The sequence below is a fragment of the Lygodium microphyllum genome, chromosome 7 (genome assembly GCF_053477565.2).
Source record: "Lygodium microphyllum isolate KBCC chromosome 7, Lygodium_microphyllum_v1.1.10, whole genome shotgun sequence".
Taxonomy (NCBI): Eukaryota; Viridiplantae; Streptophyta; class Polypodiopsida; order Schizaeales; family Lygodiaceae; genus Lygodium; species Lygodium microphyllum.
Genome location: NC_141141.1, coordinates 158,099,034 through 158,171,122, shown reverse-complemented (window position 1 = coordinate 158,171,122; position 72,089 = coordinate 158,099,034). Strand labels below are relative to the sequence as shown.

The 72,089-nt window shown below is 40.9% G+C and overlaps 1 protein-coding gene and 1 pseudogene across 4 annotated transcripts; one reads left to right on the top strand and one right to left on the bottom strand.

Moving 5' to 3' along the window:
• Positions 1-14,410: 14,410 nt before the first annotated feature.
• Positions 14,411-64,586, top strand: ORC4 (origin recognition complex subunit 4). Of its 4 annotated transcripts, none has more exons than XM_087682174.1 (16): positions 14,415-14,768; positions 14,865-14,955; positions 15,042-15,098; positions 34,897-34,944; positions 35,079-35,129; positions 60,838-60,881; positions 60,971-61,034; positions 61,123-61,212; positions 61,474-61,565; positions 61,729-61,813; positions 62,190-62,275; positions 62,460-62,569; positions 63,010-63,102; positions 63,189-63,253; positions 63,720-63,863; positions 63,976-64,586. In XM_087682174.1, the coding sequence occupies exons 1-16, from the start codon at positions 14,500-14,502 to the stop codon at positions 64,015-64,017; spliced, it is 1,431 nt and encodes a 476-aa protein (XP_087538300.1). In that variant the 5' UTR covers positions 14,415-14,499; the 3' UTR covers positions 64,018-64,586. The 4 variants fall into 4 exon arrangements, with proteins under 4 accessions (XP_087538303.1, XP_087538301.1, XP_087538300.1 ...); XM_087682176.1 differs by having other exon boundaries at positions 14,537-14,768; positions 14,840-14,955; XM_087682177.1 differs by lacking the exon at positions 63,976-64,586 and having other exon boundaries at positions 14,411-14,768; positions 62,460-62,540; positions 63,720-63,857.
• LOC148034140 (uncharacterized) lies at positions 49,814-51,474 on the bottom strand (annotated as a pseudogene).
• Positions 64,587-72,089: the final 7,503 nt, after the last annotated feature.

The window sequence follows — 72,089 nt, the reverse complement described above, 5'->3', positions numbered from 1 at the left end:
TGAGGGATTGCCATCTGGGTGCAATAATTTTCGCTTGGGTGCCATCCCCAATCTCTTCTCTTTTAGACATGCTTCGCACAGGACTTCCGCATCTTGTACTCGATTAGTGAGGACCAGTTGGGGAGCGAGATGAGCTGGTGGTCGAAGGATAATCACACAGAAATGGGGTATGGGTCCACGGCCAATGGGAGAGAAGGAATTCTCACCTTCTCTCTCTCTCTCTCTCTCTCTCTCTCTCTCTCTCTCTCTCTCTCTCTCTCTCTCTCTCTCTCTCTCTCTCTCTCTCTCTCTCCCTTCTTCTTCTCTTCTTCTTCTTCTCTCTCTCTCCTTCTTCTTACCTCAAGCTGATAGCAAGGGGGGGAGAAAATAAGGTGTCCTCTCCCCTCTTCTTCTCACAACGGCAAGGGGGGGAAAAGAGTGGTATTGCCAAACCCCCTTAGGAGGGGGGAACAAGAGGTACCCCTTTACGATGGGAGGGGGAAGAGTGTTACTACGGGGCGGGGGGGGGGCGGGGGGGGGGGGGGGGGGGGGGGGGGAGAGAAGGAGAGATGCCCCCGCTGCCTTTCAAGGGGGGGTTTATAAGGTTTTTGGGGGGGTTATTATTGGGAAGGGAGGACGTGACACGAGGCCCCTCCCCTTATCGCCTATCTAGGTGGCCAACTTGGGTTGGCGCCATGCAATCTGTCCCTTCTCTTGGTCATGATCGTCTACTTCTTCCTCCTCGCCATCCTCCACGTCATTATCATGTTCTTCCTCCACGTCGACTTCTTCTTTTCCCTTCATGACAGCTTCCTTCCTCCCTCCAATGTCATCTCCCTACGTTCTTTCCCTTTTTCTTTCCTCCCGCCTGTTCAGTGACGATTGGGGGGAAAGGATAATAATGATAATAATAATTTCAAATACTTTATAAAAATTGGGGGGGTGAGTTCTATGGTGGCGGCGAGCAAGGACGTTACATTTGTAGATATAAAGTTAAGGAATTTTTATGAGTGGTCATGCGAGACCTTATCCCAATAACAATCCACCAAGGATTGTGGTTGTCAAAGTGTAAATTGTTGGTGATAAACTATTTAGGAAAAGACAATTAGTTTTTCTCCCCAAAATAATCGCACCCTTCATTTATGAGGGTTCCATGCTCTTTCTTCTTCTCTTTAATCCAACAATCTCTTTTCTAATGTGCCTTTATATCATAGTAATTGGATCTACATTTGGTATAGAGGATCTATTTCCTCTAACATGAATATGTCCATCTCTTGTGTTAACCCTTTTGCCACGAAGCTCAAAGCAAAATCAAAAACAACCATTGAAAGTACACTAGTCACATCAAAAGGGTAAACTTCAAAGCCAAGAGTGAGTGCTTCATAAAATGCCAAAATGCCAAAAATGGCATGAAGGCATTGATGGGATTTTTCTAGCAATCTTGCTTTGATCTTGTACATATGTAAAATAATGTGGCTTTGATGTTCTACATGCACCAACTTACACAAATTTAAATTTCTTATTTGGATGTAAGCAAATGTGGATTGGTACTTTGTATCCCTAAACTTATCTTGTTGTTTTAGAATTTGATTCTGTGAGTAATCACGATGACTAAAAGGAAGGTTTCTCTAGAGGAAATGAAGGAAGAGGATATGGAGGATACATGTGATGAGAAGCTCTTTGATTTCTTCCATGCAATTGGAAATTCATTTAAATTCATTTACATTAGAGATATGATCAATGGTCCTTTTGATTTGCAAAAGCTCTTGAAGGCAAACTAAAGGATTATAGGGAGTGTTATGATAGACATGTGTAGGGCCTAGAGATTGAGGGATTTGTCGATTATAGTGATGTAGTGGAAGCTATCAATGCTGCTGGAACAACTTTGCAAACAAGGTTTGGTCTTATTGATGAGGAATTCAAGAAGTGGAAAGCAGATTTCCCTTTTCATCAGAATCGGCATCAATGTCTTCTTGTCCACAAGGATGTTGGGTTTCTTGAAATTCTTCAGTATATGGATAGTTGTTCTTTAGATACAATACAAGAGAAGAAGACAAAGGATATTGCAAGTAAAGATAAAGAGGTTGAAGAGGTTGAAGAGAAGGGGGAAAGGTTTCAGGAGGATGTCAAGAACCAACTAGTGTAGGGATTTGATGTTGCTTTGTTTAAAAGTGAGAATATTACAAAAGTGGAAGAAAAGGAGAGAGAGTTGATTGCAAAGATTGAAGAAGGTCCTCTTGATTGTGTCCTAACATTTCCAAGTTACCTCATTAACAAAAGAGATATGTATTGCTAAATGATATTCAACACCTTTTTTATCTCAAAGAAGATTACTGCTTAGCAATCCTTATAGGATGGGGCCAAAATGATAATAATTTTATAGGTTATGAATGGGAATTTCTAGTAAGTCTTGATGTTGAGGGAGATAATTTTCAAGACAGCTCTATAGCCTTGCATTTATGTATTAATCAGATTATAGAATATGAAAAGGAGGGGCTACCTATATAGAAAGAGTTCTCACAAGTTTAGTAGAGACTTGGTATTGATGATATGGGGTATGAAGAGAAAGTGATCCATCAAAGGAGAAAACAAAAAGTTCAATAAATCTTTATGGTGGTAGTCTTCTTGAAAAAGATGAAAACCCTAACGTATGGAATATAATTTTAAGATATCTATTGAGATTTATATTAAAGTTTATTATGCATTATAGACAAATATTATAGGATATTTATCTATTGATATATTACACTATTATGGTTTATTGTGCAGATAGAAATGGAAGATTTAGACAACTGTCTTGGAAGAGCCAAGGGCTCAAGGCCATTGAAGCTTGGCAAAAGTCAAGGCATTGATTGTTATATTGAAACCTCAAATAATCAAATAGCTGCAATTTATCATAGCAGCTTATCGAGCTCTCCAAGCCTGCCAATGATAGCTGCAATTTATCACAGCAGCTTATCGAGCTCTCCAAGCCTGCCAATGATAGCTTTGAGAGCTATCTCCTAGGTGATTGGATCCCAAGTTTTCAATAGAGGATGAGATAAGATAATTTTAGTGGAGAAGGAAGAAGTTATAAGAGTTTTGGCTTCATGCCTGGACATACTGGATCTAGGGCAAGATACTTTGGAGTTCTTGGCTCTTATTTGCTCTCCCATGTAGGAGATGCTAAGAATTTGAAGCTCTTTTGAGGCTATAAGAGACAAGAGTTCTTGAAATGTAGAGATCTTATTGAGTGGGATAAAACAAAAGATTCCTCTAGAGGCCCTAGTGAGTTACTTAAAACTACAGACTCTTCTGTAACAAGAGAGTCATACTAAAAGATGTCCAGGGTTTTTTGAAACCCATCTTTTTTCATCTTTTTCTCTAGTTTGTAACCATTCTAAAAATCTTTGCTTTGCATAAGAGTTTAAATATATCTAGTTTCTTCTTTGGGTGACAGTTTGTATAGTCCTTGCCAAAGATGATGTATTATATGATGTGATTGTGTCTTTGAGCTTGAATTTGTGCCAAATTTGTCTATAGAACCATTGGAAGACCTTTAATAAACTATTTGCTTTCTATCTTCCACCTCCATGTTTTATGTGTCTAAAGTATTTTGTTCTTGCTTAATAATGTGATTTTTCCATACCTTGGGTTGACTAGATAGGTAGAGACCCATATTTCTTAATAAAATATGAAGCATGATTGTATAAAATATACTGAATAGTTAACAAATAAAGAAAGTTAATTAAAAACCTTATATTAGTCAGATAATGAAGAGACATACATATGCAAACTTCTTATCATATAGTGAATGAAGTGTTGATCACCCCAAGCTTCCATCATTACCTTTTTAAAAAGGTTCAATTGGCTTTTGAAGCCTTTGAGATCATCATCATTCCATTCAATTTTATCACAATAAAAGAATACTTTGTCTAATGTTTCCCAAACATTGACTTTTCTGAGCTTGTCCATTATCAACATGATCCTTAATTGCATTATGTAAGGACTTCCATAAATTGTGTCTAATAGTTGAGCCATCGTTCCTAGAGTTTATATTACCAAGTCTCCCATGAAAGCCGAGGAAACTTCTAGCCTTCACTCCACCAATAGATGGCTTTTTGTGGGGACACAATTGCCATCCTTAGATTTTTCAAAGATTTGGTTCAATAACAGCATTACCACCATGCAAACCAATTACAAATAAGACTTTTTCAATCTTTGTTATAGCATTTATTCTAGCTGATAATAGCTTTAGCTTCCATGCAAACCTTATATAAAGATAAACAAGCTTTTCAATTATCCTGCAAAGTGCATAAAGTGTACAAATATAGGCATTCACTACAAAAGAAATATCTAGGACTAGGTGAAACTGTGGATCCTTGCCTAGAGGGAGCTCTATTCCACTTTCTTGAGTTCAACTCTATGGCTAGAGACATGCAATATAGGCAAGGAGATCTAGAGTTGGCTCCCTTTGACACACTATACATACATTTAGGTGTCTTTAAGTCACCAACTATGTGTCACTCAATCTTATAGTTTCCAAATCCTTCAACAAATAGCTCTTCTCTTGCTTTTCTCTCTTAACAATATCAAGACATTAGTGTTTGATGAAAAACCCAATAGAATATATCAAAATCCTCTATATCTACTTTGAATGCTCCTAGCTATCAAATGTTGTGTTCAAATTGAACACTAAATGACATTGAGTTTGCAATGACCTAATGAAAGTGCTCTACTCTATTCATTAAGGTAATATAGACTCTCTCTAATTTTGTGCATTTCATCAAGTTTAACCACAAATCTAGCCACTCCTTGTGCCTCTTCTAGTGACAAGCCATAGAATATGTTCACCATTAAACATTATAGGCTAGGCAAGTCAAGAAAAATATTGTTAAATTTATTTAATACAACTTCCTTTTTCATGCCCTTTAAGCTACCTTGATATGGAAAGGCTCACCCAAAATCTCCATCACTTTGTTATTTACTCTCTGTCTAATAGTCCTAACCACATATGGCCTTGGAAGTATGCAATTGTGTACGTGTCTTTGCTTCATATTTGATTGTAAAAGCTAGAAAAGTTGCATATAAGCATCTCGACTGATACCAATACTATCTAATGTCTTCCTACACTAACTCACTATTCAAAGAATGATCCTTCATAAATAACTCCAAGTATTGTTTATTTGCCTTTTTAAATTTATTCTTCTCCAAAATATATTTTAAAACTATTGAAGAAAGAAGATGATAATAAAACTGAGATTCTTTTAAATAATTTCTTTCACTTGCATTTGATTGAAGAAGAGATCTAAACAAAAATAACATCACAAATCAATACAATTAATTATAAACAAAACCACATTTAATATTTTTAAAGTGAAAAAAATATACATTGTTGCTTGGATTCTTTTACTACAACCACCTTCTCCTCGTTTGAGACTCTCAATATTTTTAAGAGTCCTTTGCCAATTTTGAAGGCCTAAAATAGTTTGCTTTCATTGATAAGGTTTGATAGATTTTTCCAATGAATGAATTCTCAGTTGATAGCCCTCTAACTTCTACAACAACTCATTGTTATATTTTGATAAAGGATGGTTTACCAATTTGAGGATATTCTTTTCTGCACAACAACCAAGTTAAGTGTATAACCTAGAAACCCATTATAACCATCACTAATGAACCTCATCAATGAAGAGCTATTATAGAAAGGCAAAGTGCTATTTTTGCCAGGATCTTTGGGATATAGCCTACCATCTAACCAAAGATCAAGATTTTTCTTTTCTTCAAACTTAAGTATATGTTTCATAGACTTTATAATAGTAATGGATTTTGTTCTCTTCCTTATTGGTTCATACTCACTATCCAACTCAATATGAAGATGATAAATATGTCTTTTACTAGAGCTACAAAGATCATTGAATGATTAATCCATAGCTAAGGATGTGATTAGAAGATTGGATTGAAAAACTATGTAAATTAGAAATAAGAAGGAAAATGAAGAATAAACTAGTAAGGAGGGGAAAGAAAGAATGGATGGAAGTAATCAAACGTCGAACATAATTTAAATTAAATATTAGTTTTCACTTTAATGAGGATGAGTAAGATCTTTATTATGACAACCTTTGTCACCTTTATGGCGGCCTAGATTTTTAAGTTTGATGTGACTACGAGAATATCATGAGAATGATTTATCAATGATTTTTGATATATTTACTTACCAAAATATAAAAGTTTTTAAAATTTTCAAAAATAATTTTATCTTTAAACTTATTTTCTCTCTCTAAGATCATTTACAGGGCATTTTCAAGACCTCAAAACTCCCCTACTGCATCTCTATGCATGGACTCATCATAAGAGAGAGGTTCACCTACATCTGTCACCGTAATATAATCTGTAGAGGACATAAAGTACTAAGGCTAATATCTAGCTCTAGTAGAACATCTCAAAGTAGGCTCATCCTACACAGCATGCGGTCTTGGGCCACTAGAACATCAATCTCTATAGGCTGTCAAGCTAGTTATACAAGAGTAAGAGGCTCCTCCTGAAAGATTGCCCTATGTACCTCAACTTCCTGCTCAAGCTACTTATGTATATTTTCCTCATAGAAAATAACATCATGGCTGCATATAACCTTGCAAGCTTGCAAATTCCATAGATGATAGCCCATCCCACCTGCATCCCTATAACCAAGAAATATGTATTTCACAAACTTAGGATCTAGCTTATTGTGCTTGTCCTTGGGAACATGGTAAAATGCCTCACAACCAAAGATGTGCAAATGAGTATATGATGGAGGTCTCCTAGTCCATACCTTCTTTGCAACCTAGTAATCAAGAACAATACAAGGGAACCGATTAATCAAGTGTATGGTAGTAGTAACTACCTCAATCCAAAAGTATTATGGTAAGCATGCCTGGCTAAGCATACTATAGACTCCTAAATCGTCATGTTCATGTGCTCAGCAACAATACCATTCTGGGGAGGGATGTAAGGGGTGATCAACTGATACTTAATACCTTGCTCATCACAAAATTGTTTAAAAGATTTTGAGACATACTCACCTCATTATCAGATCTTAGGCATTTCAGCATCAATGAATGTGACAATTTACTTTGCACCACCTAGCAAAACAAATAGGGCATGGGACCATATACATTCGAATGAACAAGAGCCAAAAGCTCACCCACGTACTTCAAGCCAAACTTTTTATGCATACTACATGTCTACTAGCCATATAAACAATGATCACAAGACTTGAAATACTTATAGTCTAGGAACAAAAGATATAGTAAATTGGTAAACATTTTCATTCCTTTCAAAGACATGAACCCAAGGTGACAATGCTAAAGAGATAAATAGAAATTGTAGCCATAACCAAAATATGGTCAACTGAACCAGATGCAAGGAAAGCATAGAGAGTACTAAACTTAGAACTATGTGCAATAACAAGATTCCCATTGGTAATCTTTCATGAGGAATTACCAAAAGAGAAACATAACCTGTATCATCCAATGTGCTAGCAAAGATAAAGCTCTTCATAAGAGCTTGTAAATGATGTACATCATGAAGAATGAACATGCTACTTGAACCAAAACATAGGACATCACCAATATCAACTATCTCCAATGGCAAGTCATTACCCAAATGGACAAATCCACTATCTCTAGTCATATCACGACAAGAGTGAAACTACTCTCTATGAGGGGTCACATGAAAGGAAGCCCCTAGATCTATCAACCAACACTCAATATAGCCTGCCAAAGCATCAACCAACTGTGAAGCATCCAAAGAAGATGCTACCAAGATAAGATCATCAAATATATCAAGTTACACTACATTAATCTCCTCAATCTTGACACTAGATCTGCGAGGCACAATGATTCGATCATCATTCTTGTCCTGCACTTTACTCTTGCCCTTTTCCTTGTGCTTGTCTTTGCACATTTTATGGCACTGTGGCCAAATATGACGTGCTTTTCCACAACAATGACAAGTAAGACTAGACTTATGACCACAAGACTGCTGTGAGACTATCCATGTATCCTAGACCGAGACATGTTAGAGTCTCTACCGTGGCCATTTCCATCCTATTGGCCTCTCACAGTCAATGTATTTGATGTATGGGAAGCATCCACATTCTTTCTGTTTACCTCTTTTATCAAGAGAGCACTCTCAACATCCTGCAATTTTAGCCCATTCTTAGCATAGAGAGTAGTACGAAAACTGCCCCACCACTCAGGTAGAGTACCAAACAAAAATAAACGATGCAAAGTATCCTTGAACTCAATCTCCTGCAAAGCTAAATGGCTGATGATGGAATGAAACTCATTCAAGTGTGCAAATATAGAAGTCCCTTTCTTTATGCGAAGGTCCATCAATTGTTTCTGTCAATATATTTGAGATGTAGGACTCTGCTTATAATTAAGATTGTCAATATGTGTCCAAAGCTTTATATGCAGTATGCTTTCCTATTATAACATTGTAGTGAACTTACTTAGAGAGTGATAAAATGATTATAGACTTCCATAGCTCATCCAATTCATCCCAATTCTCAACCGATATATTTTCGGGTTTAGTACCCCTAACTTTTAGTGATTGAACCTACAATTTCTACACTAAAGTTGCCATATCTAGGTCTTCCAATAGCTATAATTTGTCCCATCTAGTTTCTTAATTTTGAAGATAGCATTGTCGCGAGAACCACTAGGCATAGTGAGATCAAGCAAGTATAAAGAAGGGAAAGATGGGCTGCTATAATACCCTGCAAATAAGCCCTAAAACCACTGCTAAATCAAGTAGGAGACAAGAGATACTACCAAAGTAATGAGTTGTCCACAACCTATAAGCAAAAGACTATGAAATCTAGGTGGTTGCCCTCAAATAGAATGCATAAAGTTGAAATGATAGGTTGTTGTAATAAATTTCACCAATATGCCAACAACCAACTGTGAGTAACCAAGAATAAAGAAGCTAGGAACAATTGGCACTGAAGACTATTACAATTGCAATGTGTCAAAAACCCTACATGCAATAGATGTCATGCATAGGATAGGCCTCAAGGATAAATGAAGAGAATTGCTAGATGTATAACCCACTAAGTAAAAGCTCAATAGATAACCTAGAAGTATATAAATACCATTGACAACACCTTGATAGATATAAGTATTGGGTCTAAGAAAAGAGATCAAATTAGTCCACAATAGGGTAACTGCATGCAATAAATATCAAGAGAGCATGTACATGTGACAATGAGTCCCAGTGTCTCACTGTAATAAGCTTAAGCTTAAGTGTATAAACCAAATGCTCTATAGTACATCCAAGTACCAATGTGGCTTAGTACATAAAGCCAAGTAGCTCCCATTGAAGCAAAAGTCAAATGCTAAATGAGCAAGCAAGGCTCAAAACATCATGTGAATGATATCCAAGTATCTAAGATACATGAAACATAAGCTGGGAGCATAAAACCCAATAGATTCTTCAAGCTCGTAATTGCATAAGCCATTGAAGTAACGAAGGCATGTAACCACAGTCAATAACAATGTAACAGAGCTTAAATCTAGGCTCAAAAGCATGACATAGCATATTAGGAAGTATATATAACAATTGAAGTAGCGATATATCCTGTAATGAACCAGGCATACGGGAAAATACAAGTCACACTAACGGTATAAAAGGTGTAAGAGGGTTTCCTCAAGCATGACAGAATTATCAAGAAATCTCTCTTCCACCTCTCTTCAACTCTCATGGCTTCTCCTTCTTCCTCTCTCTTTCTCTCTCTCTCTCTCTCTCTCTCTCTCTCTCTCTCTCCCTCCTGTCTTTCTCTCTCCTCTTCTTCTTCTCCTGTAGTCTTTCTTTCTCTTCTCTCCCTTAGTTAGGCTAGCTAGGTCTCCTTCATTACAATTGGTATCAGAGCCTTGTCCTTGATCCTTCTTCTTTCCTTAGATTTAGGTTCCTTATAGTTCTTCACAATTAGAAAATCCTAGTTACACAATTCCCACAAGTACACATGGAGTACTCATACAAGTTGTTAGCCTTCTTGAAGACTATGGCAGCCTTTCTTGGGGAGCTCACTGGAGGTTTGACCACATCTGGAGGCAAAAGGGCAATAATGGTAGCTCGTTTTTACTTCACAAAGCAATTTTAGGGGTGCCTCTTCCAAGAAGACCCCTCTGGACTTGGGGAAAAGACTAACCATGACTATCTTTTACAAAAGTGAGTTTTCCCCTTCTTTCTCTCAAGACCCTCAAGCTGCCATGGAAGCCCCAGTCCAAAATCTTGCAAGATCTCTCTCCCCCTTCTTCCAGGGCTTGCAGGGCACCTCCAACCGCTTTCTTGAGACCTTGGGCTCACCTGGAGTACCTAAATACCACCCCATACCCTGCTGAAGTCCCCAAGGCTGCCTCCGTAATATGCAGCGTATTTTTAAGGGATTGATCTGCTGCTCTTCCTACACCCCAGTTCATAGCCATGGTCTTCAGCGTTAAACCCCAGCTCCAAGCACTCTTTTGGTCCCACTCTTGACCTCCTTGACTGAAATTTCATCTTCTTGGCACTTCCCAAAACCCTATTGTGGGATGGCAACCATGGCAGCCATGAAACCTTCAAGGGAGCTCAAGGTACACTGAAGACCCTTCAAATTCTTGACCCGGGAGCCTTGGGAGCAACCACAAGCTTTAACAAGTGCAAGCCACAAGACATTGAAGGCTCCATACGACCACGGGCTGCAAGAAGGAGAACAACCACGAATTTCTTGGAGTGGGAAATCACTACCTCTTCCCCAAGCTTAAGCAAGGTATGTCTCATGGTTCTTGGTCTCTCTTCTCCAACCACTTGCCGAGCCCAACCTATTGCTTGGAGAGATTAAAGAATTACACGAATTCTTGTTTAGGCTAAAGCTAGGAATTACCAATTGATTGTCTTCTTCCATTATACACTCACGAAATGCATGTATGACTAAGTACACTCCTGATTTATGTGATTTCTTACTTAGCTTGAAGCTATAGATCACTTATTGATTGCCTTCTTCCATTATGCACTTCTTGAAATGCATGCATGACTGAACACACTTCAAATTTCTTTCCTATTGGCTGAGAATTTAACTCCTAACCCATAACCGTGCTTGGTCTTAATTCTTGATCATTAAGCCAAATTTTGTAAGAAAGGGTAAGTGATGCAATCAGTGAATCACTGATTTGTATAGGTGACCCCTTTCACCATCCCATTTTCTTTATTGATCATGCATATCATGAAAGGCCCAATCCTCAATTTGTAAATGCATATCATGCTGGTTGCTTAAGAATAAATGTATGCCATGTATATTCCAGGTGAGGAAAAGCCCAATGCCAAGCAAGGTGGCAAGATAAAAGAGGGGTGACCCCCCCTTGCCATCAAAGACCCTGAAGGGGTGCACAACCCGGTCCGGGGGGAACTTTGCCCACCTCCCGATGATCTAGAGCCAAAAAAATTTTGCAGGTGTAGGTACTCTAAATAGGTGGCTCGAGCCCCAATCATTGACATCCAAGCAGCTTGCACATGTATGGACAGCAAAATGTATGACTTGATGGATGTATGATGGATGTATACATATGTAGTGGTAGAGAAAATGTATGATTTGGTGGATGTATGATGGCTAAATGCACATGTATTGGCAGAGAACATATATGACTTAATGGATGTATGGTGGATGTATGCAGTGGGAGATAGGTGTACCTTGTCTCATCTCTAAAAAGTCAATTACATCAAGTTCTACATATTTACTGTGAGAAATATTTTTGCATGGCCTCGTAGAGGAGTTCAAAAGCTCTGTTTCGAATCAAGAAGCTTGGTAATCGGAGCTCCCTAGCTCGAGATATTGTAGCTTTTGTGACAAGGGGTCCGGTGGACTACACCTAGTATGGCAAGTCATAAGGGTAAAGCCAAGGCCCAGGAGGACTTCCAGTGCGAGATCAAAGATTCCCGTGCATCTATGAATGATCCTATCATGAAGACACGCTTGAAGAAGGTGCCCCCGAGACGGGCCATTTTGCTATGCTTAACGGCACACTGTGCCAACATGAGACCCATCATGTTGAGCGGCATCGAGAGTTGGAACACAGCCATAGGGAGATGGAAAACCGCCAAGATCAGCATCATAGCGAGATGATGGCTAAGATGGACTTGCTTGTAGAGCACATGGGCACCCTCATCTCCACCCTCTCACCCTCCTCGGCTTAGCCCAAGGAGCATGGTCCTCCCCATGAGACCAACCGCCCTTCCCCCTTGGAGACGGGATGTGGCCAACAAGGTTTTGGTAGCACCCATGGTTTTCCCCATAGCACCTATGAGCTGGGCGAGCCCTCTATGCGACATGATGAGCCCATCCTCCCCTCACCCGTGATCAATTTGGCCCACATGTTCAACCCTCTTTTTCAGAAATTACAGCAAGGTGTTATGGATGCCAATTCCCAATATCAGCTCCACAATGGTCTTATTTGGACACATGGCCATATTGTGATTCCCCATGCCTCCCCTTTTACTCAACGGATACTTGAAGAGATGCATTCTTCTCCGATTGCTGGTCACTTAGGGGTGTTTAAGACGTATGACCACATTGCAAACAGCTTCCATTGGAAAGGCCTATGACAAGATGTTAAAGACTTCGTGTTTAGATGTATTCCTTGTCAGCAAAATAAGGACAACACTCTTAAACCAGGTGGATTACTGCAGCCTTTGCCTATACCCGAGGGCAAATGGACCCACATTACGATAGACTTTATCACCGGGTTGTCTACAACCAAGAAGGGCTGGAACAACATCTATGTGGTAGTTGACCACCTCACTAAAGCAGCCCATTTCATCCCTACAAAATCTTAGTTTACAGCATCTCAAGTTGCCACTCAAATTATGGAGCATGTATTTAGGTTGCATGGATTGCCACATGTCATAGTGCATGACTAGCATACCAAATTTATGAGTCAATTTTGGTAGACAGTTTTCAGCTCCATGGGGACCAAACTAGCTCCCGTCTATAGCCTATCATCCCCAAACGGACGGGCAGACCGAGTGGGTTAACAAGTGGGTTGAGACCTACTTGAGACATTTTTGTCATGATGTGCAGAGTGCTTGGGATACGTGACTGCATTTGGCTAAGTTTGCTTACAACAACTCCACTCATTCGAGTATTGGAGTATCCCCCTTTGAGGCATTGTATGGTTATCGGGTGCCCCTTCCCACTGTAGTCTTTAGTGAGAAGCTTAATCCCCTTGGGAAAGAAGAGCTGGACCGCATGCACGCCTTGCTTCAGCAATGCAAGGTCAATCTCAAAAAGGCTCAAGAGCATATAAAGCTCCATGCGGAGGCAAAGAGGCGCCCGCTTGACTTCCAAAGCTAACATGTGGGAAGCGAGAGAGCTTAACATTAACAAACTACTCAAGACCATGAGGGTCAAATAGATCTAAACTATTAGGTGTAGGCTTGCATGTATCCCACAATACACATATCTTCTTCTCTCCATAGAAAATAGTTAGCACATAAAGCACCTTCTCAATTGCTCCCATGAAGACCTTATATTGATTGTTGAGCTAGTTTGGTAGTTCAAGAAATGAAACCAAGGCATCGTACTCGTGCATCATGACTTCCTCTATTGAGAACTTGGAACTCCAAGGTGTAGGATGGGCTAGCTCACCCTTGTCTAGTCGCATACTCTAGAATCAATTCTCATTCTCATAGGGAGCTAAATGGAGCTACAAAAAAGCCCTTGACAACAAACTTGACTTGTTGAACCACATCCATTCCTTGATAGTTTGCAAAAACCACAATTGAAACTCATCTTATAATGGGGCTTCACTATGAAATAGAAGTACAATTGAGCTTTGGAGAAGTCGACATATCTTTATCAGAGAGGTGGGGTAATGACAAAGCAACATGTGCCTTGATGACTCTTTGACCCTTTGTAACAAGGGCGCACTTTGTTGCATTATCTCGTGCAAGCTCCTTGTGGAGCTCTTTCTCCATGGGTGCGTAAGCATCCCCAACATGGCTAGTAGCCTGGTAATAATCCAATACCATTTGGATCCCCCACATTATACTCCTTGCCATTGATTCTCTTAGAGGAGCCCTCTTCCAAAGATCAGTTTCCAATTTGTGTGGCTCCATATGCATGCATCTTGGGAGATATAGGAGTTTCCTTCTTCGAGTTTATTGTCACGTGGTAGAGCACTAAATGCCACTTACTAGCACTTAATGTGCACATATTGATAGCTTGCCTCAACGGCTGGTCCTCTCTCATCCATGGCTCCCCACCTACCACGACATCCCAAAATTACCTAATTCCAAATGCAAATTGTTCATTTGAGTCTTGAGCTGCCTCTACCTGGCTAGAACCTTTAGACCTCATCGAAAGCAAACACGCTCTTTTGCTGATCGAGCATCGATCTATATACGGGTAGGCCACTTAGGGGCATTCGATAAAAATTTCACAACGAATAAATAGGCGACGGCCCTTTACAATAGCATCGTCATCATTGTTCATTTGAAGTTACTTGTCGAGTGATAGTGCTTGGAATGGCGGCGGCGGCGGCGGCAGCGGCAGCGGCAGGAGGGGGAGCGTCAGCCGCCTCTCCTCATCGGCGCCGCCGCAGCAGCAATTTGACCCCGCAGAGAGCGCCTCCCGACAAGCGGCTGAGGTCTGAGGAGGAGCACCAGGATGATCATCATCCTCACGAGCAAGAACACGTAACACCTCAGGAAGATGCCGCCATGGCCCTTCTTCGTCGTCGTTTGTGCAGCGTCTCATCGCAAGCCCTGCTCGCTGAAGCTCAAGACAACAAAAGGTGTGCTTTTGCTTGCGTATCGAGAGAAATTTCGTTACTATTTTTTCTCTCTGCACACGCTTCGTTGACAGTGATCGGGTCGACCGGTGACCGTAGGAAACTGTTGGAGCTTCTCTCGCAGACCGTTTGCCACGCCTGTAATAACTCGGTATTGCTGCTCGGTCCCAGAGGCTGCGGAAAGTCCATGGTAGAAATGTCTGTCTCTTGGGCTTCTACTCTCCCGCCTATCTTTTCTGGATGTTGATACCTTGCCTCTGTTGCACCCTAATGCAGGTTTTAGATCAAGTGGTTTCTGAAATTCAGCTGCAGTATCCAGACAGAGTATCTTTTGTAAGTTGACTGTTCGCCCAGGGGCTTTCATTCATTGCCAAAAACTTTAGCACAGTAGGAATTGGCGTTAGACTATCATTGTACCCCTAAGAGGTCCTAGGTGTGCGTAAATAGCTAAATAATGACAGAGGATCTGAGGGTGCCTGTGCCCTTTATGAAGATATTTGCCGCATTCTCCTGCACAAGTTCTAGCTCTTGATCCAAGATCTGCTCTTGAATATATGTGTACTGGACTTAACGTGCTTTATGTATGTATGAAACATTGGTTCCTGGCTATGGCCAAAGAATTTTGCTTTGCACATTGAAGAACCATCAGCTGGTGCTGTGGAAACCAAGCTCTGCAAAAAATATTCTTACCAAATATGCAGTTCCTTGGTTTCTACACATGCAGACCTATACTTTACTTTTCACATTCCAAATACAGACTTCTTTGCTCAATATACAATTTATTCTGTAGCTGCAGGAATCACTACGCAAGCTTCTCATGTTGCTGTTCAGTAGTTGAGAAGATCAGTACGTCATCCAAATATGATGACACAATGGCCAATCATATCCTTGAAAATTATTGTCATCATCTTATTGAAAGTCGCTAGTGCATTGGTGCATTCAAGAGGCATCAAACTTAAAAGTGGGTATGCTCAGTCTTGAAAGCTGTCTTGTGACTATCTCACTTGAACACGTGTACTTTATGTGGTACCCACTCTTTAGATCTATCTTGGAAAATTCCATAGCACCATTGAGTCTCTTGAGAATGTATGTATTGTCAGATATAGGAAAGTAATTCTTGATAGTTGTCAGAGTACAGCGAATGCAGAAGCGTATGGACAAGGCTGAAAGACTTTATGTGGTACCCACTCTTTAGATCTATCTTGGAAAATTCCATAGCACCATTGAGTCTCTTGAGAATGTATGTATTGTCAAACATAGGAAAGTGATTCTTGATAGTTGTCAGAGTACAGCGAATGCGGAAGTGTATGGACAAGGCTGAAAGAAAATGAACACGAGAGAAAGGAAGAGAGAAACGAGACAGAAGAACGCAGAAATCTGCAGCCAATGAATGCTGAAATGAAGAGGGCAGATATACAAGGGCTGTAGATGTATCTCCTCGAGCCGTATCTCCTCGAGCCATATCTCTCCCGCCATCATCTAAAAACCAAGTGTGTGGGGCAGGCTGCCAAGTGGGCTAAATAGGAGAAAAGAATACAATAAAATAACGCAGTTGGCCAGCAAAAAATTGGCCGACCTGATCAGAAAACTGTCGACTACAACATAAATGAATAAAATAATTAGTGATCAGTCCTCCAACTGCCACGTGGCACCAATGCCTGCTTGACAAACTGCCTGTACACTGTGTTTGCTGAAAATACCCACTAATTGACAGGAATAATGAATAATGCCCTCCAAGAGTATCTCTGAGAGAATTGATTGCACCAATGGTAACATGAGAAATGCTAGTCCTGGGGATGAATAATTTCTAACATCCCCTCTTAGAGCCTAGATGTGGCATAAGGCTCAGGGATTTGGGGTGCTGCCGTAGAAGAAGTTAAGGAAGCACCTTTGTAAACAAATCTGCAAGATTATCCTCCGTCTTGTAGTAAACCACATCAATGGTCTCATCAAAGATCTTCTCTCAAATGAAATGGTATTGAATCTCAATGTGCTTTGACCTAGCATGAAACACGAGGTTTCGTGCCAAAGCAATGCAACTCTCATTGTCGCAATGAAGTGACTTAGGACTTGTTTGAGGACAGCCAAGCTCGCCTAGTAACCTTTGAAGCTAGACCGTCTCACATATGGTAGAAGATGCCGCTGTATACTTTGCTTCTGTGGAAGAAAGGGCAATAGTGGGCTGTTGCTTGCTACTCCACAAGATAACATTTGCACCCAAAGTAAAACAATATCTTGTCATTGACATTTGGTAGTCAACATCTTTGGCCCAATTTGAATTCGTCTAGCTTGTAAGAACCAAAGAGGAATCTCGAGTACTTGTTGGATAACGAATACAGAGTTTTAAACCCAAGTCATTCACAAAACTAGCAAGCCAATCCCTCACACTAACTAGGATAAGTGCCTAAGGATGATAAAAGTGTGTGTATGTGCCAATCATGTGGTGAATATGTGGAGAGGTAAAAAAGAGGATGGTGGGCTTAGCAAGACACACAAAGCAAGCAAGCAAGGGTAGGGAAACTGCTGTTATAGGAGAACTGCCATGTGTCATGCTACGAATATGGTGGATTCTAGAGTCGACCACTCCAAAAGATCGAAAAGGGATAAATGCGCACTCCAAAGCAGCCAGGGCATCGGACAAAGGGTGCACATCGGCTGCCCAGTGGCCTACCAAGACTACAAAGGCGATGGTTATCATACCAAGGAAGCCCAAGTGATCACCTCAGAGAGACCAGGGCATCGGACCAAGGGTGCTCGGTGGCTGTCCAAGGGCCTACCAAGTACTACAAAGGCGGATGGAATCAATGATTTTTTTTTTTTTTTTTGAAATGTTTTGAAATACATAAGTAATATAGGGGCAGCGGCCGAATGGAATGCTTGAAGGAAAATATGCCCTTTGTGTATTTTAACACGTTATTCTTCCTAAGAAAGCATAATCAATTCCTGCTTATTTTCTAGTAAGAAGTTACCTTGTGGACACTAATGGTGAACTATGGTATCGTAAGTACCCACAATTGTAGGTCAAGAGAAAAGCAGCAAACTTCCATTCTCAGAGAAGGAGTAGGCAAAGTACGGCCTCTCCTTGGAAACAAGGGCTTACAATCAATTTAGATTCCGGCATATCTTGAATTCGGAAGATCTAGTCATGGAGGAGCCCACCATTGCGCAATTGGTAAAGTAGTACAAGTTCCAGAAGTACATGGAGAAGGTGGGCCAAGCCATTGACATAGGAAAAGATAAAGAGAGTTTTAAACCCAAGTCAAGCACAAAACTAGCAATCCAATCCCTCGCACTGACTAGGATAAGTGCCTAAGGATAAGAAAAAGTGTGTGTATGTGCCAATCATGGGGTGAATATGTGGAAAGGTTAAAAAAAAGAGGATGGTGAGCTTAGCAAGACAAGCAAAATAAGCAAGTAAGCAAGGGTAGGGAAATTGTCGTTAGATAAACTGCCATGTGTTATGCTACGAATATGGTGGATCCTAGAGTTGACCACTCCAAAAGACCGAAAAGAGATAAATGCGCACAGATGCATGTTTATATGAACAGAATGCCAATGCATGGGGTAATGCAAAGGGAGATGCAAGATGTCATGCTCATGCAATATGCTATGTGACGGTGCCACTGGGACAGTGTCCTCGCAGGGGAATTGTTCACTTGTCCAAGTGTCCTTTTACAATCAGGTCATCATGACAGTGCGGATGAAGTTACAAATGCCCATAATACAATACAAAAGAATAAGTGAATGTAATGTCTAAAAACTGTAAGCATCTTCACGGTCACGATCAAGAGTAGAAACCGCCCCCTCTCAAACTGGAAGGGAAAGCAAGAGGGAAGCACCCTCTCCCCGTCAAGCTGAAGAAGTAGGGGAGGGTGTACCCAAGCCGATCCTGGATTGTAGGTACCGAAGAACCAACCGGTTGATTGCTTTGGTCCTACACAGACCCGCTCGGCTGCAGGGGTTGGGTACGTAAAATGTCCTCTATAGGAGTCGTGTGATGTGTAGCTCCACTGTCCACAATCCAAACTGGAGCTGAAGTGCTCGGCTGTGACGAGTGGGCCTCTGCAGTAATCTCGTCAAGAGGCAACTCAGAGATGTGAACGAGACTCACATCGGATGTCTCTACGGAGACGATGTGGGCCTCTGCAGACCAGTCAGACAAGCCCTCTGGAGTTGAGAACATTGTCGACTGAGATGGTTGTGCAGTGGCAGTGTGAGTCTGACCTTTAAACTGCCCCTTGCCATCACCTTGCCTCCCTTGCTGGGGGTTGCCCGACTAAGGGGCGGGGGTCTAAGACTTAGGTTTTGGTGCTATGCCTCATGCCTTTGATTGACACTCATCGTCAAAATGGCCAGCCTTTTGACAATGTTGACAATACTTATTCTTTTTAGGTACATTCTGCCACCCTGGTTTAAGTTGTGACTGGGAGTTTCCTTGAGAATCCCCAGATTGATTTAGCTTTTGAGTTTGATTTTGATTTTGAGTGGAGGTTTTGGTTGGTTTGTCCTTCCCTTGTTGCCCTTTCTAAGAATGAGCAAGAAGAGCCCCCTTTGAAGAGAAATTCATATGAAACTGATCGAACAATCGTGCGTAACGCAACAGCTGACACTTAAATTCATAGAATGTAGGCATGGTGGCTTTGAAACTATTACTTTCACAAAATTGAAGTATTTCTTGGGGAGTTTATTTAGGAACAATGTGACCTGATCGTTAGAGGACTTGGGAGTCCTCGTAGTGGAGAATTCAGCAAGGAGACGTCGATACTCAGCCAACTTGACTTTCAAGTCATCCCGGTCAGTGATTTTGAAAAGTTGAAGCCCATGGTTAAGATTAATACGACGGGTCCTATCTCGAGGTGCATAGCGGTTAGTCAAGTGTGCCCATTGCTTTGACGCTAAGTCAAAATATTGAAGCTGAGAATGAAACTCAGGCAATAAGCCCTACATCAGCTCGATAATAGCGGAGACATTCCTAGCCTTCCATGAGCGGACGACCTCATATGGGACAAATGCGGGATCGAGTTGGGGTTCCAACCCCTGCACAAGATCCCATAGGTTCTGTGAGTCAAGGACATGTCTCATCAAATTCGACGAAGTAGTAAAATTTGACCCGTTAAAATGAGTCTTGTCATTGAATGCATTCTTGGCAGAAGATGAGCTAGAACCATGAGGTGTCGGGTAGGTGGTGTAAGATGATGGTGGAAAATATGGTGGAGGTGGGTGTGTCTGATAAGAGGAAGGGGGAAGAGGTGGATAGGCAAAAGTAGGATGTGAGTGTCCAATGAGTGTCGATTGATGTGAAGGCATTGGAACATGAATGTTTCCATAAGGCGCCGGTGTAGATGGAGACACTGGGACACGATAGCCTTGTCCAAAGTGAGACTGGGACACAGCAGGATGACCAAAAGGTCCACTAGGCAATGCCATGGAGGGAAACTGTGGAGGCAACTGATCCACACTCAGGAGAGACTAAGTAGAATACCCAGGCTGCAATGATTCCGAAAGTGTATATGAGGTAGGTGGAACACCACCCGGCTGAGGGAAGGATGAGGTCCTAAAGGATATGCCTATGTTTCCATAACCCCCCGGTGTGATGTGCCGTGCGACATGAGGTGTCTGAAATGGAAATGTAAATGGTGTAAATGGAAGTGGTGAAGCAGCGGAAGAATGTGGTGGGATGGGTGGGTTTTGAAAGTTAGGTGTATCAGGTGCAAATTCTTTTTCTTCATTTTTATCATTTAAAGGCTGAAAATGAAACTGTGAAGATGATGATGCACCATGTAATGAAGTGAAAGGAACACCAAATTCATTTTGATTATGCGAAGTAGACGGAAAAGAAGGAAGGGCAGAAGAAGAGTTACCTGGCTTTTTCTTATAATCCCCTCGACGTGTGTTAACATACAAGAATTGCTTCTCAAGAGGACCTTTTCCGTAGTCAACAGACTTGACTCTTTCTTCCACATGATCTCTACTAGTATATTGCAAAACAGAAGAGGTAAAAGAAGAAGGCACAAAAGACGAATCAAAGTATCTTGCACCGAAGAGGACGGAAGAGTTTGAAAAAATGGAACATACTCCGGATCTTGCTCTCCAAGAGGGGGGCCCATCCCTGATGGAGGTCTCGATGGCCCTGCAACATCATCAGACTTACGCACAACATCTGAAGAGTGAAAATCATGCATACCTTCATTCAGAAGCTTTTCTTGAAGGGCAATCCTTCGGTCGAGCTCCTCAATCTTCTTTCGTCGATAGGCTATGATCAGTTTATATTCTTCAGAGGTCAGCTTGTCTATCTTTTCTTCCATGTACTCAGATATGCCTTCCACCATGTTGGAACTTTGTGGAGAAAGCTGATCGGCCCACTCTCGCTCGGTTCTCGGCATAGGCTGTTCTGGAGACTGAATTGATGTTGATGTGTTCAAAGTCATTTGAACCTATTGTTGTTCTTGCTTCTTGTGAAGAGCTTTCAGATCAAAGGTCTAGGTTTCTTAGAGAGTACCAGGCTTTGATACCATGAAAAAAAAATATCCTAGCACAGAAGCATAAACAGAAACCGTACGATAAAGCACAGACTGATAAAGGAACACAGGCAGGGTTAGGGTAACTTAGAGACAATGAACATAGTGAATAAATGAAATGATATGACCACTAATAATACGATGCTCATGTAGCAAACACACTATGTAGTGAATGAATACTGTACCTCGAACTCCCGTATCTTAAGGATTAGGGTAGGGGTAATGAGCTAGAGAGTGTGTCGTACTCTTCAATGGATCCGAATCGCAGCAAGGCAGCCTCCGGATGTCGAATACCAGTAAACGCAGTAGTGAGAAGCTGCATCTGATGCAGACAGCAATGAGGAGAGAGAAAAACTAAAAACTTAGGCAACAGGTAAGAGAAAGACTAAAAATGCAAGCAAGACAGCTTGCAAGAGAGAGAAAGACTAAAAACGTAGGCTAGACAGCCTGTAGGAGAGAGAAAACTGTTAGGGCGGCAGCTAGAGCCTGCAAACGCAGCAGTTTGCTGATGTGGCAGGCTGTACGACAGCAGTGTAGATGATCAGCAGTCAGTCGCTAGGCAGAAACAACAGTAATCAACGTGTGGAGGGCTGGAAACAGGCGCTAGACTGTAGGGAATAGTGATGGACAGCAAGGGCTGAGATGTCCTCCGTGACCGGGGTGTGGGCAGCAAGCTGGTAATACCTGAAACCTGCAAAAACGAGATTCACGAGTAGAGTGTAGCATTGACTGCCAATTTATAGAAAATTAGGGTTCTAGATCCTCTCCCACTTAACTCTCTCTATCCGCTCCCCGTTTTAGGGTCTTGGCTAAAATAAGCCTAAAATAAGCATGTTTTGGGGCTGTCTAAGTGTCTAAGAGCAATTCTTAGCACAACATTCATCAGACAAATTTGTAGACATTTTGACTAAAGTGGTCAACCGGCTAGTTCTTCAGTACCTTCTATCGAGGATCGGCTTGGGTATACCCTCCCCTACTTTAGATTGACGAGGAGAGGGTGCTTCCCTCTTACTTTCCCTTTCAGTTTAAGAGGGGGCGGCTACTTCTCTTTATAGTGACAGTGATGATGCTTACAATTTTTAGACATTCATTCATTCATTTATTCTTTTATATTGTACTTATGGACATTTGTAACTTCATTCGCATTGTCGGGATGACATGATTGTAAAAGGGTACTTGGGTAAGTGAACAATTCCTGTGCGAGGGCACTGTCCAAGTGGCATTGTTGCATTGCATTTTGAGTTAACATGACGTCTTGCATGTCCCTTTGCATTAGCATTCTGTTCATGTAAACATGCATTTGTACGCATTTGTTCCTTTTTGGTCATCTGGAGTAGTTGACTTTGGATCCACCATGTTTGTGGCATTTCACATGGCACTCTCCAAGATAGTTCTTCCTAGCTTGCTTGCTTGCTTTGCTTGTCTTACTTGCTTCATATCTTTGCTATATTTGTGTCAACCATACTTTAGTCATTTTTCTTTTTTACCGACATCTAGTAATGGTAGGGATAGTCTACTTGTTTTGTGAAGATCTTGGGTTTGACCATCCCTTATCACTCTCCCATTTGGGACACAGATACTGGACAAACCCTAATTTGAAACCCTCACTTAATGTTAAATCTATCAAAACTACAACACCCTTTAAAAAAGTAAAAAAAAAGTCGATAGTTGATTCCATCTGCCTTTGTAGGACTTGGTAGGCCAGTGGGCAGTTGAGGTGCATCCTTTGTCCGATGCCCTAGCCTTTGTGGGGTGATCACTTGGGCTCCCTTGGTAAGACAACCATTGCCTTTGTAGTCTTAGTAGGCCATTGGATAGCCTACGCACATGCTTTGTCCAATGCTCTAGCTGCTTTGGGATGGGATGCCTTGGGGTAACAGATAAAGGAGAAAAAAAGAGCTTGGCTGGCCTCCTTCTCTTGGCATTGTTGTTGGGCCTGAGAGGGGATGTTGAAATAAAAATGCATTAGCTTCACTCAAACAGCTCCAAAACACGCTTAATTAAGGAAGAAACCTTGTTCATTTAAAAAGAAATGTGTTCCTAGAGAGTGCTTGTATCCCATAAGCACAAACCTACTTGGGAGGGCCCAAAGTTTCTATAAATAGGTATGTTGCCCTCCATTCAGCCCTAATCTTGTTTTTGTAGGTTTTAGGTGTTTTCAGCTTGTAGCAGTCCACACCTTGTTCGTAGAGGACATCGTAGTCCAAGCTGTCCATTGCAGTCTTTACTCATTTGGCGCCTGTTTTCAGCCCTCCATCAGTTTGCTGATGTTTCTAGCCAAGCGATTGCTGTTGTTCGTCATTCAGCTGTCATATAGTCTGCCAGGTCAACATATTGTTGCATTTGCAAGCCTTGGTTGCTGCCCTGCAGATTCTCTTCCCTCTCAGCTGTCGCTGCAGATTTTCTCTCTCCTCAGCCTGCGCTTGCTGTTTTCTCTCTCCTCAACCTGTCACTGCTGTTTTCTCTCTCTTCACTTGCATTTTTAGTCTCTCTCTCTCTCTCTCTCTCTCTCCCTCCTGCACTGCTGTTTGCATTAGATCCAAGCCTTCCTTGGCTGTGTTTGTTGGTATTAGAAATTCGAAGGCTACCTTGCTACAACTCAGGATCTGTTCAGAGTAGATGGCTCGTATCATGATGAAGCATCATCAAACACCTCAATGTCTATGGGCTGAGGTTGTGGCTACTACTGTTCACATTCTTAATCGATCCCCTACTTTTGTTGTTGTTGGTATGACCCCTTATGAGGCATACTTTGGGTCTAAGCTAAATGTTTCTTATTATTGGGTTTTTGGGTGTGATGCCTATGTACACATCTTGAAAACACAATGTGACAAGTTTGAAGCGGCTTCCAAAAGACAGGTGTTTGTGGGCTATAGCTCTCAGTCTCAAGGCTACTAATTGTATGATCGTGTTAAGCGGAATGTTTATACGAGTTGTGGTGTTCGGTTCGTGGAAGTTTTAGTCTTAGAGGGGGGTGAGGGACACCCTATTCTTGGAGATCCTGGTGATAGTTGGGCGGCCGTGATTGTTCCTCTGGAGCCTGTGCCTCTTGAGGACTCTTCTTCGGCCGAGGAGCTTATTTCTCAGCCACATCGGACTCATTGATTGCCCCGTAGCTGCCGTCAGTGGACCTTCTAGAAACTTCAGTAGATGGAGAGTGGCAATGTGAGATCCGACCTCCTCCTCGCTAAGCTCTTGACACTCTTCGTGATGCAGGGATTGAGGGGGTCCCTTAGGAGTGGCAATTGCACGATGACCCACGACATTCTCGGAGGAACCAAGCGCACCACATCAAGCTTGTTACTAATTATTGTTTGATGACTCATGTCATGCAGAATTAGGAGCCTACCTTAGTGAAGGAGGCTTTACAGCATGATCATTTGTAGAGAGCGATGGAGCAAGAGCTGGAGTCAATTGAGAGGAATGGCACTTGGTACCTTGTGCCTAAGCCTCCTCATAAGAAGATCATTTGAGTCAAATGGGTCTTCAAGACCAAGTACTGCAGTGATGACACGTTGGACAAAGCACAAGGCCGGCCTTGTTGCTAAAGGTTTTGCACAACGCCTAGGCATTGATTTCCATGATACTTTTGCTTCTACAGTTCAGATTGCTACTATTGGCACAGTTCTTGCCTTGGCTAGCCATAGAAGATGGCTTGTCTATCAACTGGATGTGAAGTCTGCCTTCTTAAATGGGGAGTTGAAGGAGGAGATCTATGTTGAGCAACTTCTAGGTTTTGGTTCTTCTGATGGTAAGGTATGCAGGTTGCGGAAGGCACTCTCTGGCCTTAAGTAAGCTCCCCGTGCCTGGAATGAGAAGATTGACTCGTTCCTCCAAGAGAAATTGGGATACTGGCATTCCAAAGCTGATCCCCAGCTTTATGTTCACACCTTAGGTGGAGGTTGTGTGTTGTTTGTCCTTTATGTGGACGACTTGATTGTGACAAGTGACCATACTTAGATGGTTGAATAGACAAAGGTAGCACTTCATGAGAAGTTTAAGATGACAGATATGGGACTTCTTTACTTCTTTCTGGGTCATGAGATCTATTAGCCTTCGAGGGGGATATTTATTTTCCAACAGCGGTATGTACAGGAACTCTTGACTACGTGTAAGATGGAGGGATGGAAGTCTCTCAGGACTCCTATGGACTCAAATTGGAAGGCTGCAGCTCATTCGGATTCTCCTTTGGCGGCGGATGCTACCCGTTATAGGTAGTTGGTTGGCTCCTTGATTTGGCTTCTCAACACTCGTGTTGACTTCTGTTATGTTGTAGGTGTGCTGGCCTGGTTCATGAGTGAACCCAAGATGGTGCATTGGCAGGCTGCTTAGAGGATTTTGCGGTTCCTATGGAGGACTCTTGATCTTGGGTTCTATTATCTAGCAGGTACAGGTGCTACAAATCTAGTACTTATAGGATGGAGTATTTCAGATTGGGCTGGCGATGTGGATCATCAGAGGTCCATGACAAGTTATTGCTTTACCTTGGGTGCTTGTGCTGTTTCATGGAGCATCAAGAAGCATCCCATAGTTGCCCTATCTTTGATTGAGGTGGAGTATTTGGCGGCATCTTCTACTACATGTGAGACAGTGTGGTTTCGCAGGCTCTTGGAGGAGCTTGGTTGCCCGCAGCGAGGTCATACTCTTCTTCAGTGCGACAATGAGAGTTGCATTGCCTTGTCCAGGAACCTTGTATTTCATGCTCAGATGAAGCATATTGAGATCCAATACCATTTCATTTGGGAGAAGATTCTGGATGAGACTATTTCCATGGTCTACTACAAGACAGAGGACAATCTTGCAAACTTGTTTACGAATGTGCTTCCATAGGCTTTACTTTGAGAGCACTCTAGATCCCTTAGCCTTTTGCCATGTCTAGGATTTGAGAGGGGGTGTTAAGAGAGTGGCATTGCCTGGATAGGCAGGTGCAGTTTCCAGCAGATGCATCCGGCAGTCCATGTGGTAGGAGTGCAAGAGCTTTTGACATCAGCAGGACACATGGCAAGGCAGGTTGGACTGCTGCAGCAGGTCGGACTCGGACAGTTTTGTCCAGCCAGCTGCATTTAATGCAGCCAATCTGCATTATTTGATGCATTATTAGTGGCCTATTTATAGGCCCTAGTTTCCACATTCTTGCATAGTTGTGCTCTCAGTTTTTAGGCTACAGACCGTGTAGACTCCCCTTGGGGTTCATGAAGAGTGAGACTTGAGGTGGAGACATACGCAAACATTCTCTCTGCACCCGTGTATATATCTGCATCCTTATACAACATTCTTCACAGTAGATTTTCTGTGTTTTTTCAGTGTCTCTTTCTCTCTCTCTCTCCTCTTTTTGTTCACTCTTTTTGTCTTGGTCATTTGCTTCCGCATTGCTTTACTCTAATAGAATGATGATACCCCAACTTTCCTTGGAGAAACGAGGCTATTTTCTCTTTCCAAGCACGTGGAGCTTGTTTGAGGCCATAAAGGGCCTTCTTTAACCTGTACATCTGTCCATCTGATGAGGTAAAGCGAGGAGGCTGCTCAATATAGATCTCCTCCTCCAAATCACCATAGAGGAAGGTAGACTTCACATCAAGTTGATAAAATGGCCATGTCCTATGGCTGGCTAAGGCAAAAATGGCTCTAATGGTAGTAATTCGAGTTGTAGGTACAAAGATGTCATGGAAATCCACCCCTAGCCGCTGTGCGAGACCCTTTGCAATGATCCTCGCCTTATGCTTATTCAGAGCACCATCGCTGTGATATTTGGTCTTGAAGACCCATTTTACACCAATCACCCTCCTATGAACAGGCCAAGGCACAAGATCCGAAGTGCCATTCTGCTCAATAGCATCCAACTTTGTAGGTGCAAAGGTGTCATGGAAATCCACCCCTAGCAGTTGTGCAAAGCTCTTTGCAATGAGTTGCGTCTTATGCTTATTCAGAGTACCATCACTGTGATATTTGGTCTTGAAGATCCATTTTACACCAATCACCTTTCTATGAACGGGCCGAGACACAAGATCCCAAGTGCCATTCCGCTTAATAGCATCCAACTCCTACTCCATAGTCTTCTTCCAATGGTGTGACTGCAAAGGCTCTTGCACAAAGGTGGGCTCCCTATCCTATACGGTACGGGTCATTAAACAATAGTTAGTGCAAACAAGCTCGGTAGCATGTGCTTGGTTCCTTTGAGACTGCTGCTGTCCATCTAGTGGTTGCCACTCCTCAAGGGCTCTCTCAATCCTTGAATCATAGAGAGTGTCTCGTGCCCAATAAGGAGGAGGCTGGATCTCTCCTCTATGTGCACCATTTGCTGAAGTCTCTGGTACATCCACTGGCGGTGGCGCAGGCGAGGAAGTAGTATCCTCATCCAAAGATGAAGCATCTCTATGAGACGCGGGCTCCAAAGGTATTGTTGCTGGTGCCAAACTATCTCCTGGATCTCCAAGCACGGGGTGCTCCTCACCCCCCTTTGAGGCTGGAAGTTCCACGAACCAAGCATTTCAATGTGTAGACATCGTGCTTAAAGGGATCATATAAACGGCAACCTTGGAATTGCGAGCTGTAGCCCACAAACACTTGTCTTCGTTAAGTTGCTTCAAATTTATCACATTGTGTCTTTGGAATGGAGACATAGGTGTCACACCCAAAAATGTGAAATAAGAAACATCAGGCTTAGACCCAAAATATGCCTCATAGGGTGTCATGCCAACAATGATCAAAGTGGGGGATTGATTTAGGATGTGGATTGTAGTAGCCATAGCCTCGGCCCAAAGACATTGAGGTGTTTGTCGATACTCCATCATGGTGCAAGCCATCTCAAGTACACTTCGGTTCTTCCGCTCTAATATGCCATTCTCATGATGCGTGTTTGTGTTTGCAAACTCTTGGTGGTTACCACAATGTGCACAAAACCTAGCAAGCTTATTAGAAACAAATTCACCACCCTTGTTTGATCGTAATGGCTTCAGTTTCCGGCTTGATCAGTTCGCCTCAAAGAGCAACCAATCCTTGAAGTGGGAGAATGCCTCTGACTTCAACTGCAAAAAATAATTTCATGCCATTTTGTTAAAATCGTCCACAATTAGCATGAAATATAAGCTCCCCTTAAGGGATTCTGTCCTCATAGGTCCAAATAGATCTGTAGATACAAGCTCTAAGGGTGTTGAAGACTGCCTTGAAGTCTTGTTGGGAATGGCATAATGATGTTGTTTCCCACGAATGTAGGATACACATGGCTGTTGGCTCACCACAATGTCCGGCAGGCCTTGAACAAGCTATCCATCCTAGAAGCCTTCCGAAGGTAATCATAAATTAGTTGGCCAAATTGAGCATGCCAAAGCTTGGATTGTGTTTGAGAGGTAAGAAGAAGAGAGGTCAAGGTAAACAGAGACCTCAATTTATAGACTCTGTTCTCCTCATAATCGGTAGTAAGCACTTGCCTTGACTTGCGATCAAGAATCCAAAAAGAATCCTTGTCAAACTCAACCAAGAGGCCGAGGGTACAAATCTTGTGTACCGAAAGCAAATGGCTATCCAAGCTTGGCACTTAAAGCACCTTTGAAGTATGAGCATCACCCTACCCATCTGGAAAAAGTTGCATATTACCCCTCCCTTGAATAGGGATAGAAGAGCTATTGCCGATGAGAATCTGTCCATGTGAAGGCTGCAAACGTGCAACACATGCTACAGGAGTAATGTGTTGAGAGGCATCACTGTCAACAATCCACTCATGAGAATGTGGGGCCATCAAGGCAACATCAGAAGCCCTAGGGATCGATGACTCAATCACCTCCAAGTGGAGGAAGGCAGCTGATGAGGGAGTAGCCACCGCTCCCGAATCCTTTGAAGGCTTCTCCTTCTTCTCCTTGTCGGGGTAATCCTTCTTCCAGTGACCTGTCTTGCGATAGATGTGACAAGTGGAATCCTTCTCTTTGTCCTTTGATTTGTTTTGTTTTTCTTTTGGTCCTTTCCCTTCTTCTGAGAGGACTGACTTGCCAATGTCTCCGATTCGGAAGCATTCTGTCCTTTCAATTGCTCCTCTTGGTCCAAAACCATAGGAACCATCTCTTCCCAACGAAGAGTCTCTGTCCACTCTGAAGCAATCAAGGCAGAGTAAAATGCACTGAATTGGGGCGGTAATAGAGAAAGAAGAGTTATCGCCATGCCCTCTACCGTAATTGCCTTCCCTGCATTTTGGACCTTCGTCTGCAATTGCCGAAGTTTATTAACATGCTCGTGCATAGAAGAAGACTTGTTAGGACTTAAAGTTCTCATTTGAACCTCTAGGAACACCCGTTTCATCAGGATCATCTGATTGTACATCTAATCAAGCTCTAGCCATATGTCCTGAGCCACAATCAAGTGCTTGATGTAAGCAATGACGGTTGGAGTGTAGGAGAGAAAGAGGAAAGGATAGATGCATGCATTTAATTTATCCCAATGCACTTGTACCTTCATCAACTCGGCTTTCTCATCTGAAGAAAGCTTGGAGGGATCAGGAGTTGTAGGATGGTCTATAGCCTCGGTCACAAGCTCTGCCAAATATCATAAGACTCCAATATGGCAAGCATCATTCCATGCCAGATGCGGTAATTCTCCCCATCAAGCTTTTGATCTGTAGGAAGAGCCGGCAATACGAGGACCTTACGGTCCATAATAGCTTGAAACTTTGCATCAATTTCGGTCGACATTGTAAATAGAATGACTTGCATAAAAACAAGGGCAGCCCCCTTTGACTCTGTGCACGGTGCCGGTGCATGCTAGGGCTTCCTTTGCTCATCCTCAAAAAGTTTCACTTGCTGAAGGCTATGAAAACTCAAAATTTGCAGCAAAAAGCTGAAAATGCAGCCTTTCCTCCCTCACAAACAGCAAAGACCTGCGAAAAAACAGCAGCTTTGCTCCTCCATGCACAACTTGTTCAACACAACCTCCAAAGGCTGAAAACTCAAACTTTTGTCATGAAGAATCCTCCCGATCAGGTTTGCCCACGGTCAATCAGCCCTCCTATGCTGCTCTGATACTGTGTTAGAGTGCCGCGAATGCGGAAGCGTAAGGACAAAATTGAAAGAAACTGAACATGAGAGGAAAGGAGAGAGAAAAGAGACAGAAGAATGCAGAAATCTGCAGTCAATGAATGCTGAAGAGGGCAGATATACAAGGGCTATAGACATATCTCCTCGAGCCGAATCTCTCCCACCAGCACATGGAAACCAAGTGTGTGGGGCAGGCTGCCAACTGGGCTAAATAAAAGAAAAGAATACAATAAAATAATGCAGTCAGCCAGCCCTGATCAGAAAACTGTCAACTACAATGTAAATGAATAAAATAATTAGTGATCAGTCCTCCAGCTGCCATGTGGCACTAGCGCCTGCTTGACAAACTGCCCGTACACTGTGTTTGCTGAAAATGCCCATTGATTGATAGGAATAATGAATAATACCCTCCAAGAGTACCTCCAAGAGAACTAACTACACCAATGGTAACCTGAGAAATGTTAGTCCCTTGCAAGGGATGAATTATCTCTGACAATGGTAAGCTTATTGAGAGCTTGGTGACCTACACATAATTATGTAAATGAATCCTTCTTCCCCACATGTTGCAAAGGGAACTTACTAGGAGAGTCAGTGCTTGATACTAACTCTCCTTTATGATATGTTGGCCTTAAGGGTGGGAGTTCTATTGGAAGGTTACCCTTTAAAAATAAACCCTCAAAGTGCTGGAAGAGTCGTGCACCCTTTTCAACAAATTGACACTAGACTCCAAATCCTACTTATTTTTATAAAAAAGTGTAAGTGGCACCCCTCCGCACCTCCTACTTGGTGCATACCACCAAGGTCTGTGACACCCTTAGTGACAATGAAAGTGTATAGAGGCCAAATGGCACTTGCTGAAAACACAAAATCCTGGCAAAGTGGCCTTGCTGAACATAGAGAGGGACATCATATGTGACTTTGTGAATGTTAGGCTACATATCTCCTCCAAACCCTTGTTCTTCTAGATCATGCAAGTAGTTAACATTAATTGGGCATGGTGAATGATCTTCATGGATATGAGATCTTGTTGTCAAACAAAGCTCTCTAACCATTTAACTACTCATTAAATATGATAGAGGCATAAGGCCCAAAGGTGATACACTTCTAGGTAGCTTTTTGACTAGCTGAAATTAGGGGTAAGTTAGGCATATCTCTCTCTCCCTTTATGGTCATGTCTTGGGTGCACCCATAGTGATGTTAAATGTGTGTTAAGGCCAAATCAGTATTTTCTCATAAGCCACCTAACATCGAGGATTATGTCATTCAGCAAGAGACATGACAACAAAATCCTGGCAAAAGTGGCCTTGTTGAACGTGGAGGCCCAAGGGAGATCTTTAAGCTGACCTTATGAATGATAGGTTGCATTTTCTCAATGATAAGCCAATAGTAATTTGGCACAATGAATGGCCTTCATGGGGATTATATTCTCAAAACTGTTAGTGTCAAACAAAATTGAGACTCTCTTACCATTTAAGTAGTCATAAACTAAGAGTAGAGGCATAAAGCTTGAAGGGGATGTGAAACCGGTCTATGACTCACATAAAGCGGTAGTTCCTTCAATTAACACTCGGTCTTTACACACACACACACACACATAAGCAGAGACCTCACTCCCTCGCTCAACACCAGATTGGCCCCGAAGACCGGCGCCCCTCTCGGTATTTCTTTATCAATTAAAAGATGGAAAATTACAAAAATGATAATGTTTCAAAATACATAACCTGTGAATAGTTGGTTTTCATCTCTTCTGAGTAAATCCTAGCTGCATAAGAACAGTACAGCAGACTGCCCATCAGTTTGTGGATGGAAAGTTTACTGAATCTGCAAATGATAGTTCAAATTCCATCATTCCCTGAAGTTCTTGGAAGATAAAAAATGAAATCCATGGCAATACTTTTCCATGGCCTTTCTGGAATAGGCAGTGGTTGCAATAACCTTGGTGCCTTCTGTCTATCAAATTTGACCTTTTGGCATATAAGGCAAGATCTGACATATGCATCAACATTAGATCTCAAGGCTGACCAATAGAAGAAAGTCTCTACCCCTTTGATTGTAGCATCAATACCACGATATTCTGCATACGGTGGAGCATGACTTTCCAATAAAACTTTTGGCCTTAATTGTTTTGTAACGCATAGTCTTCCATGCATCATGATAAAGCCTTCTTTGAACACATAATGATCATGATGTTGGCCATTGATCAACTGTTCATAGATTTCGAAGAAACATTTGTCATTAACATACTGCTCTTTCATATCATCCAATTCATGGTGATAAGGAATTGAAACAGTTGGCACTTGTGGTTTGCGAGATAAAGCATTTGCAACTACATTCTTCTTGCCTTCCATACGCACTATCTGAAAATGAAACATAGATAGGAAATTTGCCCAACGCATGTGTTTCTCTGACCATTTAGCTTGTGTGAGAAAGTATTTAAGTATTTGATGATCCGTTTGCACTACAAAATCAGCACCAAGCAAATAGTGTGCCCCTTTCGGTATTTCTTTAGCTTAATTGAAGAAAAAGTTGATTTACAATGGGATTCTTCCGATCCCCTTCACAATTCAAACTTCCTTGCTGTCCAAAGTAACTAGCAAGTCTTCAATCTGATTTGCCCCTTGATTCGGGCACTTAATTGGCCTTCACCCGCTTCATAGATGATGGAAATGCCCCAAATTCAACGGCTGGCTAGTCCTCCACTTGAATTTAGCTGAAATTCACCTTCAGCCCTGTTGAATCCAAGTCTTGGAGCTTCCAATTTTTGGCATGGTTCCTGAGGCTGTTGCTAAACTCTAATTTCTGCTGTAAATTAGGGTTTACAGCAGAGAATTTGCAATTTCTCAGCCTCCAAGGGTCCAAATGCTGAGATCTTCGGAGCATGGCTGTGAAATGAGGGAGAAAGTTGTAGAGAGAGAAAAATCAGAGTTTTGTTGCGAAGAATGACAGAGAATCAGTCAAATGCAACGGCTGCCCTGCCACAACAACTTGTAAATGCAAAGCATTGAAGAAAATCAGTCATTTACTGCTGCTGCCCTGTCTCAACAGCCTGTAGATGCTGTCACCTACTGTTGGTTGGTCTTTTCCTGCCCCTGGCTGCCTCAGAAGGTCCTCCAATGACTGCAAATCAAACCAGCATCTCCTCCCTCTCTCTTGCAGGCTGAATACACTAAAATGCCTCTCTTCAACCTTTAAAGACGTTTTTCAGTCTTGCATGGGCATTTTTGACAAGTGGCAGCCTTCTCAAATGGTTTTTCCAGTATTAGCCATAATTAATTATCAATTTTCAGTCTCTAAATACTGAAAATTAATCTAATAATTATTACGGTGCCCTGAAAAATAATCTGATTGGCCAATAATTAAATTGGCTAGGTAAACATTCCCTAAAGGCCACTTCTCTAGTGTCATCAATTAACACTTATGGCCAAACGAATGACCTAGGCCAATAACTGGTAGCAGATACCACCAAGTGCATGTGCGGCATAACTTATAGTAACTTTTGCCTTTGACATCCCGTGATTTCCTCGGGTCCTGGGCTTGTAAATTTGCTCTGACCCCAATTATACCTCACATGTGCAACATTTACTTAACCATGTGATTAAAAATTAATCCACATGTTAAGTGAGGTTTCAAAAATACACGTACTCATGACACCACAACCCCCCCTACACCACCACCACACACACACACACACACACACCCCACCACACACACGCACATCATAATGGCTTGTCGACATGTTAAGCTCTTATGCTATTGATATTATTGGTTCATGGGATAATTCGCGTGCTTGTGGAGCAAAAACATTTGCATACTCCTTTTGGTTCAAATGGTCTCCCTCCGCCTCCTTTCACAAACCTTGGAGATTTTGATTTGTTTTTTATTACCAATTCTAAGTATTGGTTTGTACCTGATCCGGTGCCCTCATTGATGCTTCAGGCTGCGTGCAAGGACTTATCAGTCCAGATTGTATTAGCATTCCATTTTCAGATCAGTGCAGATTTTTCCTTTCATTCTCTGCATTTATTTCAGTCTCTTTCTTCCATTCTCTCTCCGTGTTGATATTCTTCCATACCGTAGCCTCATAGTGTCATGCACATATGCAATCAATTACATGTTGCTCACTTGTTTAATCTATTCAACTGGTATTCCTTTGAAATTGGAGTATATGTGGATATAAGTAAAGAGCTGTCCACTGATAAGTGGTCAGAAGGACCTCTGGTGGTTGGAAGCATTTGGCTGGAAATATCTCAGTAGTGTTGTTTAGTATCTCTCCTCTTACCTCGAGTCTAGTGTTGATGTGAGGTCAAGCATGAGCAGGTGGATTTTCCATGTGATGGTTAGCTGGGGTTCTGGTCTGTGTGGCTATTGTGTATGCTGTCTGTATGGGTCTTCTGGTGGCCTCAGCTGGATAGTATGAAACATTATGTGGAGGGGGAGCAATGGAAGAAGAAACGGGGGGGGGGGGGGGGGGAAGAGGGGAGAGAAAGAGAGAGAGGTACTAGCACAAATCTTCGTTATACCAAACCTTAGATTGGTTTCTGAAGGTTATATGCAACATTCATATTAAAGGTTGTTTTGATTGTCTTTTGTCAGGTTAGGCTTAATGGGCTACTTCACACAGATGACAATTCTGCTCTCAAGGTAAGTTTGTTGCACTGCATGATTTGGAAACCTGCCAATGTGAGCAGGTGCCATTAGCAGGAGAGAGTGCTTTAGGATTGTGAGGGATGACATTGTTACTCTGGTTCTTTTGCCTTGGTGTGTTGAGTGTGCAGGAGATTGCGAAGCAGCTGTGTGTTGAATACAATCTGACATTTTCCAAAACGGTAAGCTCTTCTGCCTAAAATAGAACTTCTTATTGCTATACAGTTTCTGACAAACGGCAGCAAATCAATCATTCTGGAGTGAACACATTCAAGAGGTCAGGCATGTAAATTTTCTTTTGGAAAGGGATGGGCCATGAGTTACTCAAGGAGAGTTTTGTGAGTTTTCTACTCAGTTTGATATTAGACTGAGGGTCTAGTAGAAAAACCCAGGTAGTGATGCAGGCAACAATAACATGGCCTCAAGCGTATGAATGAGCTTTACAACAGAATGAATAGATAAATACCGAATTGGAAAGGAATCATTGGCGAGTCAAAATTCATGATTGGCCAAGTGGCAATGCTACACCAAACCCTTCTAGTGTGTTCCTCTCCATAGTGTAGTGGTGGGGTCACTGCAAGCAGGTCTTCTATGGAGAAGCCAATGGGTGAAGCATGAATTTGCCTCCTTAGATGTGAATGTGGGGTGATGCACAGCAATCATACCATTGGGGTACTGTTAGGTTTGATTGAATTCTCACATGTAAAATGGAAGTCATTTCATTTCATGAACACACTTCCATTGAAGGACAACAAATCTTAAGAGCTTTGCATCACAAGAGAGAGTTGGGGAAGATTGTGATGCTTGGAAGGCAAGACAAGACAGTTTGTCTTCATTGGTGATTTCAGCTGGTATACCCATGTGAACGGAACATTCAAAGATTCTTAAATGAGAAACTGATGGCTTTTTATCATAGTAAACCTTAACAGCTTTTCCATTTGATGGCCTTTGTTAGAACCCTGTTAAGGATGCATACAGCTGTGTTGACAGCTGCTTTTCAAAAATTATTCATGAGTTAAAACATCTCACAACATAGTTCTGTTTTGCACTCCGCTACTTCATGTTGTTTAGTGAGTGTATGGAGCATCGGTTTGTCTCCTTATTCCTTGCTTCTTGCAGACCATAGAAAGCTGTCAGATCTCAAAAGTTCAACTTTCTTTTCTGACTGGTATTCTGCAAATTGAATTCACTCTTCAGAAACACCAAAAATTCTGTATCCTGGACTTTAAATGAAAGGTCCAGACCATCCAGGAATAGTCATCACTATCCACAAAGTTTTCATAATCCAAAGCTTCAAACTAGTTTGATGTAAGAGGACAAAGACACCCCCATGTTGACTTCAACAAATGGATCTGGACTATGAGCTGATTGATTCCGTCGATTGTATTCTGTCACTAAATTGATTGCTTATTACACATTCTCTAGTTAATAAATTTATGCCAATAAATCAATGACTTACTTTTCTTTAAGTGTTGATGATGATCTAGCATGGCCATGAGACCATTTAAAGACCAATATTCCTAGTGCATCACTTAATGGGGTGATTAGAGCACTGTGACGGGGATATCTAGTACAAGCAGTACAAGTTATGAAGGGGGAAAGAAGTGTTTGCCAAGTGTAAGAGTATACACAAGAACCAAGGAGTTACACATAAATGAAGATGGATTAAGTTCTAAGAAAAGGAAGTACATTAGCGTTGTGTATATGTATTTATGTGTGCATCCGGGGATGCTTGGGAACGTTTACTTGTGTGTAATGAGCATTGCATTCATTTGGGGTCATCCTCTCCCTTACAAGTCAAGGTTTAAGATATTTTCTTTCATTAAGAAAGACGAGAGAGGTAATTCTCTCACTAAGAAAGACGAGAAACATGATCCTTTGGAAGTGAGGAGAGAAGTGATTTTCTCTTTCTAAGGTCTAAAATAACACAAGCTTTTGTGTGGAAGTCAATCTTAAGCTTGAGGCCCAAGGCAATTTGATGAACTCTCCTTAAGGTGGTTGCATGGACCACAAGTTAAGAGTACAAGTTTGAGAAGCTGTTTTAAAAAAAAAGACATGGTGAATCCATTTTTAAAATATCTCGCAATAGAAAGACGATCTCTAAAAATGGCTCACGTGAGCTATCGGAACAACGAGATCTACAACTTTTGTGTTGGACGTTTTTTCATCCGAGCAACACACAGAGAGCTATCTCGAAATTGGTACTACAGAGTAGATCTTGGAACAGCCACATCTTGCATAAAGATCAACTCAAGTCTCTCTCTAAGAAGAGAAGCTCTTGAAAGCCTATAAAAGAGGAGGCTCTCCTTGGGTGTGAGAGAGGTGAAGGGAGCATCACTTTGTAATCAAGTTCCAAGAGGAGAAGAGAAGGTGCAAGTGCTGTGGAAACTCTGCTGAAATCAAGTGCTGTGGAAGCGCCGTTGAAATCAAGTTCTAAGAGGAGAAGAGAATGTGCAAGTGTTGCGGAAGCTCTGCTGAAATCAAGCGCCAAGAGGAGAGCCCTACACATATTGCGTAGGAGAGGAGGAGACTCATGAAGAATCAAAAGGCACCAACTTTCAAGTTGTGCAAGTGTTAGCCGGTTGTATACCGTGCAATGAACCGTGATATTGTCTTCAAGATCTACAAGTAAGAACTGGTTTATGTGTAACGGAGGAGCTTGCTCCTTGTCAATAATATAACTCCACAAGGGGGGGGGGGGGACTGGCCTATTCTTTCAGTCCCTGGTGTGTTGTCAATTTCTCTCTCTCTCTCTCTCTCTTTACATTTTTCTTTTCTCTCATCTGTTCTTTCTTTGCGCTAGCATAATCTTCACCATATATATTTTAAGTATATAAGAAAGTAGAGCGTGTATCTCGGATATTATAAAAGTGGTATCAGAGCAAGTCTCTTTGCTTTTCTCAAAGTAAAGGCGATTCTTGCAAGAAGAAGGTAAAGATGGCAATTGATGAACATCTACAAGTGAGCAATTACATGCTCAATTGATAGAGTACCGTAGCTTGTTGGAAATTCCCGAAGTACATCAATTGATTGACTGTAATAAAGCATAAAATACCTTAGTCTAGGATATGTGAGGGTTTGGTATGAAAGGGTGGAGATGTAACATGTGAGGGATCTTTTTGCCATTTTGAAGAATACAAGATTGAGGGATCCTTCCTCCCACCTATCATAGGGGTGTGTACCTATGTCCACCATAGCAAGAGGTAAGTATCTTGTTGCAGCATTCATCTTTGATTCTCAGCAATTCATGGCAACACATTTTCATGCCTAGCCACCTTGGCTATGGTTTCTTTGGCATATTTGGTGTATTCTTGTATTTTCCAGTTATTTTGTTCGTTGTGAGAATTGCCTCTTTTACATTGGTATCGGAGCTTTGCTTTGATCCATGAGCAAGGTCAATTTCATGTCACTATCCAGTTTCAAACATTAAAAACAGGGAACTGCAGTTAAAGATTTAGTTACAGGGTTTGGTTACACCATAACTGTGACTAAATAGGTTCTTCTTCAGCAAACCATGGTTATTTTGAAGCATTTGACCAAGATCCAGGGAAAAATGGTGGAGATCTTTCAAGTTTAGCAGGTCGTGACCATTTGGCAGGGTATTTTGGAGGTCCTTGGTTCAAAAATGGGCTACAGGGAGTTGGAAGAGACTAAATGTTTCACTACTTTTTGAAGAGACAGGGTCTTCTCTCTCTTCCAAAGCTTCCATTGAGCTTCGATGGCCAAAATCTTCTCCTTTCTCTTTTCCCAGGCTTCAATGACCTTTTAAGCATCCTTCATTTGATTCTCCTTGCCCAGGGCTTACATTTGATAATCATCTTGGAGAGCTTTCATGCCACGTGGTCATGCTGGAAATCAACGCAAATTGCGCTGATTTTCAGACTCTTGCCCTCTAAAATGAGAAGCTTATGCATCAAGTATATGAGCTATGGCTTATGAAGGGGACTATTTGGAGCATTAACTTGAAGATCTTGACCTCAAACATCTTCTTCTTCACTGACATTTGAGCTATAAACTCTTATGAAACCCTAGCTATGGCAGGTTTGGGACAGCATGAAACTTCTTCAAATTTCTTCAAGATTTCATGTGGCTTTTGAACTTTCTTGCTTCTTGAAGCTTCCCCACACCTCAAGGATCCGACATTGAAGGCTTTTGTCAAGATTGGAGCAACTCTTCTTCTCAAATTTGGGAAAAAACAGGGCAGCCACTCAATTCTTTAAATAATTTTGGTCTTACAAGGCTCAAACCATGGGGCTTTTGTACTCTACAACTTCACGAAGGTCTCATTGATTCTACTATATCAAGAATCGGTCTACATTGGAGCATTTCATCAAGATTGAGAGCATTTTCACTCTCTTGAATCCTTGAGTATATGGTATCTTCATCAATTCTTGATTCTATCAATAATTTGGATTCTTCAAGGCTCAAAGCATCTTCTCCTAAAAGCATTATGGATATCTCCTCAAGCATTAGATTCTCTTGGAGCTCTCTTTTGGATTAATGGTTATGTTACATAGAAACAATCATTATAGGACAAATTTTTCCTTGAAGCTGAGCCTCTACTCTTCAACTTGGATCAATTTGATGATGGATTTCATGGAGTATTGATTGATGGTGGTTCATCTACCATTCTTCATCAACAATCAAGAGGTATTCCTATTGCTCATTGTTAAATCTCTCTTTCCATCCTATTGTTGAGCTAAGTCTTATTGTTGATAAGAGAGATATTGAACAATTTGAGCTTCTAAATTTGCTCTTAGATAGCATGAGAACTCAATCTAGGGCTAATTGATGTTACTTACTGATTTCCCATCTCTGTCCATTCATAAATTGATGCCCAAATGATTGCGTAGAGTGATTCATTGCTCATATTTTGTGCCTAACTTGTACTTGACTTGGTTGAGCTAACATTGATGCTTAGGACTGAAAAATGCCAATGAAAATGGTAAGTGGGATATTGTAAAAGCAGTGAGTCACTGCAAAGGGTAATTCCCTATCCATAGCTCTTTCAATTTTAGCAAATTTTTCCATTTCCCACTTGCATTTCATCAAAGAATCAAAGACTTTTTCGGTCTATGCATAGCATCATTGTTTTCTTAGCCTAGAATGTACTTGCCATGTCAATACCCGTGAGGAAAAGTGGATGCCAGGCGAGTTGGGAAGACAAAAGAGAGGTGACTCTCCCTTCCTAATTATGACCGTGATGGGGTGCACAACCCGGCATGGGAGGAACTTTGCACATCTTCCGTAGTCTCGGAGCCCACGTACTTTTCAAGTTTAGGTGCAGGTACATCCATTTGACAATGATTGGCAGAGACATTTCAGTTACATCGGGGAATTACAGGTGTTAGAAGTTCTATTGGCACAACAAGAACAGGGCATTTCATACTTTGGTTTGCAGGGTTTATTATTACACAGGGAACTCCTACAGGTCCAAACAGGGCACTTACAGGTTGTTGACAGGTTGCAGGAAATTCCAGGACAGCAGTAAAGATCTTATTACAGAAAATTCTGTATAGATCCATAATTGGAGCTTGATAGCTTGTTGGATAGAGGGCATAATAAGCTTCGATTTGAATTAGGTAGTTCAGCGATCTGACATCTGTAGCTCAAGATATTTCAGTTTTAGTGACAGTGGGTACAGTTGGACAGCACCTGGACAGCAAAACAGGGATTCACTGCTTGTCAGTATTTCACCTAAGACCTTCATCCCAAGTTGAAATCTCTTCAAATCTGGTATATCCCTACATCATAAGGTTTCTTTGGAGCTATTAAGCATCGGGATTGAAGTATAATACTTTGAGAGATACAAGGGATTTTGTGATTGACAGTCCATTGTTACTATAACCATTTCCAATGGCCAAAGGCAAAAGGAAAGACCAGGTGATGGAGACAATTTAAGAAGACGTTAGAGAGTATGCCAATGAACAAAATAACACTAATGAAGCCCGAAATCAAGACCAACATGATGATTGTGTAAGTGTTGGTAATGCCCATAGTGTGCAACTTGGAAATGAAGAGAACCAAGCATTCCATGAACCTTTTGGGGATCTTACACTTTCAAATGAGCTACATATGATGAGCATTGGAATGCATGATGGATTTGAACAACTTTCTAAGTCAATGGGGAATATGGAAAAGGATGAAGACTTAAGAGAAATGGATAATGAAGAGTTTCATGGAAGACTTGAAGAAAGAAGGTCATTTCAAGACATAACTAACAAAGAGAACACAATCTATGGTCAGTCCAATAGTGGACAACATCATTCATTTGGATTTAATTAACAAAATCAAGGTGGTAATGCTTCTAGACCAAATTCCTTTGGAAGGGATTCAATGCATAGGGAACCTTGGAGACAACCATCTTTTGGATAACATTCTAACAATTCTTAGCCCACATATAATGAGAGAGAATACAAAGAGAACACTATTTCCAACTTCAAGGGGAATAATGCATCTCCAACGGAGTTAGAAGAATGGGTGAACAAACTAGAGATGTACGTCACTCTTTTTCCTCGCCATGATGAAGCTAAGATCTACTTTGCGGCACTCCATCTTGAAGGGTACGCTCATACATGGTGGAGATACATGCAAAGAGTTGGTCATATTTTTGCTTCATGTGAAGATTTTAAAAAGGCAATGTTTGAGGTGTTTGTTTCTCCAATGGAAAAGGAAAAGTTGCAACGAAGATGGTATGATCTTCAACAAAGAGGCATGTCCGTGCGTGACTACTTCAATATGTTCCTCAACCTCTATGTACATTGATGGAATTGATGATATGGCAAAATTAAACAAGTATATCTTTGGTTTAGATCTGGGCCTTTCTTCGGAAGTAGATGCAATGCAGCCCAAGAGCATTCATGATGCTATTCAATATGCTGAAAGGTATGGACAGAAATAAATAAAGGATTCAAGGGGTTTTCAGTCTAAAGGTGCAAGGTATTCTTCCTCAAATCAGTCCTCGAAGTTTGGAGCTTATTTCAGCCAGCCAAAGGACACTTTTAGGCAAGAAAATAGGGGGTATAATAATCCTAACAGTTGTAATAGCAAAGTACCAATCTTTCCTACTGTTTATACCTCAAAACAGGGTGGAAATTATGCACAAAGATAGGGGCAAAATTTCAGAAATATGGCTGAAGCAAAACAGAATTTTTCAAGGTCTGAAAATACACAAAAAGGATCTCCAAACAGCACTTATAGCAAGGTCCTTTCTAATGATCAAATTCGGGACATGCATGCCAAAGGTTTATGCCTTAAGTGTGGAGAGAAGTGGACACAAGACCATAGGCTGAAATGTAAATCTAAAAATAGCAAGCTCAATTTTGTCATCATTGATGAATCGGATAAAGATGAAGGACAAGAGAATCAAGAGGCAAATGTGTTTCAAGTGGATGCAAACCCTATGGTTGAAGATATGCATGATGAGGATGGTAGAACCAATGATGAGTTTTATGACATTGTGGACAGCTTTCCTTTCAATCCGGGTAGTTCTTTGTGTGCCATTTCTCATGATGCATGGACCGGTTGTAAGGGAGAAAATGCTCTTCGACTTGAAGGGCTGGTCAATGGCAAAGCGGTTCATCTCTTGATAGACACAGGTAGCATCCATAGCTTTATAAATACCAAGTCTTTACATGGGCTGAAATTGTTACCTCAACAAATGCAAGTGCCATTGAAGATCCAAGTTGCGAATGGAGCTTATGAGTTAAGCAATGAAGTGCGCCTACAAACTTCTATTACTCTATCTCCTTCATGTACCATACAAGTGGACTTAATTACTTTGGAAATGGGTCCTATTGATATTGTTATTGGCTGTGATTGATTAAAGTCCATTTGAAAATTTTCATTGGACTTAGAGAGCATGCAAATGGAGTTCAAATGGAATGGACAACATATAGAATTGAAGGGCATTAGTAAAAAACAGTTGGAACTCATATCCATGAAGAAATTAAGAAAAGAAATTAATGCACGATTATGTATCTTCACTCTTTTGCTTGCAAAAGTAGATGAAGAGCAGCCATCAAATCAGCCATTCTCTTTTTCAAAGAAAAAGGATCCAAGGTTGGAAGAGCTATTGGAGGAGTACAAAGATTTATTTCAGCCACCATCATCTTTGCCTCCAAAGTGAGAGATTGACCATCCTATTGATTTGTTGCCTAATACCAAGCCCATTAACAAACCTCCCTATTGCTTATCAAAGTTTGAAAGGAAAGAGGTGGAGTGACAAGTCAAAGAGTTGCTGCAAATGGGTCTAATTCGGCGAAGTCAATCTCCGTTTTGCCTCTCCCGTGCTCTTGGTAAAGAAGAAGGATGGATCTTTCCGCATGTGCATTGATTATAGAGAGTTGAACAAATCCACGGTGAAGAATAGATACCTGATTCCACGTATTGACGATCTCTTGGATGAACTTAAGGATGCAAAGGTCTTCACCAAGATTGATCTTCGTTCGGGCTATTACCAAATTTGAATGAAGGAAGGACATGAGTATAAAACAGCCTTTAGGACCGAAAGAGGGCTATACCACTTCTTGGTCATGCCATTTGGGCTCTCAAATGCCCCCGCCACTTTTCAAGCTCTCATGAATAAAATATTGCAGCCTCTCTTATACAAAACATTCCTAGTATTTTTTGATGACATTCTCATTTATAGCAAGTCCAAGGAGGAGCATTTGATGCATGTACGAGAGGTCTTTGACATATTAAGAAGACACACACTCTGTCAAAATGTCAAAGTGTTCTTTCATAGAAGAAGTGGTGAAATATTTAGGTCACATTGTGGGAGAAAAAGGGATAAGAGTGGATCCTAACAAAGTCAAGTGTGTCAAAGAATGGCCTACACTGACTTCTTCTACCTCTTTGCGGGGATTCCTTGGATTATCATCATTTTATAGAAGATTTATAAAAAATTATGCTCATGTGGCAGCTCCTCTAACTGATAGGCTGAAGAAAGAGTCTTTCTTTTGGGACTCCATAGGTGACAAGAGTTTTAACGAGCTGAAATCTCTCATAATTTCAACACCTATTCTTGTTTGCCCGGATTTCTCTAAGGAATTCACTATATGCGTGGATTCTAGTGGAAGAGGAGTTGGGGCTGGTCTCTATCAAGACCATGGAGTTATAGCATATGAGAGTCGCAAGCTTGATGATAAGGAGCGGCAACTACATGTCTATGAACAAGAGATGTTGGCAATTTTGCATGCTATTAAAAAGTGGCATCATTATATATATGGCAGCCATTTCAAGGTTAAAAGCGACCACCGTGTGCTGAAATATTTCCTTTCCCAACAAAATTTGTCTCCTAAACAACGGAGGTGGCTAGCTACTCTTCAAAGCTATGATTTTGAAATATCCTATATGATTGGAAAAGACAACATTGTAGCGGATGCTTTATCAAGAATGTGGGCATGCTCCATCTCTACAATTTCAATTGTGCATAAGGATTGGATCAATGATATTCAAGAAGAGTATTTGCTTGATGAGTGAGCATCAAAGATGATGAAGGAATTTCAGCAAGGGAAAGGAAAAGAGTATTCCGATTTCAAATGGCTAACGGTCTCCTATGGTATCATGGTAGAGTCTACTTGACACCACAATCTTCTTTCAAAGACCGTATTTTGCATGAGATGCACTCTTCGCCTTTAGCGGGACACCATGGGCTGTTCAAAACCTTTGATAATATCCATAAGAGCTTCTATTGGAAGGGTATTTGGAGGGATGTCAAGGATTTTGCTATGCAATGTCTTCTATGCCAATAAAACAAGGACTCTTCTCTTCTACCCAGCGGCTTACTTCAGCCACTTCCTATTCCTCATGGTAAGTGGATTGATATTACCATGGATTTTATTGTGGGATTACCTACAATAAAGCATGGATGGAATAGCATTTATGTGGTGGTAGACCGGTTGACTAAATCAGCCCATTTCATCCCTACCAAAGCTCAATTTACAGCAAAGCAAGTGGCTGAACAATTTATGGAATCTATCTTCAAGCTTCATGGAATGCATTGCAATGAAGATTGTGTCTGATTGAGACACTAAGTTTATGGGTAGCTTTTGGAGGAGTTTATTATCTTCAATGGGGACTCTATTAACTCCTAGTATAGCATACCATCCGCAAACCGATGGGTAAATAGAAAGAGTTAACAAATGGTTAGAGGTATACTTGCGGCACTTTTGCCATGACATACAAAATGCTTGGACCATTGGCTTCACCTTGCGGAGTTTTGCTATAACAATACTTATCATATGAGTATTGGAATGTCTCCTTTTGAAGCTCTATATGGTTACAAAGTGCAAGTACCCTTCGCTTTATTCCATGAAGATGTGAATCCACAGGCTCGTGAGGAGTTAGAAAAGATGGAAACTCTTATGAAGCAATGCAAGGACGACATTTGGAAAGCTCAAGAGACCATGAAAACCTATGCAGATAAGAAAAGAAGACATGTGGAGTTTGAGGAAGACGATTGGGTATTCTTGAAAGTTCCCAAGTCACGATATGCTTCTCTCAAAGGAGCGCACAATAAACTTGCTCATAGATTTTATGGTCCTTACCGCATTGTCAAATGAGTTGGGGATCTTGCTTATCAGCTTGATTTACCTTCAAGCACAAGAATTCATAATGTTTTTCATGTGTCTCAGCTTAAAAAGTATGTTGGTTCCCAAATTCAAGTTCTTGAAGAACTCCCTCCCTTGGATGATGATGATTTGATCATCTATGAGCCCGAAAAGATTATTGGTAAGAGGGAGGAGGTTCTAAGGAACCGAATTATTGTGGAATACCTTATCAAATGGAAAGGTTTGCCTATCGAAGAATCTTCTTGGCAACAAGTATCATACTCAGAGCAATTTCCATGGCTTTTACAAGAGGACAGTTCATGAACAGAACAGTAAACAGCTTGCTGTAATAATTTCATGTCGGAAAGTTAATTGCCTTATCTTCATCAAAATTTGATTTTGAAGGCATGACTGGATACTACATGTTGTCTTCTACATTTCTACATATAGCACATGGAAATCAGACATTTCAAGCTCAAGATATGGCAGATTTTGTATACAGCCTGTTTTGGACAGCTTACAGCAGTGTGTTCCATTTACATGGTCATTTCTTCATCAACTTTTTGATTCTTCATCAACATAAGAGCTCTACTTCAGCATGATTCCATATGCTTCAAGCTATCCTTGTAATCATCCTTATAATTTGTTCCCAATTCAGCTTTGAGGACAAAGCTCTTCTAGGCCGGGATGGCTTGTAATAAAGCATAAAATACCTTAGTCTAGGATATGTGAGGGTTTGGTATAAAAGGGTGGAGATGTAACATGTGAGGGATCTTTTTGCCATTTTGAAGAATACAAGATTGAGGGATCCTTTCTCCCACCTATCATAGGGATGTATACCTATGTCCACCATAGCAAGAGGTGAGTATCTTGTTGCAGCATTCATCTTTGATTCTCAGCCATTCATGGCAATACATTTTCATGCCTAGCCACCTTGGCTATGGTTTCTTTGGCATATTTGATGTATTCTTGTATTTTCTAGTTATTTAGTTTGCTGTGAGAATTGCCTCTTTTACATTGACAGCTTAAGGGCAAGGGAAGAAGCTACTTATGAAGGACCGAATCCTCCAAAAGATGGTGATACTGGAGGAAACACCATTGCATCAATTAATGGTGAAGATGCAAAGCATCCAATTGCAGAGAAGCTTCCTAGAAGGAAGGACTCTCGGGTCAAGAAGAGTAAAAAGATCTCACCTCGAGTGAGGCAGATATAGAGGGAGTCATCTCCCTCAGTAACTAGCTACTCCCCTGATTACTCAAGTTCCTCCCCTTCCTCATCGTCTTTTAGTTTTTACTCTCTTGGTTCTAAGTCTCGTGCAATCTGCAAACGGATAAAGAGGGACCATAAGAGGAGCAAGCTTAAGAAGACTAAGACTTTCAATTCTAGGGATAAGGACATAAGTTTGACTCTTTCTCCGGTAAGAGAGATCCTGCTAAGGCATTAGCTTTTGTCAGGCAATTTGAAGTTGCTTTTTCTGATGGTAATTTCTCAGAAAAGTCCAAGCTCAAGTATGTAGGCATGCACTTGAAAGACACCTCTAGCAAGTGGTGGTTGACTCTCATTTTGGAGAGAAGGAATCCTACGACTTGGGAAAAGTTCAAGAAGAAGTTTTATGCTCAGTTCTTGCCTCCTGATTTTGAGAATGATGTCAAGAAGGAGTGGAATTGGCTAAGTTAGAAAGAGCATGAGAAGGTCACTAGTTATGTGGAAAAGTTTTGGTCTACTCTTCTCAAGGTTACTCCTTTCATGGAGATCAGCAATGAAGAGAAGAAAATGAAGTTTGAAGCTGGCCTACTCCCTCATTTACACAGAACCATGAAGGTGTATCCATATGAAACCTTATCTCGCATGATGGAGTCTGCCATCATAGCCGAAAGTTTGTATACATCTGGTACATCTCGAAAGTTGGAGACGAGTTCTTATAGAGCTAGACAAGAGCAGCTCTATGATCAACCAAGAGGCAGGACTAATCAAAGAAGACCTATCTTTATCCATGACCAATATTCAAAGCCAAAGGGTAACAAGAAGAAGCACAAGTATCTCTCATCCTCTGAGATACAAAAGTACAAAGATGAAGGAAGGTGCTTTCTTTGTGGTGAGTTAGGGCATATGAAGCCTGATTGTCCTCACAAAAGAAAGGAAGCAAATGTGGTTAAAGATCCTCCTTCGCCATCCTCAAATTGTATTTTGGATGTGCAAGCTAACACTCATTCAAATGAGAAGAAAAGACAACTCTTAAAGGGTTGGGGGACACTCAACAATCAATGAGTTTTGATACTCTTTTATCTAGGGTCCACAGATAATTTTGTATTAGCAGATACTGTTGAAAGACTACAAATTCCACCGGATCGATTGGGAGCACCAATTGGATCAGGTTCGACATTTGAAGGACTTACAATCAATTCTACTCCTATCCAGGGAAAGTTGAATCTTAGAATTGGGGATTACCGTGACCAAGAATCTTTTCTACTTGCACCCATTGGTAACTGTGATGTTATTTTAGGCATGCCTTGGCATTACAAGATTAGACCTCTTCCCGATTTTATTAAGAAGACCCTTGCATTTCAATTCAAGGGTTGGAACGTAGTATGCATTGTTGATGTTGGAGATTGGCTTGTGCCAATGGTTAGTCATGTTAGCATTTCTAAAGAAGTGAAGAAAGCTATTTTTGCGTACATGATTTTTGTGAGAGAGTCAAAAGAAGCTGATGACTCAAGGGCACTTGATGTCTCTAATGAATACATAATACTAACTAATGTTTCTAAGTCTCAGACTTTAAAAGAACCCCTCTCTTCAATTGATCAAGCCAGACATGATTTTGTTAAATAATATGAAGATTGTTTTAGCGATTAACAGCCAGGAGAGTTACCTCCTAAGTGCCTGGAAGATCACACAATTGATCTTATCCCAGTTAGTTCACCATCTAACCAATCGCCTTACCGAGTAAGTGCAAGTCAGCAAGAGGAGATCCTAAAACAAGTAAACGAACTGTTGGAAAAAGGGTTAGTTCAACCTAGCTCTTCTCCATACGGTTCTCCAGTCTTACTTGTTCAAAAGAAAGATGGTTCTTTTCGTATGTGCATAGACTACAGATCTTTGAACAAGATTACAATCAAGAATCATTTTCCTATCCCAAGGATAGATGATATCTAGGATAAGTTGCAAGGGACTAGTATCTTTAGTCGCATTGATCTCAAGGGCGGCTATCAGCATATACGGATAGCACCTGAAGATGTTCATAAGACAGCTTTTTGTACAACATTTGGACTATACGAGTTTTTAGTCATGCCATTTGGTTTGACTTATGCACCCGCCACATTCAACCGAATGATGGAGAGAATTTTGAGAACTCACTCAAAGTTCACAGGTGCCTTCTTTGATGACATTCTAATATTTTCACGGTTTGAGGAAGAGCATAGAAAACATCTATCTATCGTTTTTCAAGAGCTTTGCAAGCATAGACTATAGGTCAATGCTAAGAAGAGTGAATTCTTCCTTTCAGAAATTCATTACTTGGGCCATATTGTTTCTCACAATTTGGTGAGAATGGATCTTGAGAAGATTCGAGTCATTGTTGATTGGCCTACACCTACTTTTGTACATGAAGTTAGAAGTTTCTTGGGCCTATGTTCATACTATAGGAGGTTCGTACGGGGTTTTTTATATGTTGCATCTCCTCTACATGACCTTACTAAGAAGCGAATGCCTTTTCGCTGGGGATCAAGGCAACTACAAGCCTTTGAAAGAATTAAGTTTCTTGTGACTCAAGAACCAGTTCTCATAGTTTCGGATCTTCAAAAACCTTTTGAAGTTCATTGCGATGCTTTTGGGGATTGCATTGGAGCTGTGCTTAACCAAGAGCATCATACAGTAGCATTTGAGAGCCGAAGCCTCAAGGATCATGAGCTACATGCTCTAGTATATGAGAAAGAGCTTATGGCAGCATAGTTGCGGAAAATGTCGGAACGGGAATGGAAATGGGAACAGAAACGGGAACGTTAATTTTTAGAAGGGGCAAAACGGGAACAGGAACGCCACGTCATCAAGGAGGTCATACTGCGTAGTATTCTACTTAAAAAGATTCTAAGACTTGCAAGAAAACTTAATTTATCAATACTGAAGTATTGAAGAACTTAAAGCTGAAGGTTGAAACTTGGAATATATAGAATGGAAACATCTTTCTAAATTTATAACGAAGGGAAGGCCAAACTTACAAAAGATCAAAGATATAAAGGCTGAGTTTAAACATCAAGAACTAAAAGTGAAATACAAATGACATGTCAAGAAGAAGCAAAAAGAAAATACAAATACATCAAACATCTATCTCATCTAGAATCTCTTCCTCTTCGTCATTAATTTCATTATCTTGATTCTCTTCATCAGCATCATCCGCCTCTTCATCTTGAGCTTCTTGCATGGAACCTGGATTGTTTTCATCTTTATGAAATCCAATATAAAGATCATGAGTATACTCGGATTTCGTCTTTGTTAGCAAACACAAGTTTGCATTAACAAAGACTAAATTATAAGCCTTCTAAGTGCCTAGCCTGTTTCTCTTCTTGGTGTGTATATGACTAAATGTGCTCCAAAGTCTTTCAAGTGCAGAAGATGCACAAACTTGGCTTAAGATTTTGATAGCCAAGTTTTGCAGCTCGGGAGAATCAGCTCCATAGTTCTCCCACCATGTAACTGCACCTACATGGAATCTACAACAGTCCAAAATAATGTATAGTTAGAAAATCTGTATTAAAACTTTATATAAATTGAAAAACTAAGCAATTTTGTGAATTACCTATCACGTTGTGCATCAGGCGAGACAAACATGCCTTCTTTGTTGCGGTAGTTAGCGAGTTGAAATTTGATTTCTCGACGTTCCTCTGGACTTGCCACCAATTTTTGAAGTGTGGTATTCTAGCCTTGAGTTACTTCAGGATCTGACTGGAGTTGCTTTCCCTTGTGTTGGAACTCCAGATCCAAATTGTAAGCAGCACAATGAAGTGCTGAGTAGTATTGGTTCCATCTGCTGACTGCAAGCTCCTCAATTTCTTGTTTCTTGGGTGGAGCAAGATTAAGAGCACGGATGTTTTCAATGAGACGATCCATTGCTTCATATACTTTACCGATATACGGTACATCACCATCCACTTGCTGCAAGAGATTTACCATGGGTAAGCATAGAAGAAGCAATTGCTTTGCTTCCTTCCAATACTCATCTTGGGTTACCGTTGTGTAGCACAACTGGCCCAAAACTGACTTTGAAGTAGACCATGATGCCCAAGATGGACTAGCGACCATTTGTTTTAAAGCTGGCCTCATGTTGTATAGCCGACGAAGCATAATGAAATTATAGGCAAACCTGGTCTCTGAATATTTTAGTAGCTCCTTTTTGGCAAATTGCCTATACAAGGCTAGAGAGAAATGATGGCGGGTGACAAAAGAAATGATTTCCTTGCCTGTAACAATTGTACTCTTGATCCATGCCAATGCTCCAATGTCTTTCAATAAATTATTAAGACAATGGGCCATACATGGACTCCATGTGATATGGGGATACTGTTGCTCTAGTAAGGCACCTACAGCCCTATTTGTTGCCTCTCCATCAGAGACAAATTGAATTACATTCTTGGGTCCAACATACTCAACAGCCTCAGCCCACATCTTACATAAGACAGCAGTTGTCTTTTGCGGAGTACCACACTCCGTGGATTTTATATATAGAGGCTTGCCACGACATGCAGCAAGGACACCTTCCAAGGAATGGCTGCATATGTCAGACCAACCATCACCTATGAGACTCACCCCATAGGTATCCCACTGTTGTTTAATTGGTGTGATGGCAGCCTTTACACTGGTCACTTCCTCTTGTAGAAGTTTCTCATGTAGTGCATCATAAGAGGGAGGTTGGTAGGAAGGGCCAAACTGGGCTATTCCAGAAACTATCTCCTTAAAAAAAGGAGATCGTGCCACATTAAGACATTAAGGAGATGCACCATCACTCGATCAGCTCCTCCTCCTCTTTTGATGCCACAAAAGCGACACTCAAAGCGTCTTGCTCCACCCGCCTTGCTATTGTAGGACCCAACGATGCTAACTTGTTGCCACCAATAGTCACTTTGGGTCATCTCTTTCTCTCTCGGGGTTTCATTTAGTTGGGCTTCCATGGTTTGAGGCCTCATTATGAGGTAACGGGGGGGGGGGGGGGGGGGGAGAGAAAGAAAGAAAGAAAGAAAGAAAGATATATTAACGTCTACATAAGGCCAATGTGGCCTATGAGACAAAATCCAGAGTACATCCATATCTAATGTCATCACATCAGTAAGGTAAAGATAACATTACAAATAAGTGGGTGGCCTATGAAACAATACTGAAAATAACTATATGATGGGACTATACTAGGGTTGAACCATGTGTAGTGTTATTCCATCAATAGAAAAGAAAAGGAAAGGAAAGGAGAACCAGATTTGATAGAACCATGTACAAAAGTGTGGTGGGGACTATGGGCTGTAGGTGATCTCAAGATCTGCACATGATCTCAGCTATGATGCAGTCCCTAACTGCTTCACTGATATGCCTAGTGGTGAGTCTACGGTGTCTTGTGATAATGACTCTAATCCGACTGTGGTGTGACCTTCTCGGATGTGGTCCTAGTAGACGGGGTCGTCGTGCTCGACGAAGGGAAGTAGCTCTATTCAATGTGACATCACGGTGTGGCTTGTAAGGTGTCTGGCGGGGTGGCTCTGTCTTTGCTAGGTTGGTAGTGTTAGTAGGGTCGGCTCTGTAGAAGAAGTCTGTCACTGCTCTGTGCGTGTGTCCCTCTGGGTAAACTGGCCTCCTGTCTCGTAGTAGTGCAGTTCGGTGCCTCTCGAGCTCCAGGAGGAAAATACCCAGGCATCTCTGGTCCTCGTACTCCATGACGCGACTAAGGGGTCCAAATCCATCACGGAAGAGGCAGTGGTACCATCCTCGTATGTCATAGTATACTGTGCATCTGCATATGTAGTGCTTCTCCGTCTCAGGCTCTCGACCACAGAGCTGGCAAGTCCTATCCTTTGCTAGGGTATTTGTCCATCTGCTTGTCTCCATCTGAAGTCTATGTGAGGAGGTGCGAATCTGACCGATAGCAACCCGTACGCTATGGGAGAGATGAGTGTCCATATATGCTGGCCGAATAGTGAAGCCATCATCAGAGAGACATAAGAAATGACTCCTATAGAACCCCATCCTTGATCCTAGAGAGAGTGGTGGATGGATCCATGTCCTTGCTGTCTCAATCCTCAGGATATCAGCTCTGATCACCTAGTTCAACTCTGATCGGTTGAGAGAAAGTGTAGGGCAGTCAAGTCTATAATCCAAAGGTGGAAGACAGTCAATATCCAAACCATGTAGGCTCATCCAAATAGTCATCTGTGAAAACCAACATTTCTTCTTGCCTCCAGCTGCCAGTTGTCTAGATGAGGTTAGTGCCAATCTAGAGTATCTATGGCGTGGAAGTTTCCATAGTCTGTGCCAAAAGGTCACTGCTCTGAAGAGTGCCTCCGTAACTATAGGTGTTGCCCCTAGCTTTGCTCTGACAATGGGATGTCGAGTGGAGGGATTACTCCTAATCATGCGTGCTATCATCATGATCAATGGCCTTTCCACGCTATCCCAACCATCATAATAATTCCTCTCTATTCCAATCTGATCAGAGAGTGGGCTAAGACGCCTGTGGTACAATCTGCAACCCCATACCTCTGCTCCATATAGTAATGTAGGTGCGACTAGGGTGTCAAACAACCAGAGTTTGGTGCGGGGCTCTTGGAACTGTATGTGAGCACATTGATTCTCGAGTGCCCCTAGTGCTGCATATCCACGTGCCAAACGTGCCTTTGATGCCCCTCTCAACGAAAAACGTGGGCCAGAGAAGGTGACTCCCAAATAGACATATTCCCTCACATGCTCCAGTATGTCTCCCCCAAATGTGAACTGGTACATAGATCTAGTCACCCATGCTGCTGAGGTATTGAAAACCATGGTTTTGGTCTTTCCAAGGTTCAATGTGATGTCTTTATCTCTACAGAAGAAGTGCAAAGCATCTAGATGGCACTGCAATCCCTCCGGTGAATCTGAAATGAGAACATGAATCTGAAATGAGAACAATATCATCTGCATAAAGTTCAGACACTTCATCTATGTATAGACCAAACAATGTAGGTGAAATTGGGCATCCTTGTTTCACTCCTATGGTACTGTCAATCCTCTCTAATAGCCCCCCAGGTGCTCGTACATGACCTGTCATTGCCTCATATAATGCATAGACACCCCATCGTATACCCTCTGGTACTCCAATGCCCTGCAATCTCTGCATGATGCGTGTACGAGGCACTGTATCAAAAGCTTTGCGGAAGTCTACAAAACAACAATAAATCCTCTTGTCTCGGGCGACCCTCCTCAATAATGGCTCTGAAGTGTGAGAATATGGTCCAGTGTGATATATCCTCGTCTGAAACCTGCCTGTCCTTGTGCTCTCTTGCCTTGCATTTCAGCCCATTCGCTGAGTTCATGCTCCAATATAGATCCATATATCTTGGCCAAAGTATGACCGATCATAATAGTCCTGTAGTTGCTAGGAATTAGGGGATCACCATTTTTAAATAGCGGGATTATAGTATTGTTTGACCAACTCATAGGGAAACGTTCACATACTGCTCTATTGAACATATGTGCTAATATGGGTGCTAATATGTCACAAGCATGTGAGAAATGTTCTGCTACTAGTCCATCTTCATCCTGTGCCCTCCCATTTTGTAATCTACAAATTTCATCCCTAACCATTTTCCATGTGAAGAATGACAATTGTGTTGGCCTACAAGCTTGTGGGGGCTGCATAGGTGGCTGTCCTGGTAGGTTATACAGCTGTCTCCCATAGTCAAGCCATGCATCTGGTGATGTAATCTGTATGGGGGGCTGTCTTTCATGGAACATCTTCCATGCGCTTTTGCTATCCCATCCCAAAAATAGCTGATATATCTCTGCTTCTGCTTTCGCTAAGTAGTCTCGTTTCTTCTTCCGCACAAGGTGTTTGAAGAACGCCTTTGCTTGGCGATGTGTCTGAGTGCCTAGCTCCACTTCCCTCTGTAGGCGAGCTTGTGTGCCTACACTCATAATCATACCAGCTATTTTGGGGAGCAGTAGATCGTGTGGGTCTACATCGGGGCAAGGTGTGTGGGAATGCATACATGGCTGATCCATGTATGGCCTTTGCTAAATCCCTTGTACATTCTTTCAACGATCTACTCAAGTCCAATGTATGTAAACTGGTCTGCAGAGAACCACTGTAGACGTGTGAGGTGTCTTTTGTAAAGTAGTACTTGGGATGTTTAGGGAGGCATGGTGTTTCATGTTTCATATGTACACAAGAGAGCATGAGTGTCAAAATAGCATGATCTGCTGCTATGCCAATTGGTCTCTTAGATATCTTAAAGTTTTGGATGTCTGGTATCAATGCTGGTGAGCCTATCAAGTAGTCCACAGTACTTGCCCCTCCTTTGTGATTCCAACATGTCAAATTGTCAGATCCTGGCCATTGTGGCAGACCATTAAAGATGGCTAGTCTATGTGCACTTCCCAAAGTCAATAGGTGTGTTCCATAGGTACTCACTTCTTTATTCTGGGCTCTCCTGCGTAGGCCTATTTCATCTATGTCGATCCCTTTGAATATGGCATTATCATGCATATAAAAGTCACTCTGTCTATCTCTAGTGCGTGCATTGAAATCTCCTACTAATAATATGTCCCCAATGCTAGCATATCTTATGATATCCTCATAAAGTACATCAAAGGGTGATCCATCTCGTGTGGCATAGGTAGAATTTGCAGGAGGGAAGTAGCATATTGTGATGAATATATCCCGTGGTCTTTCTGCATGTATCCTAATCCATAAATATCGTGCATCATCATCTCTTTTCATTACTTGCACTATCCCTTTGAGGTCTTCCTGGTATAGTATGGCCACACCTCCAGAACCCCTAGTGCTTCCTGGTTTTCTAGCTGCTGGACGAAATGCACTTTCTCACCTGTATCCCCGCACGTCTGGTAGTCGGTTGCCTTTACATTGGTGTGTTTCTGTGTACATTGCTATATCTATGTTTCGGAAGCTATCTTCAAAGTAACCAGCATCCAAGCGTAGGGCTCCATTACAATTCCATATTGACATCCGAAGTGTCTCATAGGCCTCGTACCGTCATGAAGTCCTTTTATCAGTGATGATGACTCGTCCATCTCTATAGACAACCCACTTTCCCTCTTTGCGAGCCTCCAATACTTAAGGCATGTGTTCTCTGCGATGCGCTATTTGTGTTGGAGTAAGGTCCTCATCCAAATAAATCTTCTCACCCTTGAGGGCCTTACTTAGAGTGGCCCTTGGCTGGGGGTTCTTACAGGGGCCAATAGCTCTTGGACTTAGAGCCCTCTTTCCCCACTCTCCAAGCACTGACGATAGGTATGTCAGAAGTCCCAATTTTGTCAGCAAGTATCTTAGCATCTTCCTGTGGGCTGCTCTTCTCCTCCCATCCTACTACCCGTACATGTAAAACCCTAGCCCGTCTCCTAGCTTCTTCTTCCAAGGTAGCATTCATTACTTCAGTTTTGTTTATTGATGTTCCCTTATTCTTTTTTACTACCTCAATCCATGGGCTGGCTTCTATCTGCTTTTGTGTTGTCTTTGCCACTTCTGCCCATGAGTGAACCTTCCTTTCACATGCCTTCAAAGCCTCTTTCTCTTTTTGTAATTCTTCTTGCACGTTCATTTCTTTTTTCTTAAATGTATTCAGTTCTTCCCTTAGTTCTGCCCACAGAGAGAGAGAGAGAGAGAGAGAGAGAGAGAGAGATTATAGGATAAGAGATTGTGTTGAGATTTCACTTTTGGGAAAGAGAGAGGGAGGGAGGGAGAAAGGGAGAGAGTGTGTTAAACTTGGAGGCTTGCTGAAGTGTGCTGAAGCTTGAGCTGAATGTGTGTGCGAGATGTGAATGTTTGAGGCTTAGGTTGAATTGAAGTGACTTGTGGTTTGGTTCTTGAGTGAGATGAGTTCACTTGATGCTTAATGCGCATATTTATAGGTATAGGAATCAAGATAAGGTTCAACGTATAGGTCTGTGAGAGGCTTGTGAGAGAGAGAGAGAGAGAGAGAGAGAGAGAGAGAGAGAGAGAGAGAGAGAGATTCTGTGACCTGTCATATACATAATGACTCAACATTCATGAGTAATCAGACCTGGCATAAGAAAAAGGCTAGAGAGAGAGTGTGTGTGTTTGGTGGTTCATATATCAGAGAGAGAGATATTATCTGTTATCTCTAACGTGTATTAAAATCATTATAACAGAGATTGAGTGTCCACTGTCAAGTATTACTCTGAGAGAGAGAGAGAGAGAGAGAGAGAGAGAGAGAGAGAGGATTCTCTGTTGCAGCCTCTGCATTGTGTGGGCCATTGGGCTGGGGTCATTTACTAGATTTGGTTACAGCACAGTGCAGAGACATCATTCAATTCACTGCTGATGAGGTAGGTGCGAAGTCAGAGAGAGAAATAGGAAGAGAGAGGGTCGTTTTTCCCTGTTTGGCATCGACTTGAAAGAGGGAGATTCGAATCTGTTTCTCCAGAGTCGGTTACATTGGTCGACTTCATGGCAGGCGTGGAGTATGCGTGGCGCAATCGTCTTCATAAGGGAAGAATAATACGAAACGATTAAAAAAAAAGTTGAAACATTAGCATTAAAGGTCAGAACGAAATGTTTCGTTAGTGACAAAGAACACTATGTAAAACGATCCAGCCGTCAAATTTAAGGAAGAAAAAACGTATCGCCAAAAGTTGACCGTATTGTCCCAAAACGTCTCACGAAACGTTTCGGACCTTGCTTGAAACGCCACGTGGCACTGAAACGGGAAGGCTAAAACGTTTCATTTGTCAAAATGCGTTTTGCTAGGATTATCAAATGTTTCGGGGTTTCGGACCTGATTAGGGGCCGTTACAGGCCATTTCGCGTAACTATGTATGGCAGTGGTACATGCTCTTCAAGTATGGAAACACTATTTACTTGGTGCAGATTTTGTTATTAAAACAGATCACCAAAGTCTAAGATACGTCCTCACTTAGAAAAAGCTCTAAGAGAAACAGATACACTGGGCAAATTTCTTATCTATGCTTCATTTTCAAATCCTTCATACATCTGGAATTAAGAATGTGGTAGTAGGTGCTCTATCACAACGAGCTTGAGTGAATGCAATCACAACTGTTTACCATAACAAGTTCATGGATTTACCCAAAATGTATGCAACTGATTCCGGCTTCTCAACCATATGGGATCAACTTAACTCAGGTCAGTCGATTACACCTTACTCAATTCGAGATGGTTATTTGTATCATCATCAAGAAATTTGTGTAGCATTACCATTGCGACACAAGGTAATGGATGAAGCACATGCATCCCCATGTGCTGGACATAGGGGTATTTTACCCACTACTCAAGCATTGGAAATATATTTCTTTTGGCCCACTCTTAGAGCTGACATCGAAAGATATGTCCACGAGTGCAAGATATGCCAAAAAGTAAAGTATGATAGGCATAAACCACCTGGTCTATTGAAGCCATTATCTATTCCCAATGAGCCTTGGGAAAGTATAGCCATGGACTTTATCATGGAGCTTTCTCACACATAAGCAGGCAACGATACAATTTGGACTATCATTGATAGATTCAGTAAGCAAGTTCACTTTATACCTGTGCGAAAGACAATCAAAGCCAATCATATGGCTAAGCTATTCATTGCTCATATTTTCAAGCATCATGGCATGCTTAAGTCCATTATAAGTGATTGAGATCCCCGCATGACCAACCTCTTTTGGCAAGCTCTCTTCGAGAACCTCGGGACAAAGTTAAAATTTTCATCCTCTTATCATTCTCAAACGGATATGTAGAGTGAAAGTGCTAATTCTACTGTTCTGGACCTTTTGAAATCCTATGTATTTGATAATCAAAGAGAATGCGAAAAGTATTTGCCTTTAGTAGAGTTTGCATGCAGTAATATAGTGCACGTTAGTACTGGTAAGGCACCCTTTGAGATCATCTATGGTAAGCCTCATTTACCACCCATTCTTCTTATGAAGGATAATATCTTTGCAACAGATGAGTTTGTTAGAGACATTGATACAACTTTCACTCAAGTAAAAGTTGCTATCCAAAGGACACAAGAGAAGCATAAACGCGAAGTTGATAAGCATCGCCGTAACTTAGATCTCAAGTTGGGACAGTATATTCTTCTTAAGTTTGAGAAGGCTCGCTTGAAGAAGTAGAAAGGTCGAAAGGGTAAAGTGGTTAAGCTTTCTAATTGCTATTATGGCCCTTTCAAGAGCACAGATAAGATAAACGATGTGACTTTTTGTTTGGATCTACCAAGTCATTGGAACATTTATAATGCTTTCCATATAAGTTTGCTATGTCTCTATATTGGAGAACTTCCAATGGAGCCAATCAAGGAAGATTTATCTGACATTGAAGAAACAGAAGAGTTTCTTGTGCTTGAAAGAATTTTACACCATCAGGACAATACTCTAAGGTCAGGTAAGGTATTACGGAAGTATCTGGTTAAGTTTAAGAATTATCCCCCATTGGACGCTGAGTTTATGAGACTGAGAAAGAACTACAAGACTTTCCAGATCTTCTTAAGGACTATGTATCCCCTCTACAGTTGAGGTCAACCGTTTAGAAGCCAAAGGGATGTCACTAAATTGATTGCTTATTACGCATTCTCTATTTAATAAATTTATACCAATAAATTAATGACTCACTTTTCTTTAAGTGTTGATGATGATCTAGCATGACCATGAGACCATTTAAACACCAGTATTCCTAGTGCATCACTTTATGGGGTGATCAGAGTACTGTGACGGGGATATCTGGTGTAGGCAGTATAAGTTATGAAGGGGGAAAGAAGTGTCTCCCAAGTGTAATAGTATACACAAGAACCAAGGAGTTACACATAAATGAAGATGGATTAAGTTCTAAGAAGAGGAAGTGCATTAGCATTGTGTATATGTATTTATGTGTGCATCTGGGGATGCTTGGGAACGTTTACTTGTATGTAATGAGTATTGCATTCATTTGGGGTCATCCTCTCCCTTACAAGTCAAGGTTTAAGGTCTTTTCTTTCATTAAGAAAGACGAGAGAGGTAATTCTCTCACTAAGAAAGACAAGAGACATGATCCTTTGGAAGTGAGGAGAGAAGTGATTTTCTCTTTCTAAGGTCTAAAATGACACAAGCTTTTGTGTGGAAGTCAACCTTAAGGTTGAGGCCCAAGGCAATTTAATGAACTCTCCTTAAGGTGGTTGCATGGACCACAAGTTAAGAGTACAAGTTCGAGAAGCTGTTAAAAAAAAAAAGACATGGTAAATCCATTTTTAAAATATCTCACGATAGAAAGATGATCTCTAAAAATGACCCGCGTGGGTTATTGGAAACAACGAGATCTACAACTTTCGTGTTGGACGTTTTTTCATCCGAGCAACACACAGAGAGATATCTCGAAATTGGTGCTACAGAATAGATCTTGGAACAGCCACATCTTGCATGAAGATCAACTCAAGTCTCTCTCCAAGAAGAGAAGCTCTTGAAAGCCTATAAAAGAGGAGGCTCTCCTTGGGTGTGAGAGAGGTGAAGGAAGCATTGCTTTGCGATCAAGTTCCAAGAGGAGAAGAGAAGGTGCAAGTGCTGCAGAAGCTCTGTTGAAATCAAGCGCCAAGAGGAGAGCCCTACACATATTGTGTAGGAGAGAAGGAGACTCAAGAAGGATCAAAAGGTGCCAACTTCCAAGTTGTGCAAATGTTAGCACTCCACAAGGGGGGGGACTGGCCCATCTTCCAATCCCTAGTGTGTTGTCAATTTCTCTCTCTCTCTCTCTCTCTCTCTCTCTTTCTACATCTTTCTTTTCTCTCATTTGTTCTTTCTTTGCGCCAGCATAATCTTCACCATATATATTTTAAGTGTATAAGAAATTCGAGTGTGTATCTCGGATATTATAACATATTCTCTGATGAAAACATTTGTTGTTTCTCTCTGCTTGTAGACTTCGTGGTTTTCCACCAGTAATATGAAGTATTACAGAATGGGTGCTGGCATGCATAGTTGTTAACAGAGAGTTTTCTCATGGATTGGAATCTAGATTATAGCTGCATTTGTCCTTTTATAAGATCTGTCTAACATCATACATAGTTATTTGTGTCGGGTCGTATTTAGGTCAGAAGTGAGCATTTGTTGTCCTGCAAACGCTGTCTAACATGATCAAGTCATCACGGGTTTTGATACCAGGCATCCTTTGATGACAATTCAAATTTTCTGTCTTGCATGTTAAGGTGATTTCTTTTCCTGTTGTTTTGGATTTATTCTTCACCTTTTTCATGCAATAACTCTTTGTGCCACACAACTATGCTTTCTGAAACAGAGAATGTGCGCTCTCTCATAGAACTGTGGTTTTTATTCTGGAAGAGTTCGATCTTTTTGCTCAGGTTAGTTATCTTCTCTTCATGTGTACAGTCAAATGATTCTGAGTGACTTGCAAAAATGATGTTGTCGGTGGATTATTCATTGCCACAGATGTCAAAACAGAAGTTGTTATACAATCTACTCAATATAATGCAGCTGAAGGACTCACAAGCTGTGGTTATTGGAATCAGCTGCCGTCTGGTATGCTTAGAATGACTAGTGGCTACCAAAACTCTTATAAATTGTGATGAAGCGACCGTCTTATGAGAGGATAGTCTAAGTGGGACACAAGCGAAGATGATAAGCCTATAAAATAAGGGGTTCGATAGGTTCAATTCCTACTGTATAAAATAAAATGCATTGAATGGATGCCTGGCCATTGAGAAGGAAGGACGCTTTTAGAGATTTTCATCTGTCTAATGTCTGTCTTATTCTTTGTAATTTGGCCACAATTGCATCCAGGATGCAGATCAGCTTTTAGAAAAGCGAGTTCGATCCCGCTTCTCACATAGAAAGATTTTGTTCAATCCTCCAACAGCAGAGGATTTACAAAGGTAAAATTTCCACATGCATCTTTGTTGACTTGAGAGTGTGTCCCTATGCAGCTTAGGATCTTGAACAATGTTTACTTAGTCAAAAGCAAACCAACTGTTTTCTTAGTACATAACTTAGAGTTTAAATGGAACCACTTCATAACTACTTAACTTTGTTGCACAGGCTTTTGCCGCAGTTGCTTTCTTTGCCAACTGATTCAGAATCCCTTGATTCGAGCTATGCTGAGAAGTTCAATTGTGTGACTCTGGTATCCGCATTCTGTGCTTATGTGAAGTGCTTTTTAGAGCTTGCCTTGTCTAGTGATTCATTGAGCTTAAAAAGTACTTCGTGTCGGGTGTGTGCTTGAAGCTGTTGTTGTACTTCAACAAAATGATTCGAGGGGTATGGTTCCCTTCATTGAACCTTTATCCCCTGACCAACAGCTTGTTCTGTTTTGGAATATAATGTTACGACTGTACCTCAACGTGTTCGATCAGCATTGTGTCTCGTTTATGTTTTCACGTGACTCTTGCCTGACACCAGTTCATTCTTTGGAAGCAAAATAGTGGTGCGTGTGTTCTTTGGAAATAAAAGGTTATGACTATCTTCTATTTTCTTACTGTCTCCACCTTTACCTTTCAAAGGATCTTTTTAACAGCAAAGAGATGAAAGATATTCTGGATGGGATTATGAGCGTGGATGCTAGCCCTCGACATGTGATAAACTTCTTGTATGATTTCTGTCTTGTCAAAAGCTATTTATTGTTGATGGTTATCTCACCATGGACAATCTAGTGGTCTCTTTTACCCTCAAATTGGCACACTGGTTTGACTACTGACTACTGTGCTTGGCTTTCTTTTGAAACATTCCTTGAGACAACCTCTTGTTACATCTGGGCTTCATGTCACTTTCAGGTTTTTGGCGGTTTGTACACTGGAATGGAGGTTGGGGTTTCTTTCCCTATCTAACTTCAAGACTGCAAGCATGGCTATAAGGTGTCATCCTAAGCTTGAGTCATTGAAGGGTGTGATATCTACTCTCTTGTTATCTTTTTTTGGGTATTGGAGTTATGCTTTTACTGAGTGAGAACCTTATCCTGCATCTCAAATGCTGTACTGGCGTTATTCTTTTTGTCAGTGAAAACCTCATGTTATGTTTTGTGACCATTATGACATGACTCAAGCTTCTTGTTATCTTTTTGGACTATCTCAAGCTTGTAACGAAGTATAATTGGTGTTAACAGGTTGGGAAAATGTCACATTAATTAATGTGAGGTTAATTGATGTGACATTACAGGAAATACTGAGAGCTGCGACTGTTCATATATTATTTAATGTGAGGTTTATTAATGTGGCAAAAAATAACAGCTGTTTCAGTTGTTAAATGGCACTGTTCTACCGGTCCGAGACTGCTGATGAGAACTATAGTGCATTTGAGGTTGAAGTTTTTATCCTGTGACTGCAGATGCTTCGGTACTGGAGCTTTATCTTCTAGTATCCATGAAGAGATTGGAAGGGAAAGAAAAGGAAAACTACAATTTCATTACAGTTCTCAAAGGTCCCTAGCTTTAGCAATAGCTTCTCCAGTGTTGGTGTGCACTCAATCCTTCTACCTAATGATCACGTTTCATCCTTTTGGTGCAGAATACAAGAGTCTTCATGATACCCACAGCACATGCGATTTCTATCCTCAGCAAGTGTGCAGAAGGGTAAGCTATCAGCAGGGGTGGACACAAGAAGTTTTTGACATTTTCCCATGTGGGAAAAAAGGCTCTTTTTCCTTGTTTTTCCCTCGTTTTTGACATCATGAGCTTCTCCTTGGGAGGCACTGTATAGCTAGCTAGGTGTGGTTGGGGCCAGGGCCAGGCCCGCTCCGGCACCGGCAGCCCCCTGTCCCCCAACCACACCTAGCTAGGTATGTGGTCCCTCCCTAGCAGAAGCTTATAATTTTTTTGCAATTCACAATGTGGGAATTATAATATAATGGGAGTTTGTCTAAAGCTTCTTGTGGGAGTTACTGACTGAAGCTTCATTTGCTAGCAAAAGCTCATGATGTTTTCGTAATTCACAATGTGGGAATTATAGTGGGAGTTTGTTTAAAGCTTCTTGTGGGAGTTACTGACTGAAGCTTCATTTGTATGTGTGAGAGGAACTGACACTTGTTTCTGTTTGCAGGCATTTGAGAACTTGCTGGAGAAGCAACTAGTCGCATTTGCAGATGGCAGGAGGCACAGCACGGGCATGGAGTATTGCCCCGTCAAGCTCTTAGTTTCAAGCTTCGAACTGGAAGAGGCCTTGAAGCTCAGCCCATTTTGTCCGGTAGGTCCAAACCATTCTGTTGTGAACCTTTGTGTGATTTGGGAGGTGTTTTGGCTGGTTTCTGCTGCTGCTGCCGCTGACGCAGGGTCATTCTTTCTGGGTATGTGGACAGACCGTCTTGCGTCAATGGTTTGCACACGAAGGGTTCAGGTAAAATTCTGTGTTAAAAAAAAAAGGTTTGCACACGCTGCTTCCTTGATCGTGAGGAAAAAGACACGGTCTTTATGGGCGCTTTCTATACACACGCGCACACCGGGAGATGGGGAGAGAGAGGAATCGGATGTTTGTATGCGGAACTTTATATTGAAGGCGTGTTACATGCGTGATGCGTGAACAAATTAATGTAGCCATAGACATAATGGATTCCGGAGTCTCGTACATTGTATACTAACCGAGTTTAACTCTATGAATAGCGAAGGTGTACATCACATACTAACTGATTTTTACTTGAGGAATTGCTTGAGACTTCGACAAGATGTGGTACTCAGGGTATTGAGGATTTGGACATGTTGATATCACATTTTGAAGATGGAGGACAATTGGTTTGTCACATAACTCAAAGGAATTGAGATTGAAAAGCGGAGCACATGCAATGAATGCAATTATTAAGATGCATATGGCCGAAATTTGAGGCATAATAGCTCTAAATTGGTCCATAGAAGCAAGTGGGAACATCTAGTCCATGTACCTTTAATGTTGGAAAATTGAGGCCGTTTGAAGTTCTTGGCTATGTATGTGAGATACACCTAGGCCATAAGGTTCGCAAGATTCAAATAGATCGAGGTGGAGTTGATAAAGAGGTTATGAAAGATGTAGTTACTAAAGTAGAAGGTTAAATTTTAGATAATATTGACAGTGACAATAGATTGATGGGCTCTCTTGCTTTGAATATTGATAGTGACAATAGATTGATGGACCCTCTTGCTTTGAATCATATGCTTCTTTATCACATCATTTCCCTTAGGCCCATTCAATTGTATATGGACAAGGATGACATTGCAAGAGAGTTGGTATTAAAAGGTGATGGCCAAAGCTACAATGCAATAGGGGTATATGTGGGGGATTACTTGCTATATATCATTGACAACTTTCTTTGAAAGTCCATCTATCTTTTATGTTGGAAAATCCATGCCTTTTGAAGTGCTTGGCTATGTATGAGATACACTTAAGCCATAAGGTTGACAAGATTCAAGTAGATTGAGGTGGACTTTCAGGTTTCATGACTTATTTTACCAATTTGGGGAATCATTCGTGTGCTAAGCTCCCTAGACTCCTCAAAATGGGGTAGTTGAGTGCCACAAGAAGCAAATGATGAAAGCTATGAAGTACATGGGCCCTCTTGCTTTGAATTATATGGTTTTGAATGGATACATAGATGCATGCTTCTTCCATCACTTTTCTTAGGCCCAATCAATTGTGTATGAGCAAGGAAGACAATGCAGGGGAGTTGGTACTAAAAGAGGTGGTCAAAGGTACAATGCAATAATCAAGGTATTGGTTTCATGCACAATGCATCCTTTCTACAAGGGACAAATGTAAATGTGAATGGAACACTATGCTTAGAAGAAAGCAATGTGATACCGAGAGGATGAAGTGTAGGGGAAAAAGACCAATGCACTCTTCAGATGAAGCAGAAAAAGAGGCTATGGAAGATGTATCTCCTAAAGTAGAAGGTTAACTTTTGGAAAATATTGATAGTGGTAATAGATTGTTGGGCTCTCTTGCTTTGAACATTGATAAAGACAATAGATCGATGAACTCTCTTGCTTTGAATCATATGCTTCTCTTTTCCATCAGTTTCCTTGGCCCATTCAATTGTATATGGACTATATCAAGACATTGGTTCCATGCATTTTGTATCCTCTTTGCAAGTGACAAATGTGAATGTGAACAATACTATGCCTAGAAGTAAAGGATGCAATACCAAAAGGAGGTGTGAGGGAGAAAGGCCATAGTACTCTTCAAAGGAAGTTAATGAAGGTACTAAAGAGGTTATGGAATAGAAGGTTCAATTTTAGATAATATTGAGAGTATAGATGGATGAACACGAGCAAACCTCCATGTAGAATTGAGAGTGGCACAATTGTTGAATCAAATGGCATTCAAGTGTCTTTGAACATTCAATGGTTTTCAATTACATTTTTTTATGGATCCAAGTGGTAGCAACTATGAACGTGCATGTGCGCGTGTGCATGTGTGTGTGTGTGTGTGTGTGTGTGTAATTCAAGGGTATACAAGTGCCATTTTGCATGGATCTAAATGGTAGCAACTATTTCTTACTTGTAAATACTCTATATATATACAAAAATACGTATGTGAACATACATACATAATGTCTGTATTCCCCCCCTCTCCCCCTTCCCCTTAAAAAAATAAAATCGCATATATAAATATAAATTTGTGTGAGTGTTCGTGTGCATTCATATAGGGATACAAACTTAGCATTGTTAAACTCATGTATTTGTCCAATTTCATGAAACTCTTGCTCTATTGGATGATAATTTTTGAAAATTGATGTTTGTAGTGTAAACCTTTAAAACTTTTGTGTGTGTCTTAACATAGATTTGTCAATGGATTTATTCAGGCTCTCTCTCTCTCTCTCTCTCTCTCTCTCTCATAGTTCGTAGTTGTCCACTCAATGTAGTCCATCTCACTTTTTTCCTCGCTTGATTATAATGTAGTTTGTTAGTATTTTCTCTCTACCTTTTTGTGGTAATCCATTAGAGCTCCCAAGAGAACAAGAAACCAAGGAAAAATTTGCAAAAAAATCTATCTTGTAACACCAACTAGTATCTTCTTAAATCTTTTGATACCACCACACAAGAAGAATAAGATCAAAGGAAGTTGCTTCACACAATATTATAATATATTTTTTCCATGAATTTATTTTCAATAAAGCAATTAATCTTCTTCATATTTATGAACCACAAAGTAAAATAACTCTTTCACAAGTCAAGATTGAACAGAGATAATCTCATGATATTGTAGTAGTTGTTTTTCATAATGTCTTCATTATTCACTTATCTCATTATCTCTCAATATCTCATAGACATAACAAACTCTCTTAGTTGTTAGTTACTTTTCAAAGGGTATGTCTAAATTGAAGAAACACCAATCATTACAATGCTCCTTCATAGTAAACTACTATCATTGTCACTTGGAGTTTTCTACTCTAGTCTTTAGTTGCTATTTTCTTTGATCAAACTAGCTATGAAGAGCTTTTGTTTCCCTCCTTTCAAAGGGAAATATTACTAAGCATCTAATTCATAATATAGAATTCATATGGATACATGCAAAGGGCTATAGGAGTATACATGAGCTCATAGAAGTTACGAAAGGCAATAAAACCATTTAGTCCAAAAACTAAACAAAAACCTCAATGAAAATTCAAACTTATTCCAATACTCAAAAATCCAAAACCGACAAAAGCACGCAATAAATTAGCGATAAAGCTCCAAAAAATAATCAAATGATCAATTACTTTGAGCGTTCAACATATGATTGCACACTTAGCTTGGATGCATCCTCGTTGCCGTGGAAAGAGGTGCTTGCACTTGGGAGAGAGATCTAGTATTGACCATTCTCAATGTACAACTTCTTGCTGACTCTACCTTCCCAGGCTTTGCCTGAGAGCCAAGGAATCTTCGGCTCGGTCTTGCAATGGATGACGTGAACCCATTCGGTCTGCACTCAACTTCTTACAATGTGTGGCCTACAGTCCTTGTCAACTACAATATCCCTCCATGGCTTTCTACGAAGAAAGGACATCTCATCCTTAGCTTACTCGTCCCCGGCTGCTACAAAGTCAAAAATATGGACATGTATCTTCATCCATTAGTCGATGAGCTTAAGATTTTGTGGGAGGAGGGGGTCACCGTGCAAGATATGAGGAAGTGTGATGGTCGACGGTCCGCCAATATTCGAGAGCCATTCTCATGTGGACGATGCATGACATTCCAGGATTCGGAGAGTGCTTAGGTAAATAGGCTTCCGTTCTCATTGGTAATATCTATATTTTAACTCGTTCAAGTTTGTATTCACTGGATAGAGGTATTGGAACATATCTGATTACCTAAGGTTATCATGCATGTCCATTGTACATATGATACAATCATAATACTACATATGTGGAGTAGATGTCACTTTCAGGTGATTGTGATGCAAAGGAGAGTTCTCGAACTTAAGACAAGTGTTAGTGTCTATTGCTTGATGACAAAGTGTATATGTGGACCAAAGTACTCGTAGTTTTACTATAAGCTTATAAGATCCAGACAAGAAGGCATAGGGTGCAAGTTTACCCTTTTTAAATATGTAAGAGAGTCTCCTAGAAAATACATGTGTGCAAGTTATGCAAGTGTGATAGGCTAAATTTCAATATACTTCGGATGGAAAAATGTTAGGTAGCAATATTTTTTTTTTGTACGGGTCTTGTGTGGATAGTGACCATTTTTAAATATGTAAGAGTCTCCTAGAAAATACATGTGTGCAAGTTATGCAAATGTGATAGGCTAAGTTTCAATATACTTCGGATGGAAAATGTTAGGTAGCAATTTTTTTTTGTACGGGTTTATTGTGGATAGTAACAATGGATATTACTTCAATTGCAAGGATGCTTTGCACGCACACACACACACACACACACACACACACACACACACACACACACACACACACACATGTACGTACGTACGTACGTACGTATGTATGTATGTATATGAGAGAGAGAGAGCCTTGTGTGTTTTTTAGGCAAGTGATGTATACCTTCATCTTCAAGTTAGCATATAGATCTCCAACTTAAATCACCAATCATTAGGATTATCTTCAATTGCATCTTCTCTATACAACAATCCTTTAGAAGTTCCATTTTGACAAAGATAACTCATACATCACATATACAAAATACATATAGACAAATGCAAGACTCTGAATGGTAGTGTGAATGAAGGAAAAAGGAGGGAATGATGATTGCATTATATTTCCAAAAGAAAATATAATCAATAAAACTTAGTATAAATGTTTTCATTTAAAAGCATGAAGGTTTCTAAACCTTTCTAAAGATAGAGTCTCATTTATAAAAGATTTAGGAGGGTTTTGTAAAAATTGCAAACAACACATATTTTCCAAAAAGACAATATAGAGGGAAGGAGATGACCATGCATAAAAATACAAAATATCCAATTGCTAAAGAGTTTTATCTATTGGCATGCACTTACTTTTGATCTCCATGTGAATGTTTATGCATGAAGGTTAGATACCAAGAAAAATGTGATGCAAGGTGAATCGAGGGATTAGGAAGTTTAACAATACATCTTTGCAAATTAGACATAATTATAAAAAGCATTGACTAGAGTATCCCAACTTCCTAGAATGATTGGCCAATTAATTTGTGGACTAGTCAATGAATCTTGTAGACTCCATGGACAATGATGAGGGATTGTAGAATCAAATGTGTGATACTTGCTTACCAATTGAAGAGGATCGGAAAGAAGGGAACTGAAATGAGGAAGTAGAACTAAGGCTAAAGAATAGAGAAAGGGATAGGAAAATTCATAAAATGAAGATAACAATAAGGAAAGATTTAGGAAGATAAAGGGATTTTGAAAGAAACGGGATTAAGGGATAAGTAGGGAATGCAGATATGAGTAGGGTAGTAGGTGTAAGAATGGGAGTAGGGGAAAATATACAATCAGTAATATACGTACAATGGGTAAAGATAGGGATATGGGGTCTCCAAGAAAATTGAAATAATAATGTTGAATAATTTGAGGTTGAGTTTGCAGTAAAGAAAGATAGGCCTCATATCATTGAGCAGAATATTGATAATGTATCAAGGAAGGAACAACTTTGCCTAGGGAAGAATAATGAGAGTAAATATCAAAGAAATTAGATTTGATTGGTGGGTGTTGGGAAAGATAAAATAAAAGATTTGTTGGTTTGATCGTCTACTCAACAAGAGCCTTTAATTATCATTGGTTTCTTTCCCTAGGCCTACTCCTTCCCTAAAAGTATCTCATAATCCATGGGAGGAGGCCAAGACACTACATAACAGCTTTCCATCTTGGATAAATAAGTCTAAAAAACTTTACCAATTTGCATCTCCAAATGATGAATGTATAAGGTTGCCTAAAGGATAACATCACAATCATTTTAAGAAAAATGTTCATAATCTAGGATAATCAAATCTCTCGTGATATACATAAAGGTCATCAACATAATGTTAGGAGTGACAAGATCTTCAAAATCCATAGTGACCACCTTTGTAAGTAAGGAAGATATCCAAGATCTAGCCCATCCATCCTTCGGGGACGAAAGATCCATTATGGATAGCTTGATATAAAAGGCTAGCTTTTGCTAACAATAATGGATCCCAAAAAGAGTGATTATGTGAAACAATTTCCACAAACTTCTCAAAAGTATTCATAAATATTTCTATACGAGCTTGCACTCTTTTCAACCTTTGCTTGAAATAGAGGATATAAGGAAGCATTGCATTGAAGAGCAAAAAGTTTATATAAGAAAGTGAAGGAACCCTTGGAACACTGGGACTTCGTTGAGAAGTTGAACGAGACTAATTTAATTGATGCTGTACTTCGTGAATCTCCCTAGTTAGATTATCAATGGTGGTGGCTCTAGTAGACTACAACTGAATAGTTTGAGTAGTCATGTGACACTTCAAAGATTAAACTTCTTGAAGAAGGGAATGCCATTCAACAATTATAGAGGCTAGTTGAGTTTATCCTTGTGTAAGAACTTGGGCCTATAAAAGAAACTAACTTAGCCTTTTGAGCTTCCAAAAATTTGTTGGGCTCTTTCATTTGATGAGTAACATCAATCAGAGTCTCTTGAGTGAAACTCAATTGATTCAAAGCTTTATTGAGATTAATATGAAGATAATCATTAGTCTATTGTGTTTCATCATAAATGGAAGAGAATAATTGCTAAATTGTCTTTGTTAACGTGATAGAAGATTGGATATCCCCATAGAGAAATCGAATAGAATCTCTTGTCTCACAAGGCAATAGAAGGGGGGAGGTGTCACCTCATTTGTGCCCTCACCCCATGCTAGAAACAAATTTGGACAATTAAGAAAGGTAGGAAGGTAACTCCATGATGTGGTAGGTATAGAAATAGTGGGAAAAATAGAATGTGTTGAAGCAATGGCATGTTTTAAGCATTTATTGCATTGAATCACCAAAGGTGGTGGAGAATTAGTATCCTTCTTTAATTGGAACAGGATCAATAGTGGTGTGCATTGCAAGAGGATCAATAGTAGGGATAAGCAGACCTTTGATAGGAGCTAAAAAAGTAAGGAAGGCATATAAATATGCACTATATGTGACATTAGTGACATTCCTTTGAGTCACTTTCAAGAAATAACAGTTCATTTTGGAATAAAGATAGGCACTCTAGTTAATCATAGCGCCTTTCAAGATAATACAAAAAGTAGTAAATAACTTCTTGGATAAATAATTGATAGGGGCTATGGAAGGTATAAACTTTTCATGAAGGAACTCACACAATTGTTTCCAAATGGGATCTAAAATAATTGCAAGTGAGACTAGGAATGTAGTGATGACCCTATGTGAGACCAGACGCAATTGGAAATATATCATCATCGTATGGAAGAGACAAGGCCTTTCTTAGACCCTTGGAAGTTAATGTGACAGTGGCACCATGGAGGGGATTGGAGCACTTGCTATAGCTAGCTAAAAAGATGTCACAAAGAGGAAGATCCTCAACTATGAGGGGAAGGAGTTTGGCCACAAATTCATGCAAGTTGACCTTGTGGATATGACTATAGAAGCAATGAATAATCCATTGAAACCAAAGGAACATGCTGAATAGGTTGAGGTGCCATTTAGATTATCCACAAGCACACATATTAGGAAAAAAAGAGAATGTGTGCAGAAAGCTAGAATATCACAAATGAGACCTTTCAAAAGATAGATACCATTGAAGACATGACTAAACAAATCCCAAGCAGAGTACGTCATGCAAATGAGTGTGTGTGAAGATGAACAAAGAAAACCCATAGAAGATGACGAACACCACACAGGATGGCAGAAGACCAACAAGCACAAAGATCCATGAATGACTCTCGGCTTGTGTGTGAATGGAAGCATGCAGGGAAAAATTGGGTGTGTTTTGAATTGTTTTTAATTTGGTTTCGACTTTGCTATTTGGGGGCAAGTCTATGCAAAAGGGGGCCTAGTAGGATGTGTGGTA

What these genes read in the sequence shown, in the direction of transcription:
- ORC4 (XM_087682174.1), top strand. Translation starts at nt 14,500, where the DNA reads ATGGCGGCGGCGGCGGCGGCAGCGGCAGCGGCAGGAGGGGGAGCGTCA. An exon ending in AGTTCAATTGTGTGACTCTG is followed by an intron (nt 61,814 to 62,189) that starts GTATCCGCATTC and finishes TACCTTTCAAAG; the next exon opens with GATCTTTTTAACAGCAAAGA. An exon ending in CTCAGCAAGTGTGCAGAAGG is followed by an intron (nt 63,254 to 63,719) that starts GTAAGCTATCAG and finishes TTCTGTTTGCAG; the next exon opens with GCATTTGAGAACTTGCTGGA.